We start from the raw sequence: 72,089 nt of genomic DNA on the forward strand, positions 1-72,089 counted from the left end.
TAGATGCTGAAAATGTGACAGTAAATGAGATACTTCAAGGTGTACACTTGCTAGTGGTAAGGAGAGACATAGATATACACCATTACATGATAGGAGATCAGTAATAGGTATATGGTTAAGGATCAGACCAACCTGGGTTTGAGCTCCAGCTCAGCTTTTAGCCAACTGACATTGGACAAGTTACTTATCTTCATTTATTATCAAAGTCCTCTATACATTAAAAATATATAATGTTGAGGTTTACATAGAGCCCTATAGAGAGGATTAGTGGTCAGCATATAAGTACCTAATAAATGGTGGTCACTGCTATTCTTATTAATACTAATGGTAATAATAAATGCATGGGTTCTTCCTTGAGGCATGATTGAATAATAGATTTGTCCCACTTGAGTGATGGCATAAAAGAATAAGTAAGGTTTTCTATAGACAAGTAGGGAAAGGTATTTCCAGCAGACAGTTTGTGCAAAGACAGAGATGTATGGAAAAGTATTGCATGTGTGGGGAAGAGTTAATAACTAAGTTGAAGAACAGCTAGAGAGGAATCAAAAAACCCAAGTCTGGAAATGTTGCCTGCCTAATGTAGGGTCATGTGAAACCAGATGTTTAAAAAATGCTGGTAAGGATTTAGAGAGAAAGAACTCACTGTTATAGGGGATGTAAATTAGTACAGCCACTGTAGAGAAAAGCATAGAGGTTCATTAAAAAACTAAAAAGAGGTCTACCAAATGATCCAGTTATCCCACTCCTGGATCTATATCCAAAAGAAATGAAGTCAGCATTACAAAGAGACACCTGAATTCCCATTTTTATTGCATCCTTATTCACAATAGCCAAAATATGGAATCAGCCTTGGTGCCTGTCAACTGATGAATGGATGAAGAAAACATGGTATATTTGCACAATGGAGTATTATTCAGCCATAATGAGGCATTAAATTCTGTCATTTGTGCCAAAATGGATGGAAGTAGAAGATGTTAAAAGTCAGACATAGAAAGAAAAGTACCATATGTGGAAACTACAACAAATCAACCTGAGTACAGTAGGATTATAAGTGACTAGGAAGGGAGTTGGGGGGTTGAGGGTGGATGAAGGGTGGCTGGCTATGGTCAATGTGTACTATATTCACATACAAAAATATCACATGAATCCCATTAGTATGTATGATTAATATGTGTTCTAAAAAATAGCAAAGATATTAAAAGAATTGTAATTGCATTCCATGTGTTCAAAGATAGATATGTGAGCAATTTAAAAGAATTCTCAGTAATTGACTTGTCTGGAAGTTGGCTAACAATCTCAATTCTAGAATTTTTTCTTCATTTGACTTGACTCAGAGCTCCTACTGTGCTGGGAAAACTGTATATTCACATGCAAAAGAATGAGATCGACCCTTAACTTACACCAGATATCAAAATCAACTCAAAAAGGTTTAAAGAGGAACATAAGAGGTGAAACCACAAATCTCCTAGAAAAAAAGTAAAGGGAAAGCTCCTTGACGTTGGTGTTGGGACATAACACCAAAAGCATAGGCAACAAAAGCAAAAATAAACAAGCAGGATTAAATGAATCTAAAATTTCCTTTGCAGTGCAAACACTTGATTGGCAAAATGAAAAGGCAACATACAGAATGGGAGAAATTACGTGCAAATAATATATATTTTCTACACTAACTCATTATAATATGCAAGGAACTCAAGAGAAAAACAAATAACCTTAAGAAGTGAGCCAGTGATCTAAATAGACATTTGTCTAAAAAAGATATACAAATGGCCAACATGTATATGAAAGATACTGAAGTTCTTTAATAATCAAGGATACAAATCAGAACCACAATGAGATACTACCTCATACCTTTTAAAATGGCTCTTATCAAAATACAAAAGACAATAAGTGATGGATATGATATGAAGATAAGGGAAGATTTGCACATTGTTGGTGGGAGTGTAAATTGATAGTCATTATGGAAAACAGTATTGAGGTTCCACAAAGACAAACTTCCATCTCATCCAGCAAACCTACTTCTGGGTATTTTTCCAAAATAATTGAAATCTAGATCTAGGAAACATGCTACATTACCATGTCCATTGTAGCACCATTCACAATAGCCAAGATATGGAAAAAAAACTGTCCACCAATGGGTAGGAGGAACTTTGGGTGGTGATGGATTCATCTATGACCCCGATATTGATGGTTTCTTGGGTGCATATGTATTTCCAAACTCAACTACCTATATATGTTAAATAAATACAGCCTTTCACATGTCAATCATACAACCATGAAGTGTTAAATGATGCTTTAAGAACTCTTCAGGACAAGAGAAATTATGTGTATGATAAAATACTGAATACAGTGGTAGAAAAAAAAAAACATCCATGCTCTGGCTTATAACAAATATTAAAATGTCTGTGTATATTGATTGGAAGACAATGCACAAAATTAAAATGGATCAGTGAAAGGGCAGGGATAAATCATTTTCATCTGTCTCAAGATTTTATATAAGATTGATGTTATTCTGTTTTATGACAAAGATTAAATGTTTCTTAAAATAGATTAACAAAAGCATTAAAAAAAAACTGGTTGATGGCTTGGGGGAAGTCCAATTAAATCTTTCTGCTTAAATTATTTTAAGAAAGATAATCTGTTGCTAGAGTACCCAAATCCATCTGATATCCACAAGAATAGGAAAAAATGGATTTTATATGTATTGTGTATCTTTAGATTGGGCAAAGAGGCACCAAAACCCAAGCTTTCAAAAGGGGTTATTTCTCTTGAAATAATTTGTCACTTGGGTTGGACAGAGAAGTAAAAAAATCACTAGGTGGTTTTCCTAATCAAGAGAGGAGCAGCTTATGACTAGAGGGAATGATAGCCTTGCTGGAGCACTCTGGATCTGTGGTGGCTAGAAAGATCTGGAACATACACACATACCAAGTCCAAAATTTTCTGGTCAAATTTGGCTGATGGTGATATAATCAAATGAAGTTCTCACTGCTGTGAATGATTTTATGGTAAAATATGAAGAGTATCTTAGAAGGGAATCTGGGATTTTTCTAGTAATGAATGGTAAGGGAGCCCCTAACTTGGTACTCCATTGGTGAGTCCATATATCATAGTGCATTCTAGCACCCAAGGGCTCACCATCTAGAAAAGCTGTAACTCCTTCCCCAAACAATTTCTGCAACTGTTGGATTTATTTTACATCCCTAAGAACTCTATAGCTTCCCCCAAACCATGTGATTATTTATCAAGAGAACAATAGTGTTGTTGTTTCCTTCCCTCTCTCTCAAGAGAAATAAACAATAATGGTTGAGGAAGTGCTTTTATGAGATACACAGTGGCGAGGCAAGTGTATTTAAAATGCATTTTCAGAAACAGAAGAGTGAATACAAATGGACTTGGAAATGAAAGAAATATCCTAGAATCTCAGTTCCCTTTTGTAGCCCAGGCCTCAGCAATCAAATTTTTGAAAAATCATAGACCTATTTGACTTTGGGTCAAGGAAAGACTTTGTACATCATCTTATCAAATGGTTTTCAAACTTTTTAGGTATATAAATATTTATTAGCATAAAATATGCTTTGCAACGTGTCTACCTAAAAGATATTGAAGCTGAGGTAGGAAGCTCAGAACCCTGTCACCTTCATGACCTTTCTCCTGTGACTCATAAAAGAACTCCAGTAAACACAAACTGTTCTCATATAGAGAAACTGAGCTCCAGAGAACCTTATCCAGCATCACTAAGGGAATGAATGACAGAGCTGCAACTAGAATCCAGGTCTTTATGCCCCCAAGGACTTTTTGCCAAGCATATTTCTAAAAAGTCTGCCAGCTTTTCAGAAAGCAATAATACATTTATATTCTCTTGTATCCCCTGTATTCAGGGGATGTGTTCTGGTTTAGTGCTGTCCTTCCTAAATCATGGAATTTCATCTCATTTCCCTTGCTTATCTTTGAGTTTCTTAACTTGCCTGGGTAGAAGCCAGGGATTGGAATAGCCACGTGATTTCAGGGAATCATACATTCTAGTTAAAATGCTTTCCTGAGCAGCAAAAGATTTATCATTGTTAGACTGGTACTTAATTTGATGAAAAAAAAAAATCTACTAGGACAGTGCTTAGCACATAGGAGCTGTAAATGTTAGTGCCCTTTCTTTCTCCTCACTTGACAAATGATAGATTGGAAGCCATTTTCCCAAGTGTCAGGATAAGCAAAGCACTTGCAAAACAATAGAACTATTTTGATTGTGTAGCAGAATCTAACTGGGTTCCTTAGGGACTCAGGAGGTCTTGAACACTTAAAGAAATACAGCACTGGCTGAGGTGGTACACACCTGTAATCCCAGTAATCCCAGTGACTCAGGAGGCTGAGGTAGGAGGATCCCAAGTTTGAGGCCAACCTCAGCAACCTAGTGAGGCCTTGCCTCAAAATTTAAAAAATAGGGCTGGGGATGTAGCTCAGTGGTAAAGTGCCCCTGGGTTCAATGCCCCATACTGAAAAAAGAAGCCAGTAAAGTTTCTCACATTTTTCTCTTCCCATCCAGTATCTAAGCTGTTTTGTCTTACTGCAAACATTCTGGCTGTGATGTGTACTCCAGATCACACAACAAAAGAAATGAGAGTCTTTCTTAAGTGCATCATTGTGCTAATGAAATTAATCAGTCAAAATGCCAGTCTTAGAGCAGCAGGGAAGCTTACAAAAATGGTAGCAGTTAAGAAGAAACTGCTGGAGAGAGAAGCAGAAGGCAATCAAGGATGAAATAAAGCAAAACAAGATTGGGTTCAAATAAATCGCTCAGCAATCAACTGTCAATAGGGCCTTGGAATAAAGGGGATATTATTTGAAGTTTATTGAAAGAGATTGTGGTCCCTTTCCTGTTTCAATGTTTGTTTTCCAGAATGGCTTCAGTTTCAGTAAATCTAACAGGAAGAAAATCTTCTCATAAAATTGTATGAATGTGCACAGGTGAACGTGGCTTATGGTTTAGTTTAGTAAGTCAGCATATAGAGGAAAGGAGTCTGGAATGCAGGGCCCAGGGTTTGGTTCTGCCAGTTGTTCGTTTCCCAATGAAGAAATCCCCTTCCTTTCCTGGGTCTGTTTTCCCATCCAGAAAATGAAAGACTAGACACACTTAGCTTGTTCTATCTCTAACATTCCAAGATCCTGGGGCTCTTGGGACACATTTCATTATAAAACTGAGTGATAGTGAGTCACAGGTACTCTTCCAAGGTAGGCCACTTGAATTCTAAGTACTAAGCTCAATTTTCTTGATGACATTATGGAATATTCATACATTTGAAATCAAAAGTTCCTGTGAAGCAAGTAAGTTAATGGCTATCTAAATGGGTTTGTTTTGAATACTACTTACATCTTGTTTTTCATCCCAGACCTCAGCCACTATCTCTTGGGATAGTACTTCAAATATTTTCCAATTCCACAGCTAATAGATCTCACTGCCAGGAAGCTTTGTGTGATGCTTATCGTAAATTTTCTCTTGCAATTTCACCCATTTTCTCCGTCCCATAGCTTCAATCCTTCCCTGCCGAATACCAGCAAAAGGGTATTTATTTTTTTAAAAACTGGTGTTTTGTGTAGTCCAGGAATGTACTGGGGGAAATATTGGCAATGCAAGAAATGTAACATTTTGCAAGGTTAAACAGATGGGGAAAGGACTTAGCAAGTTAAACCTTTTTCTGAGTCCCCTTAACCTGGAAAAAAAATCACTATTTGGGTTTAACCACCATAAATCTGGGTGAAGGAATTTGATTCCAAGAATAGGAGGGAAGATGAAGTTTTGGGGGTTCTTGTATCTGTGCCTAGGCATGTCTAAGTAGTCATCTATAGAATACCAGGTCCAATTGTAGACTATTAGCTCCCATGGTGCTTGCGGAGGGTATGTGGTGGTTCAGTTTGTAGAACATTGATGGAAGAATTCTGGAATAAAATTTCATTTAGCAAAGTTCAAAACTGGAAAGTTCAGTTGCTAACCAGAAAAAGAAATGGTGTCTGCAGGATGCAGCATCTTATGAGCTAACTTTTTGAAGTATTCTCGGGAGTTTGTGTGGGTTTGTCAGAATGAATGTTTTCACCACTTAGGAGAATGTCTCTTTTTTACCTGATGAGTTCATAATAAGCATGGAGAAACCACATGCTCAGGATGACCAGTTGTTTCATTGGCTCCTTCCTTCACTTGTATATTCATTCTCTCAATAAATAGCTTTAGCATTCATTTAGTTATACACCAAATGACTATGGATCAAACACCTACTATGCCCCCCAGACATTATTCTAGGCACCAGACACTCACTGGTAAACAAAATAGAAGCATCCATAAAGGTTATATTCTAATTAGAAAAACAAATTTTAATTTAAAAGTTAAATCACTAATTACTAAATTGTAATGAGCGCTACAAATTCAGGATGCTAACAACATACAACAGGGCAATCTGATAGTCCATCCAGGGCATGGAAATTATCATGGAAGAAATGACATTGGGAGTTAGATTTGAAAGACAAATAGGAATTAACCAGATAAAGAGGAAGAGACTTACAAAGGCTTTGAAGCACGTTTAGGTTGCCTAATGCTGGAGAGTTGAGGAAGAGTGGAGAGTGACTACTAATGGGTACCTGGACTCTATTTAGGGTGATGAAAATATTCTAAAATTATATTTTGGTACACTCTGTAAATATGGTAATACACTCCATTATGTTGCAATGAAGCTGTTTAAAAACACTAATGAAACTGGAATTTTGAGATGAAACTTGATTGACCACTTCTGCTGGAGGTAGAATATGAACAAGCTGCAGGCCTCTGCCTCTGAGATGTGTTCCAGCTCTTAATGTGGGCCATGCCCTCTACTGTTGCAGCAGACCAACTGCTCACCATCAATTTCTTTTTTCAGGTTATTGTCTGGTGAATTGTAATAAAATCCAGAGACCAGAGTGAGTGTAAGAGTAGAAATTACTGAAGTGTGCATATAAACAAAACTTCCCCAGGGCAAAGGGGACTAGACAGGGATTGCCCTCCGAGTATGCTAGTCTAGATGTTTTTATAGCACTTGAGATGATGCTACTGGTCCAAAATTATGCTAATTTGGTTTTGGAAAAGCACTAATGCTATTCCATCCATGCCTTACTTATACTTTCTCCTGGTTTCTTGGGAGCCAGAGGTTGAAGTCAGTGATTCAGACATGCTGGGTGAGGGATATGGAGCTGCAACACTACATGGAACATGCTTCTTCAACAGGAACCCATAATCTGTGCAGGTTGGGCAGCTCATGGGCTTACAGGTCATTTTGGCCTGGCTCAACTTGGCACTGGCCATGTCCCAGACCCCTGTGCCCCAGGCCCCTGCTGGCATAGCAGGCTCTGCACAGCAGCCCATGCTCACTTCCTATGCTTCAGCCTGCCCAGAGGTGCCCCTGCCTTCTTGGCAGAGACCAATGAGCTAGTTGCATGGCTTGGCAACTATGGAGCCATGTCACTAATGCTATCAAAGCACAGAAATGTAAGGAGAGGAGCAATACAATTCTATGGAGGTTCCTGGAGAAATTGCCCAGGAATGAATAGATGTGTTAGTCAGCTTTCTGGTGCTGTGACCAAAACACCTGACAAGAACAATTTAGAGGAGAAAAGATTTATTTTAGCTCACGGTTTCAGAGGTTTCTGTCCACGGTCAGCCAACTCCATCTTCAGAAACAACCTGGCAGAAGGACATGGTAGAAAAAAGGTGCACAACTCATAGCATCTGAGAAGCAGAGAGCAGAGGTGGCCAGAGAATAGATAAATCCTTCCAGGGCACAAACTCAGTAACCTACTTCCTACAACTAGGTCCCACCTCCCAATAGTCTATTCAGCTATCAATGGATTAATTCATTTGATTCAAATGGATTAATCACCAATAAGGATATAACCCTCATACCCTAATAATTTCCTGATGATCCCATCTCTGAACCTTGCTGCACTGGGGACCATGCTTTCAACACATAACCTATTGGGGAGATATTTCAGATCCAAACCATAACAGCAGGTCATGTTAGGGATTTTAATCTTTATTCTAAGATGATTCTGGATTTTTGCTAAAAGTAGATTTTAGAATTCTCCCTACAAAAAAGAAGGTTACTATATGAGATGGTGTATGTTAATTTGGTTAACTGTATTAACCATTTCAGTTTGTATATTTATACTGAAACATGTCATACATATTAAACATATCCAATCATATAAAATAAAAATCAAAGAATAGTCAAACTAGATAAAGGTTATACATACATTTGTTGTCTTAGTTTTTGCAACTTTTCTGGAATTTAAACAAATTCCCAAAATAAAAAAGTTAAAAAAAAAAAAAAGAAAATAGAAAGTCATCAAAAGTATAAGCTGGAAAATTCATGATTTAATTTACATTTTTAGAAAATTCCTTTGCCTGTGCTTATAGGAACATCATAGGTGTTAAGGATAGACAGTCAAGAAACTATTGCAATGGTGTAGATGAAAGATGCTGATATAAATGAAGAAAAGGGTGTAGATGAGACAGATTTTGCAGGTAGAATCAGTAAAACTTACTGATGAATGCAACATGAGATGTGAGGGAGAGAGAGATGTTGAAGATGACTCCCAGGTTTCAGATGTAAGCTAATGGTGAAATATTTTAAAAGATGAGAAATTCTGGGGCAGGACTAAGATCTCTTGCTTGAGAATGAGAAGGAAAGAAAGATAAACATTAAAACTGAAACAATAAAATTAGAAATTTGATATGAGAATGAATAATATGAGAGTCAATGGTTGCAGAGTAATTGTTGTTTGGTTTTGGTTTTGATTTTCTTTTCAAAGAAATCTGAAAAGTTTAAAACGTGAGTTCCATACATCCAATTGAGTAGCTTTATAAGCATTTAATCAGTTTAAAATTTCTAGGTTATGCTGCATTTTTGAAAATACAATAAGGCAATGTTAACCTAATCCTGTTTCGTCAAGGAAGCATCATGGTGGAAGTGCTCCATTCTGCTGCTAAGAATCTTCTGGCAGAACTTATTGCTTGGAGGTTAAGACCAAATTCCTCAGTCTGTCAGAAGGATCTTTACCATCATACTCCAACACCACTCACTTCCTCTGCCTCTTCTTCCATCCTTACACTGCAATCCCATAGATATTATCCTGCAACTCTTTAAAACAATTGTTTTTCATGAATGAATATCTTTGTCCATACCATGTCCTACCCCAGGAATGGTTTTTACTTACTTTGCCATGTAATAAACTATTTCCTTCCTGATCCCTCCGCAAAAAAAAAAAAAAAAAAAAAAAAAAAAAAAAAAAAAAAAAAAAAAAAAACAGCCCCTCTGGGAAAATGTGACTAAAAGGCAATTCAGGAAGACTTGGTTGTGTGGGCTGCTGAATTTCTACTGCTTTTTGTAACTCTCTCCATTCATTCACTGATCACAAGATTACTTAGTAATTTCCACATTGTGTGTCAGTTGCTCTTCTACACTGTGAATTCATGAAGGAATGAAGCAGTCAACTTTATAGCCATATTACCCAAAAGAGAACCTGACATTTGTAATCAGTTGTGCAATGTCAGTCATCCTCTTTTAAACCATAGTTTCTGCCAGAGAAATCTTCTAGCGTTCTGATCATTGTTGTATTCCTAGTGCCCAGTGATAGGAGATAATATTGAGGACATATAATTAATACTTGGCAGATGATCAGCAGTGAGGAAAGAGCAAGGTGGGGTCAAGGTTGATATCCGATTTGCTGGCATAAACTGTCAGGTGTTTTTATTTGCTGAGATGGTGATCAGTGAAAGAAGAAAAGTGTGGGGATGAATGTGAAGATTTGTGTTTTATTCATTTAATACACTTATTTACTAGGCATCAGGTACTATTTTAAGTGCTTTACAAATAAACTCATTCATTCATTTTAGCAGTCCTCTGTGGTAGGCACTTGTATAATCCTTTAACAGATAAAAATTGATGCATAAATATATTCAGAAGTATTCAAGTCCTTTCAGATATTAAGTGATATATATAAGTTCAAACTCAGTAAGTTCACTTCTATAATCTGTACTATTAACCACTATATGGCTACTGAGTTCAGTTTGACAAGTTAAATCTTGAACATGCCCATTAGAGAAGTTCATTAACTATTAAATATTCATATATTTAATCATAACAGATCTTCATAGGGGATGGCAGGTAACTGGGTCTCTGCATGAATCGGGGTTTTTAAATTATTAATTTAATAACTAAAACTAGTTTATTCACTTTTAAGACTTCAAAGGACATTCCAATATACAATCCATGGCAGTCTATATATATTTTTTCTCTTTCTATCAATTATCCATATACCACAAGTTTCCTGAGATCCTAAAATCTTACAACCTTAAGGAAAGTGAACAGTTCTTCATCCTAGTCTTCTCAGGTTTCTGCCTTATTTTTCTTCTCTACTCCCTAATAATTTATTATGTACATAAATAACCTTCCTTCCAGTAAGAAATAGCTTCTTTTTATGGTACAGGGAGGAGGAGAGAAATTAGATTCTCTTTGTAGGGTTGCTAAATGAGATAAGTCTGAACATTATTACATCTGAATCTGGAACTCAAGAAAGAAATTTGCTTGCACTGTATGTTTTGGAAATTGTTTGCTTATAGTAAGAGTGAAACCACATGAAGGAGGCTAGTCAAGGAATGTATGAATGTCGAAGTAAAGTAAGCCAAAGATGACACACTGACAAACTAAAATAGCCAAAACTAAATCAGCCAATACAGACTCTGAAAAGTCAAAAGCAAAGAGGCAGTCAGAGACTAATCCGGGAGAACCAGGAGAAAACGCTATTTTAGAAGCCAACAAAGTAGAATTTCTAAAAGGAGCAGTGTGATCAGTAGCCCTGAACACTCCAGAAAGAGTAAAATAAGGTCTAAAAAATATCCGTTGGATTTTGTAATATAAATTTCAGCATGCCCAGTGGGGCCATGAGCTCCAAAATTACAGTATGCTGATGAACATCTGGAAACTGTAGAGATAGAGGAAAAGCAACTGGATAAATGTTATGCAAAATATTTCCTACCTCTTCACGAACTCAAAATCATACCCTACCTTCTATATCTACTAACTTTTATCATCTTTATTATTTAGTTCTGAAATGTCTAAATACCTCAGATAAAACAATTGAAACTGTATATAGCCAGATCTAGATATAAAATTAGATTACTTAATATAATAAGACCAGGTATTTGAAAGTGCATAGGGTATATTTGTAGTTCATTTTACCAGAAGTGGAAAATGGTATATATATATACTATAAGTATGAACAATAAATTTCAACCTGAACTTATAGGCATTCGAGGCAAAACATTAAATCCAATTAGTTATATAGCTCTTACTAAAAAATCTACAACTTCATCAAGAATAGATGCGAATAAACTCGACACAGTTGTGAATTTAAACTTATCCAGCTTTATTTATATTCTTAACTATTTTCCACTGCTCTCTGTAAAATATTTTATATTCCTGGACTTAAATCCATGAATTGAGATTATCTTTGAGCATCTCATATTTGCTTTTCCTTCCATTTCTATGCAGAAAAAATGACTACCACATTGATCTACACATTTTTTTTCTGATGATGACTAGTACATGGATAGGGTGAAACTCCATGAGGCCCAACACAGAACAGGATGGTAGTGTGTCACTTAATGAGAATGTTCTGAGAAACATGTTGCTTCATTTCATTTTTATGCAAACATCTCATAGTGTACATACACAAACCTAGATTGTGTAGCCTACTATACACCTAGGCTATATGGTATAGCCTTCTGTTTCCAGGATAGTTGCCTGAACATCATTTTGTACTGAATACTATAAGCAATTGTTAATACAATAAGTATTTGTGTATCTAAACATAGAAAAGTACAGTAAAATAGAATATAAAAGATAGAAGTAATACACTGGTACAGTACAGTTATTAATCGAGTTTCAGGGCTAGAAATTGCTCTGGGTGAGACACCAAATGGGTGGTGAGTGAATGTAAAGGCCTAGGACATTACTGTACAGCAATGTATTCATGATAATTACACTATACTAGAGACTATACTAGATGTATACAAAAATATTTTCTTTTCTCCAATAAATTAAACTTAGCTTAGTGTTATTTTTATGTTATAAATTTTTTAAATCTTTAAACATTCAGTCTTATGTAGCAACACAATTTAATACAAATTTGTACAGATGTACAAAAATGTCTTAAGAAATCAGGGATGAAATAAAAATAATTAGGGTAAATGAAAGCAGTGATACAACATACCAAAATCTTGGACACTATGAAGGCAGTGCTAAGAAGTAAGTTCACTGAACTGAGCTCATCCATTAAAATAGAAAGTCAACAAATAAATGAACCTAACATTACAATGCAAAGCCCTAGAAAAACAAATCAACACCAATATAAGGCAAAATAATTAAAATCGGAGCTGAAATCAATGAAATTGAAACAATCCAAAACAAAAGTTGATTGCAAAAAAAATTGATAAACCCTTAACCAAGCTAAGAAGGAAACACAGAAAATTCAAATTCCTAAAATTCATGAAAAAGGAAGTATCACAATGAACACTATTGAAATATAATCAGAACCTAGTTTGAAAATTTATACTCTGATAAAATAGAAAATCTTGAAGACATTGACAAATTTCTTCAGACATATGACCTACCCAAATTGAACCAGCAAAACATAGAAAATTTAAACAGATATATTTCAAGCAATTAAATTGAAGATGCCATCAAAAGCCTTACCAAAGAAAAGCCCAGGACCATATGAATTCTCAGCTGAGTTGTACCAGACCTTCAAAGAACTAACATCTATCCTCCTCAAATTACTCCATGAAATTGAAGAGGAGGAAATCCTTCCAAAGTCATTCTATGAAGCTAGTATCACCCTTATACCAAAACCAGACAGACACATCAAGGAAAGAAAATTTCAGACCAATATCCCTGATGAACATACATGCAAAATTCTCAATATAACTCTGGCAAATTGCATACAAAAACATTTAAAAGATAGTGCACCATGATCAAGGTTGGTTCAACATATGGAAATCAATAAATGTAATTCATCACACCAATAAAGACAAGAATCACATGATTATCTCAATAGATGCACAAAAGTATTTGACAAAATACAGCATCAATTCATGTTTAAAACACCAAAAAATAGGAACTGAAGGAACATACCTCAACATAATAAAAGCTATATATATATATATATATATATATATATATATATATATATATTAAACCCAATGCCAAGATCATTTACAATGGAGAACAACTGAAAGCGTTCCCTCTAAATACCTAGATTGTAGAACCAACCTAGATGCCCTTCAATTGATGGAAGAAAATGTGTTACATATATACAGTGGAATATTACTCAGTCATTAAAAAGAATGAAATTATGGCATTTGCTGGCAAATGGATGGAACTGGAGACTATCATGGTAAATAAAATAAGCCAATCCCAAAAAACCAAAGGCCAAATGTTCTGATAGGTGGATGCTGACACAATAGGTGGGGAGAGAGAAGAACAAAATTTCAGTGGATTAGACAAAAGGGAATGAAGGGAAGGGAGGGAGGATGGGAATAGGAAAGACAGTAGAATTAATCTAACATAACTTCCATACGTTCATATATGAATGTATGACCAATGTAATTGCACATCATGTACAATCACAATGTGAAGTTATACTCCATGTATGTATGATGTCAAAATACACTGTCATGTATAATGAGAGTTTTTAAAAATCTTTATATTCTTATTCTATAAGCTTTTCTGTTTTAAGCTTATTTTTGTTAAAAATTAAGCCACCAATACACATTAGTCTAGGTCAGTACAGGGTCAGGGACATCAATACCACTATCTTCTACCTTCACATCTCACCCCACAGGAAGGTCTTTAGGGATAAAAATGTGAAGGAAGCTGTCATCTCCTGAGGCTCTTTCTGAGGAAATGTCAATTTTTTTGGGTGGTGCTGGGGAGGAAATGTCACTCTTTTCAGAAATACATCCACAGTGTTTTGTTTTCTTTTTTCCATCATAGATTTGCTTGTAAGCAAAAAATGCACCATGAACATTTCCCTCTATTAATGGAAGCCATTTGGTATTGGGTCCATGTTTCCAAACATTCAAAGAAACTTATTGAGGTTTGTAAAAGTTTTTGCTTAACACTTCACTATGAATGTTGTTCTTTTTCTCCTCCCCAAGTTTCCCATTTTCTTGCCTCTTCTTCAGCTATTCATTCACTAGGCAATAGGAATTTTTCAGCTCTGTTATAATCTTATAGGACTACTGTTGTATATGCAGTTCATTGTTTACCAAAATGTTGTTATTGGCACTTATATTGAACAATTACTTAACACTTCTCAGAACTCACATTTAACTGGACAATATTCAAGTTCTATACAGTTAGAGTGAAGAGACTTCCTTGAGCACTCTAGATCTCAGTAGTGATCTCAGAAATTTCATTCCATAGTGGTAGGCTACTTTAGCCTAAGAGTAAAAGGTGTTCTAGATCCATGCTAACAAAGCCTAAAAACAAACTTAAAGAATTTCACTTCTGGTTATGATGGACTTCAGGAACCATCATTACCTTTCCAGTACAAAAAGCTAAAAACTGGATACAATATTAAATACCTGTTTTTAGGCATTGAGCATAGACTTCTCAGGATTAGAGTACGACACTGGTCAAATATAGAGCACAGTGGACTGAGTTGAGATGATAGTTCAGAGAGGTAATTGGGAGGTTCAGAACAGATTTCTGAGGAGTAGGTAGCTACACAGAGATAAAGAGCTTCAGAAATTCACAAAAGTTCCCTTTATTATTAAATAAAAATTTATTAATCACCTGTATGTCTTCTGTGAAGTGTCTGTCCAGTTCCTTGGCCCATTTATTGATTGGGTTCTTTGTATTTTTGGTGTAAAGTTTTGTAAGTTCTTTATAAATTTTGGAGATAAATGCTCTATCTGAAGTGTGTTTAGAAAAGATTTTCTCCCACTCTGTATGCTCTCTCTTCACATTGATTGTATCCTTTGCTGAGAAAAAAACTTTTTAGCTTGAGTCCATCCCATTTATTGATTCTTGCTTTGATTTCTTGTGCTTTGGGAGTCATGTTAAAGAAGTCTGGTCCTAAGCGAATGTGATGAAGATTTGGGCCTACTTTTTCTTCTATTTGGTGCAGGATCTCTGGTCTGATTCCTAAGTCTTTGATCCATTTTGAGTTGAGTTAGTGCAGGGTGAGAGATAGGGGTTTAGTTTCATTTTGCTGCATACAGATTTCCAGTTTTTCCAGCACCATTTGTTGAACAGGATCTTTTCTCTGCTGGTAGAGTTGCAAGTTGGTGCAAACACTCTAGAAAGCAGTGTGGAGATTCCTTAGAAAACTTGGAATGGATCCACCTTTTGATCCAGTTATCCCACTCCTCAGTTTATACCCAAAGGATTTAAAATTAGTATACTACAGTTAACACAGTCACATCAATGTTAATAGCAGCTCAATTCACAATAGCCAGACTATGGAACCAACGTAGATGCCCTTCAACAGATGAATGGATAAAGAAACTGTGGTATACATACACACAATGGAATATTATTCAATCATAAAGAATAATATGGCATTTGCAGGTAAATGGGTGGAATAGGAGAAGCTCATGCTATGTGAAATAAGCCAATCCCCAAAAAAACCAAAGGCTGAATGTTTTCCTGATGATATATAATGGGGGTTGGGGGTGGGGGGTGAGGGAATAAAGGACCTTTAGATTATGTAGAAGGAAATCAGAGGGAGGGGGTATAAAAAATCATGGAATAAGACAGACATCATTACCCTATGTACATGTATGATTACACGAATGGTATGAATCTACATTGTGCACGATCATAAAAACAAAATGACGTACCCCATTGGTGTACAATAAATCAAAATGCAGTTTGTTAAAAATAAATTAAAATAAATAAGTAATAAAATTTACACGTATACACTGAAACATTAAGGCTAAGCTAAGTACAACTTAGAAGTCATGAGCTGATTTGTCACTAGAGGTCAGATATGCAGCACTGAGTTCCTATAAGCTAGAATGGATATTCCTCATTGATCACTCAAGGCATGCAGTATAAAATCACCCCCAAAGCCATATCTTCATAGTAGAGTGAAACTATTCCTAGATGCCTTTATAAAACTTTTTTAAAAACAGTATCAAAACAATCAATATACTGAAGTAATTAAATAGCTAACTAAAGTAAAACTCCTTAAAGGAAGACAACAGAACCCAAACATAAAAAATCATGAAACCAAATCATATAACCTATAATAAAACATGAGTAAAATGCTCTGGTCATTTTAGCAGGAAAAAATGACCCATAATCTGGAGAAAAACAAGTCAACAAATATAGAACTTGAATAATTGAGATAGATGAATTAGCTGGAAGAAAGCGAAAATGGTTATTATAACTATTATTCATGTATTTGAGAAAAAAAGGTGACATAATAAAGTGAAAAGTGGTCAATATTTTTAAAGAAACAAATAGGAGTTCCACATCCAGAATGGCAACATAAGGAATTCTGCAGATTTATTCTCTAGCGAAACAACCCAAACTGGTAAATATTTTTTTTAAAAAATAATTAAGCGATCCAAGATGGTGGACTAGAGGGTGACTGCATCTCCAGTTGCCCCAGAACCCAGGATCCAAGAAGGGGAGGCACTGAGAGACTCGGAGTAAAACAGAACCACGGGGTGAGTCTCCCCCACCCAGCGAAGCTCAGCTGGGCGGCAGGCCCGGATTTGAGTGGCTTAGTAGAGTGGGACAGGGCAGATAGCGTCTCCCCCAGGCAGTTCGGTGCAGTCTGGCGGTGGGCTCCGCCCACAGGGACAGATCCTCCAGCCTCTAGGAACAGGCCCCCCAGTGAGAGCCCTTCTGCACAGAAGCAGCGTGGCCAGCTCCGGCCCACCCACAGGTTGCTTCAGTGACCAGCACAGGGCGCCAGGGACTTCCCCAAGCAGCCCAGCCCCCTCTGGCAGGAAGCGCCTCTCTAGGCTAGCTTCCCGGGGCAGACCGCCCAGTGAGAGCCTCTTGACGCAGAGCTAGCCACAAGTGCCCAAGCCAGCAGAGACCTCCGACATGCAAGCAGCTTCTGGGACCAGGGTGGACAGCCAGAGACCTCTCCAGGCAGCCTTGTCCCCTCCAGCTGCAGGCTTTTTCCACGGGGTGATCCAAGATGGTGGACTAGAGGGTGACTGCATCTCCCATCGCTCCAGAACCCAGGATTCAAGAAGGGGAGGCATTGAGAGACTCGGACTAAAATAGAGCCACGGGGTGAGTCTCCCCCACCCAGTGAAGCTCAGCTGGGCGGCAGACCTGGATTCAAGCGGTTTATTAGAGTAGGACAGGGCAGATAGAGTCTCCCCCAGGCAGTTCTGTGCACTCTGGCGGTGAGCTACTCCCACAGGGACAGAATCTCCAGCCTCGCGGAGCAGGCCCCACAGTGAGAGCCTTTCTGCACAGAAGCAGTGTGGCCAGCTCCGGCCAGCCCTGCTGCCAGCTCCGGCCCACCTGCAGGTTGCTTCAGTGACCAGCACAGGGCGCCAGGGACTTCCCCAAGCAGCCCAGCCCCCTCTGGTGGGAAGCGCCTCTCTAGGCTAGCTTCTCAGGGCAAATCGCCCAGTGAGACCCTGTCTACACAGAGTCAGCCACAAGTCCCCAAGCCAGTGGAGAACTCCGACCTGCAACCAGCCTCTGTGACCAGGGCTGGGCAGCAAGAGACCTGTACAGGTCTCTCTCCCTGGAACCAGTAGCAGGCTAGGGGCCGCGTTCTTCGGAAGCACTACATTATCAAGTTAATCCAAGATTTCTGGCTACTGAAGGCTGGGAGGTGATACACTGGAAATCTACAAAGACACTATAAGCCAATAGAGGAAATCTACAATATCACAGAGTCCCACTGATATCTGACCAATATGAGAAAACAAGGGAAGAAAATGTCCAAAACAAACCTAGATACTATATCAATAAAACCCAATGACAGCACAGCAGAAGAAATGTCCAAAAGAGAGTTCAGAATGTACATAATTAAAACAATCAGGGAAGCAAACGAGGAGATGAAAGAACAAATGCAGGCATTAAATGAACGCACCAATCAACAGTTAAAAGAGCAAGTAAGGGAAGCAAAAGAACATTTCAATAAAGAGTTAGATACTGAAAAAAAAAAAAAAAACAGAAATCCTTAAAATGAAGCAAACAATAAACCAAGTTAAAAACTCCATAGAAAGCATAACCAATAGGATAGATCGCCTGGAAGACAGAACCTCAGATATTGAAGACAAAATATTTAATCCTGAAAACAAGGTTGACCAAACAGAAAAGATGGTAAGAAATCATGAACAGAATCTACAAGAATTATGGGATATCATGAAGAGGCCATATTTAAGTATTATTGGGATTGAGGAAGGCTTAGAGAAACAAACCAAAGGAATGAACAATCTATTCAATGAAATAATATCAGAAAATTTTCCAAATTTGAAGAATGAAATGGAAAACCAAGTACAAGAGGCTTATAGGACTCCAAATATGCAAAATTACAACAGACCTACACCAAGGCACATTATTATGAAAATACCTAACATTCAAAATAATGACAGAATGTTAAAGGCCGTGAGAGAAAAGAATCAGATTACATTCAGGGGGAAACCAATAAGAATATCAGCAGATTTTTCAATCCAGACCCTGAAAGCTAGAAGAGCCTGGAACAATATTTACCAAGCCCTAAAAGAAAATGGATGCCAACCTAGAATTTTACACCCAGCAAAACTTACTTTCAGATTTGACGATGAGATAAGATCCTTCCATGATAAACAAAAGCTAAAGGAATTTACAAAAAGAAAGCCAGCATTACAGAACATTCTCAGCAAAATATTCCATGAGGAAGAGATGAAAAACAACGTGTAAATCAGCAACGGGAGGAACTAGCCTAAAGGAATAGCCAAATAAAGGAGAAACCAAATTATGTCAAAAAACAAAAATTAGTCCAATGACTAGGAATACAAATCATATCACATTAATAACCGTGAATGTTAATGGCCTGAACTCAATCAAAGCTGGCAGATTGGATTTAAAAGAAAAACCCAACAATATGCTGCCTGCAAGAGACCCATCACATAGAAAGAGATACCCATAGAGTAAAGGTGGAAGGATGGGAAAAAACATACCATGCACACAGACACAGCAAAAAAGCTGGAGTGTCCATTCTCATTTCAGATAATGTGGACTTCAAGCCAAAACTAGTCAGAAGGGATAAAGAAGGACATTACATACTGCTTAAGGGAAGCATAAATCAGCAAGACATAACAATCATAAATATCTATGCCCCGAACATTGGCTCATCCATGTACGTCAAACAAATCCTTCTCAATTCCAGAAATCAAATAGACCACAACACAATAATACTAGGTGATTTTAACACACCTCTCTCACCGCTGGATAGATCGTCCAAACAAAAATTGAATAAAGAAACCATAGATCTCAACAACACAATCAACTATTTAGACTTAACTGACTTATATAGAATATATCATCCAACAAGGAACGAATACACTTTCTTCTCAGCAGCACATGGATCCTTCTCTAAAATAGACCATGTTTTATGCCAGAAAGCTACTGTTAGCAAATACAAGAAGATAGAGATACTACCTTGTACTCTATCAGATCATAATGGACTGAAATTACAAATAAATGACACAATAAAAAAACAGAAACTTCTCCAATACTTGGAGATTAAATAATACACTATTATACAATGAATGGATAATAGAAGACATCAGGAGGGAAATTAAAAAATTCTTAGAAGTAAATGAGAACAAAGACACATCATATCAAAATCTCTGGGACACTATGAAAGCAGTACTTAGAGGAAGATTTATTTCATGCGGCGTATTCAACAAAAGAAGTAGAAATCAACAAATAAACGACTTAACATTACAGCTCAAAGCCCTAGAAAAAGAAGAGTAGACCAACACCAAAAGTAGTAGAAGACAGGAAATAGTTAAAATCAGAGCCAAAATCAATGAAATTGAAACAAAAGAAACAATTGGAAAAAGTAACAAAATAAATAGTTGGTTCTTTGAAAAAATAAACAAAATTGATAAACCCTTAGCCACACTAACAAAGAGAAAGAGGGAGAAAACTCAAATTACTAAAATTCAGAATGAACAAGGAAATATCACAACAGACACGAGTGAAATACAAAACATAATTAGAAGCTATTTTGAAAATCTATACTCCAACAAAACAGAAAACCTCGAAGACATCAACAAGTTTCTAGAGACATATGAATTGCCTAAACTGAACGAGGAGGACACACAACTTAAATAAATCAATTTCAAGCAATGAAATAGAAGAGGTCATCAAAAGCCTACCAACAAAGAAAAGTCCGGGACCAGATGGTTTCTCAGCCGAGTTCTACAAAATCTTTAAAGAAGAGCTCATTCCAATACTTCTCAAAGTATTCCATGAAATAGAAGAGGAGGGAACCCTCCCATACTCATTCTATGAAGCCAATATCACCCTGATACATAAACCAGACAGAGATACATCGAGGAAAGAAAATTTCAGACCAATATCCTTAATGAACATTGACGCAAAAATTCTCAACAAAATTTTAGCAAATCGCATACAAAAATATATTAAAAAGATAGTGCACCACGATCAAGTGGGTTTTATCCCAGGGATGCAAGGTTGGTTCAACATCCGGAAATCAATAAATGTCATTCACCATATCAACAGACTAAAAGTTAAGAATCACATGATTATTTCGATAGATGCAGAAAAAGCATTCGATAAAATACAGCATCCCTTCATGCTCAAAACACTAGAAAAAATAGGGACAGTGGGATCATTCCTTAACATTTTGAAGGCCATCTACGCTAAGCCCATGGCCAATATCATTCTAAATGGTGAAAAACTGAAAGCATTCCCCCTAAAAACTGGAACAAGTCAGGGATGCCCTCTTTCACCACTTCTATTCAACATTGTTCTTGAGACTCCAGCCAGAGCAATTAGACAAACCAAAGAAATTAAAGGGATATGAATTGGAAAAGAAGAACTCAAACTATCCCTGTTCGCTGATGACATGATTATATATTTAGAGGAACCTGGAAATTCCACCAGAAAACTCTTAGAACTCATAAGTGAATTCAGTAAAGTAGCAGGTTACAAGATCAATGCTCATAAATCCAACGCATTTTTATACATAAGTGACGAATCTTCAGAAAGAGAAATTAGGAAATCTACCCCAGTCACAATAGCCTCAAAAAAAATAAAATACTTGAGAATCAATCTCACAAAAGAGGTGAAAGACCTCCACAATGAGAACTACAGAACACTAAAGAAAGAAATTAAAGAAAACCTTAGAAGATGGAAAGATCTCCCATGTTCATGGATAGGAAGAATTAATATTGTCAAAATGGCCATACTACCAAAAGTGCTATACAGATTCAATGCAATTCCAATTAAAATCCCAATGATGTACCTCACAGAAATGGAGCAAGCAATTATGAAATTCATCTGGAAGAATAAGAAATCCAGAATAGCTAAAGCAATCCTCAGTAGAAAGAGCGAAGCAGGGGGTATTGCAATACCAGATCTTCAACTCTACTACAAAGCAATAGTAACAAAAACAGCATGGTATTGGTACCAAAATAGATCAATGGTACAGAATAGAGGACATGGACACAAACCCAAATAAATACAATTTTCTCATACTAGATAAAGGTGCCAAAAATATGCAATGGAGAAAAGATAGCCTCTTCAACAAATGGTGTTGGGAAAACTGGAAAACCATATGCAACAGAATGAAATTAAACCCCTATCTCTCATCCTGCACAAAACTCAACTCACAATGGATCAAGAACCTCGGAATCAGACCAGAGACCCTGCATCTTAATGAAGAAAAAGTAGGTCCAAACCTTCAACTTGTTGGCTTAGGAGCAGACTTCCTCAACAGGACTCCCATAGCACAAGAAATAAAAGCAAGAATCAACAACTGGGATAGTTTCAAACTAAAAAGCTTTCTCTCAGCAAAGGAAACTATCACTAATGTGAAGAGAGAGCCTACAGAGTGGAAGAATATCTTTGCCACTCATACTTCAGATAGAGCGCTAATATCCCAAATCTATAAAGAACTCAATAAACTCTACACCAAGAATACAAATAATCCCATCAACAAATGGGCTAAGGAAATGAACAGACACTTCACAGAAGAAGATCTACAAGCAATCAACAGATAGATGAAAAAATGTTCAACATCTCTAGTAATAAGAGAAATGCAAATCAAAACTACCCTAAGATTTCATCTCACCCCAATTAGAATGGCGATTATCAAGAACATAAGCAACAGTAGGTGTTGGCGAGGATGTGGGAAAAAAGGTACACCCATCCATTGCTGGTGGGGTTGCAAAATAGTGCAGCCACTGTGGAAATCAGTATGGAGATTCCTCTGAAAGCTTGGAATGGAACCACCATTTGACCCAGCTATCCCACTCCTTGGCCTATACGCAAAGGACTTAAAATCAGCATACCTCAGAGATACAGCCACATCAATGTTCATAGCTGCTCAATTCACTATAGCCAGATTGTGGAACCAACCTAGATGCCCTTCAGTTGATGAATGGATAAAGAAACTGTGGCATATATATACAATGGAATATTACTCTGCCATGAGGAATGACAAAATTATGGCATATGCAGGCAAATGGATGAAATTGGAGGATATCATGCTAAGTGAGATAAGCCAATCTCAAAAAACTAAAGGACGAATGATCTCGCTGATAAGCGGATGAGGACGTATAAGGGGGGGGTAGGAGGGGTTAGGGTTAGGTTTAGGGTTAGGTTTAGGGTTAGGGATAAGGAGGGCGGTAGGAATAGAGGAAGAAAGGAGTGTATAGAGGGAAAGGAGGGGTGGGAGGGGAGGGGGGAAGGGAAAAAATAACAGAATGAATCAAACAACATTGCCCTTTGTAAATTTATGATTTTTAATTAAAATTTTTAAAAAATCATTTAATATCTCTAGAGATGGTTATAAGAGCATACAGCAAATAAGGTAACATTATTTAAGTAAATAGATGAAGTATCAGTAAAAACAAAAATTTGTGGCACTTAAGTCATGATCAGTGCCCTTCCTCCTTCCAACTCAAGGTGTTGGAGATTGCATAATAAGTAGGTGTGGCCAAAATGACAAGAATCCCTCTCTCCTTAGCTGCCAGGAAAAGTGAATGATTCTTTACTGGGAGGAACTATCAGTATTTCTCATGTCTAGTTCCAAGTTTTAGAAGCTAAATTCTGGAGAAGTGTAACTGACAGGTCTTGAGCTCCCTTCTACTCTGCACTGATTCACAACAGGGAGGCTCTACCAAGAATGGAAGTCCAAGAACAGTGGGATTATTGTTGCCCTCACTCCATTCTGCTTTCCACATTAGGAAAAGCAAAAAAGAAAAACAAGAGGCTCCCACACTTACCTAATACCCTGCTTATTGAGCATGGATACCAGTTCCGTCCCCACCTCTAGAACAGTGGCTCAGAGATAACAAATAATAGTCTAATAGTGGGATCTAAAAATCTCAATTAGTCTGGAAGAAGGTATAAAAAGAGGGTAAAACAAAGAAAAGTAGTACCAAGATGGTATATTTAAATTCAGTCATATACATTATTACATTAAATGTGAATAGTCTAATCTTTCCACATAAAATGCAGACATTGTGAAACCAGAAAGAAAAGCAAGCCTTACCAATAGGTGAATAAAATGTTATTTTAACATAAGTGCAGATTGTTCAAAAGTTAAAGAATGAAAAATCATATACCATGAAACACTAAGTTTAAGAAAGGTGAAGTGTCTATATGTCACATAAAGTCAATTTCGGAGGATTATTTGATTTAAGATGGATTTTTTGGAGAGTTCTTGACAATTATATTTCATCTTTAATATGGTTATTAATGTATCTATCCTACCCCATATACTCTTTGGAAGCTTGTTCATGTACTTCCTACTGTAATCAACTCAGTAGTTTATTTCTTTTTATTTCTTTTTTATTTTTACAGAGTGCATTTTGATTCATTGTACACACATGGGGTAAAACTTCTCATTTCTATGGTTGTGCACAATGTAGATGCACACCATTCGTGTAATCATACATTTACATAGGGTAATGATGTCTGTCTCATTCCACCACCTTTTATACCCCTGCCCCATCCTCCCTCTCATTTCCCTCTACGTAATCTAAAGTTCCTTTATTCTTCTCTCAACCCCCCACCCCCATTATATATTATCATCTACTTATCAGGGAGAACATTCAGCCTTTGGTTTTTTGGAATTGACTTACTTTACTTAGCATCATATACTCCAATTCCATCCATTTATCTGCAAATGCCATAATATTATTCTTCATGGCTGAATAATATTCCATTGCATAGGGATATTTTATATATAATTAACCAAGAAAATATAATAGTCCCAAATGTCTATGAACATAAAACTTCAAATTACATGAAAAAAGAACTGACAGGGCTGGAAAAAATGGACAAATATGAAATTATTGAGTATAAGATATAGTCTTAGCAACCGTTGGTGAAATAGATAGTATAGACATATATGACCTGAATAACTCAACTGACTTGTTATGAATCATATTTATGAAAAAATATCCGAGAATACAGATTCTTTTCAAATCACTCACTCAGATAAACCATATGCTTGCTCAAAAAATTCCCAGTTTTAAAATGTAGAACTCATACAGAATGTGATCCTTGACTATACAGAAACTAAGTTAGAAATTAAAACAAAAACATCTAGAAAATTCCTACATATTTGAAAATAGAGCAACACACCAAATTAAAAGTAGTACAAGTAACAAAAGATAAATTTAAAAAAAATCAGTATAAAAATGCAGTTAAAATAGTGCTAAGAAGTTATGAAAATAGTGCTTAGAAAATATCATAAATGCTTAAATGAAAAAAATGCAAGACGTCAAATCAGTACTCTAAGCCTCCACCTTGGGACATAAGTAAAACTATAACAAAATTAGACCCCAAGTTAGCAAAGATTATAAATCAATAATATGGAAAATATAAGAAGGAAAGAAAGAAAACAGAGGGAGAAGAGGGGGAAGAGAGGGAAGAAGGCAGGAAGGAGGGAAAGAAATCAAGGATACAAACAAGATTTCTCAAATATAATCAATACAATTGAAAACACTCTAGCCCAACCGATTCAGAAAAAGAGGATATAAATTGTCATTATTGAAATTGGAGAATATCATGCTAAGTGAGATAAGCCAATCTCAAAAAGCCAAAGGACGAATGATATTGCTAATAAGTGGAGGATGACACATAATGGGGGGGAGGGAAGGGTTAGTGTTAGGGTTAGAGTTAGGGTTAGGGAGGGGGGCAAGTATGGAGGAAGGAACTACTGTATAGAGGGTAAAGAGGGATGGGAGGGGTGGGGGGAAGGGAAAAAATAACAGAATGAATCAAACAACATTACTCTATGTAAATTTATGATTACACAAATGGTATGCCTTTACGCCATGTACAAACAGAGAAACAACATGTATCCCATTTGTTTACAATAAAAAAAAAAAATGAAAAAGTGAACATCACTATGGGCACTAAAACATGAAAAGGATATTGAGAATTTTATGTCAATAAATTCAGCACCATATTTTAAATGAACAAATCCCTTGAAACAAACTCACAGGCTTCACTAAGTAATAGATAACCCACACGTATCTAAGCATATCTACCAAAGAAATTGAAAATTCATTTGAAAGCCTTCCCCCAACAGCTCCAAATCCAGATAGTGTCAATGTTGGGTTTCACTGAATATTCAAGGAAGAAATATCAATCCTAAACAAATTGTTTCAGAAAATAGAAGAGCATAACACATTTCCCACCTCATTTCATAAAACTAGCAATGCTCTCACATTACTATCAAAGAAGAGTACAAACCAATATTCTTTATGAAAATAAATGCAAAACTAACAATTCTAGTAAACTAAATATAGCAATATAAAGGATAATACATCATGACCAAATGGGTTTTATCTAAGTAAAACAAAATTAATTTAATGTTTGAAAATTGATATAATTTGACACAATGAAAGGGAAAAAGAAATGGTTTTCTGTGCAGAAGCAGAAAAAGCATTTGATAAATTTCACCACTTATTTATGCCAACTACTCTTAGCAGACAAGGAATAGAAAAGATCTCCCTCCAACTGATAAAAGCCATCTACAAAAATAATCCCTACAGTGAGCATCATACTTAATGGTGAAACACTGGGCCAAACAAACCAAGTAGATTTATACAAAACCTTAGAGAAAACATATAATTGTAAATGATATAAAGTAGATCAGTGTTTGCCTGTAGTCAGGGATAGAGGTTAGGATTGATTGAAAAGGGACACAAGGGAACTTTTTAGAATGATAGAAATGCTCTTTATTTTTTAATATAATATGGTTATATGAGGACATGCATTTATCAAATCTCAAAGTGTTACACTTTAAATGGGTGCATTTTGTGTATGCAAACTGCTATGGAATCAATGTTAGCATTTCCCCAAAATTCACATGTTGAAATCATAATCCCTGTTTTGGAGGTGGGGCCTTCAAAGGTAATTAGATTTAGATGAGGTCATGGGGATGGAGCCCCTTGATGAAATGAATGCCCTTATATGAAAAGAAAAAAAAGAGTCCTCTCCCCCCAAGAAAACATATGAAGACAAAACAAGACAGCTGTTAGCAAACCAGGAAGAGTGCCCTCACCAAACACTGAATCTGCCTACACCTTGATTTTGGGCTTACCAACGTCCAGAATTGTGAGAACTGAAGGCTTATTGTTTAAGCCACCCAGTCATGCTATTTAGTTATAGTAGCTATAATTAAAACACAAATCCTACTTAATAATCTTTAAAGAATAATGTGGATGATTGTACATATACGTCAGTGTTACAAGTTTTCTGACTAAACATTTTTACAGGTGTAAAATTAAAGATTTAACATGTTTATGTAGATGATGAAAATAACTAGAATACTAATTTCTCTCTTTACAAGCAGGAAATAGAGTATTGAAAGCAGCTGATCTGGCACAAGGGTAGAAAGAAGATTGCAAAGGACTTTAAGATGACCTGAGGTCCCATATCACCCACCATAGCACCATCGTAGTTTAAAGACAATGATAATGGATTGCATTTATTGAGCTTTTTATATGCCATGGACCATTCTCACATCTTTTCAGGTATTGCATGTGAACCCCATTATTTTCCTTATTTTCTGTGAGGAAATTGAGATTCAAAGATAGTTGATAATTTAGCAATATCACATGACCATAAACGAAGTCTTCAAACATGCATTGTTCTGGCTTGCCAGATACATTTTAAAGTGGTAACGAGTTTTTATTTTGTTCAGGTTCAGTTTTTTTAAGTATATTTTATGTTGACAAATAAAAGTCATATGTAATTATGGTATATAGCATGTTGGTATGAAATGTGTATACTGTGGGAAATGGCCAATCGAGCTAACTAATGTATACATTATCTCATACATTTTTGTGGTAAGAAAACAATCTACTTTCTTAGTAATTTTCAAAAATAAACAATACATTGTTATCTGTAGCCATCATGTTCTATAATAGATCATTTGAAATTATTCTTCCTAACTGAAATTCTGTATCCTTTGACCAACATCTCCCCCTCTGCCTGCTTACTGCCTTTCTTCTATTTCTGAGTTCAACATTTTTTAGATTCCACATGGAAATGTTCATGGCTCATTTCACTTAACATAAAGTCCTTTAGTTTCATGCATGTTGTGGCAAATGACAGGATTAGGGAAAGGGGAGGGTAATGGGGAGTAGAAATGATCAAAATATGTTATGCATGTACAAACATGCCACAGTGAAGCTCACTATTTTGTATAATTAGTATACAGTAATAAAAATATCTTTACCATATATATGATTAGCAAATAATTTAACATTCTGTAAGATGTGATGTCACTTTATAGTCTCTGATCCACAAACTCTAATTTTATCAAGTTCAATTTATCTATCTTTTCAGTTTCTTCTGTTTTAGGTGTCACATCTAAGAAACAATTGTCCTTATCATGCTAAGTGAAATAAGCCAGACACAAAATGTCAAAGATCAAATGTTTTCTCTAATATGCAGAAACTAATCCAATATAAGGGTGGAAAAATATATAAGGCAAAGGGCAGGGGGATTCCATTGAAATAGAAGATCAGTGGAGGAAGGAGATTGAATGGGAGGAGTACTGAAAAAGAATGGAATGAATTTGACCTTGCTTTCCTAAGTACATGTGAATCTCACTATCATGTACATCCTAAGTACTTTTCTAAGTACACAGTGAATCTCACCATCATGTACATCCACAACACATTAAAAAAGCTATAATAGCAGAAAGAACAGTAGAGCAGGAAATGAAAAGGGGTAGGGAGGAGGAGAAAGGAAGGTACTAGGGGCTGAATTAGAGCAAAATAGATTCCATGCTCTTATAATTATGTCAAATGATTCCTATTGTTATATACAACTGAAAAGAACCAATGAATTTTTTTAAAAAAGAAGCCACTGTTTTATCCTAGATCATGAATATTTACACTTACATTTTATTCCAAGTTTTAGAACACCATGAAAACTTTGATATGCTTTGTGTTGATATTTCTGTGTGGGATGAGGCAGAAGGCTATATTCATTCCTTTGCATCATTTTTTGAAAAGATTGCATTATTTCACCATTGAATTATCTTGGTACCTTTAATAAGATTCAATTAATCATAAATGGATTTATATCTGGACTATCGATTCTATTCCATAGATGTATATTCATGTTAATACCACACTATCTTTATTACCATTCTTGTAGTGAATTTTAAAATTGGAAAGGATAGGTCCTCTAAATTTGAACGTTTTTTTCCCCCAAGATTGCTTTAGCTATTTTGAATTCCCATATAAACTTTTGTATCAGCTTGTCCATTTTAGTAAGCAGTATGGAGAACTTGGCAAAGTCCCCTGAAGACATCTCATTCCCCAGATTTTCCTTTTTAATTTTAATTCTGCCTTTTAATTAGTTCGTTGTTTGTCCCAACTGTTATCCACCACCTCAGGTAGCCATGATGCTAAAAATTGCTGCTGATAGTTTTTGACAAATGCCCTGGGTGAAAAAGCTGTTTGCACTGGGCAAATCAAGTTATGTAAAGACAAGTCCAGACATTTTGGTCTTTAGATGAACCACAAAACATATTAAATAATGACAATTCTCTGAGAATGAAGCTTTACATAAGTTCCAACCTTATATCCCTCCCACAACTTAGCAGTTGCAACAGCCTGCTGGTTTTCACCCTGATTGCTGGTCATTGGCTTTCAAGGTCACTTCAGATCTGGGAAAAGTGGAATGGGAAAGGGCAAGGTAAAATGCCACAGTAGAGCAAGTGAATCACAGAGGGAGGGAAGAAAGGAGGTTTTTGAAAAAGAAGGGATAGGGGAATGAGATTGAACAAATCTCATTCATTACGAATATGGTATAATGAATTGTACTATTAAGTATACTTATAATGTACAAATAAAAAAATTCCATCTCATTCCAGTCAAAATGCAATTATCAAGAACACAAGTAACAATAAATGTTGGCAAGGATGTGGGGGAAAATGTACACTCATACGTTGCTGGTGGGACTGCAAATTGCTGCAGCCACTCTGGAAAGCAGCATAGAGACTCCTCAGGAAACTTCGAATGGAACCACCATATGACCCAGCTATCCCATTCCTCAGTTTATACCCATAGGACTTAAAATCAGCATACTACAGTGATGCAGCCACATCAATGTTCATCGCAGCTCAATTCATAGTAGCTGAGCTGTGGAACCATTGTAGGTGCCCTTCAATAGATGAATGGTTAAAGAAAATGTGGTACATATGCACAATGGAATATTAGTCATAAGAAAGAATGACATGATTTTTGCCAGTAAATGGATGGATCTGGAGAATATCATGCTAAGTGAAATAAGCAAATCCATAAAAACCAAAGGTTGAATGTTCTCTATGATATGCAGATGCTAACACAATAAGTGGGGAGGGAAGAATAGAAGTTCATTGGATTAGACAAAGGGGAATAAAGGGAAGGGAGGAGGGATGGGAATAGGAAAGACAGTGGGATGAATTGTACATAACTCTCCTATGTTCCCTTGGGAACACACCACCATGTGAAACTCCACATCATGTACAACCACAAGAATGGGATCCTAATTAGAATAAGTCATACTCCATGTATATATAACATGTCAAAATACACTCTACTGTCATGTATATTGAAAAAGAATTTAAAAAAAAAACTGCCAAATTTTAAAAAAGATTAATTTTGAAAAATGCCACAGAGCTCACTGTTTTACTGTGTTTCAGCCATCTTTCATGGGTGTATGCTTCTTGGATTTATACTAGCCCAAAGGTTAATTTTTAGAGTTCTGAAAAATGATTCTGATAATATTTTCTGGTATTCTCACTCTTTTTATGGAGGAGAAAATTTTAGCTGGTCCTTACTCTGCCATTTTCACTATGTCACTCAGATGCTAAGATTGTAACCTCTATACACTACTACCACATTTCTTTGATGCAATTAGTGTCCAACCAGGTCGTTTTGCTCAATTATGAAGTTAATCAACTTTTTATCATCCTACAGAAGGTTTTAATAAAAGTCACCCATAGTCTGCGAAACAAGCAAGTTGTAAGTAATGCAGCTCATGCTCTTGCCCACAGAAGTAGCACACGCACAAAAGAAAAAAAAAAAAAACAGGCAGAAAATTGTGTAATCCCACTCTGACTCCACCTCTGGTTCAGCACCCTAGCTACTGCCTGTCTATAAATACAACACCAGACCAAGATGTTGCTTTTCTTGCTCAAGACAGCCTATCCTGTGTCTTTTTCCCTTTCAATTGTGTAATCATTGCTTTGCTAAATACATCCCTGCCTATCTCTCTTTTAAAAAATAAAAGTCAAAGACATGATGGCAATTTTGGTATAATCTTAATTCCTGAATTATGTTGTAAAGATGTGAAACAGTACTGACATTTATGTGTCCTAACTTTTAAGAAAGTTAGGAATCCAAAGATAGATCTCCTAGGCACAGAAATAAGTGGGTGCCTCAACACTGCATGGACTTATCCTCATTGGTAGAAAACGAGAAATAAGATTTTTACACTTCATCAATATTTCTATCTTAACAAAAATCGAATGATTTTGATTTCTTCATAATCTGTTTTCACCAAGATTTTGAATATGTTTATTTTCTAATGGTTCCCTGCTAGACTTTCAGGTGCTGTACTCACTCAAAACTTACCAGATTACAATGTTAACTGCATTAACTAATAACTTAATAATTAGTAAATGATGAGCTTATCATTGCAATTGCTTTCATTAAAATGTGTAACCCAATCATAAAAAGGCTTCTGACCACATCCAAGTAAAATATATGTAATTTTACAGTTGTTTTACATGTAATTAACCTCTTTTTCATTTTGGAACTTTCCTTTACACTACCTTCCCTTAGCTGACTAACTTTCAAACCTCTCTTTCTCCATTTTCTAAAGTTCCTGATCTTCCTTCTTAAACTTTCATTTTTCCCATGGCTTTATGCTCAACCCTATTCTATTGTCATCCTATAAGTTGAAAGTAACTAGCATTCATTATGACATGTTTTAATTACCATCTAAGAGATGATAAATTCCAGATCTATATTTTGAACCATGCTCTTTCTCTGGAGCTATGCACCTCCAGAGTACCCAGATGTTCATTATCTATTGCCTGCTAACTTTTCCATAGGTACCTAAAATGCAATATGTTCACAAATGAACTGATATTTCTCTCATCCCAAGGCCTGGACCCAATCTAATGAAATAGATTCATACCATCGAGATGCAATGGGATAACCCCAAGTGAACAAATACTGATCAGACAATAATGGAAAGGAAAACACTTCCCCAAATCATACGCAATGAATCAACCACATCTCAAGGCTTAAATAGTGGTTAGTACTACTCCTTGTTTGAGAAAGGAAAAGCAAATTGTTTGGAGAGCATCTTTGGTGACTAAATGAAGAAAGCTTTTTTAATTATGAAGACATGAATCCTTAGGCAGAAGACCTGGAAGAATAAGTTCTATGTGGCCAAGTCAGTGGAATGATAGTTTAGAGAAACTTTTGAATAGTTCTCAGGGACTTAGCTTACTTCCAAGTTAGGTTACCTTTTCAAAAAAAACTCATATGGTGTACAATATGGTGACCACTAGCCATGTGTGGTTCCTGAGCCTTTGAAACAGGGCTAGCCTTAACTGAAATATCCTGTGCATGTGAAATTTACACCAGATTTTAAAAGTATGTAAAATATCTAGTTGATGTTTTACAGTGATCACATGTTGGAAGAATTTTGTAAATGTTAAAATTTATTATTAAAATTTCAAAAAGAAAAAGGTTCATAGTTCAAAAAAGGAGCAAAAAACACTCTTGTACCTAGAGTTTAAAGACCTTGCTTCCTCCAGTATAAAAGAATGAGGAAACAATTAGACTAGATGAGTCAACAAATTAGGATGTGAGAAGTTCTGGCTATTCTATAGGGGAAACCATAGAACTTGGATAGGACTAGCAATGTTTCAAGGCCAGCCAAGCTCAACAGTCAAACGTGTGATTATGTACTTGCAATTCATCAGGTTTATAGTGGATGTTATGGGAAGGCCATACATGAGGCACAGAGAACAAGAATCCTTCAATCACACAGCTAGTTAGTAGAAAATAATTTCAAAGATTACTAACTTTTGATGTGGTGCTATATCTACTCCATCATATTCATTTACTCTGTGATAAGATAGCTATTTTACACAATGACCGTGTATGGGCCACACTGCATTGGGTATTGAGGGAGCACTATACCACAGGAAAGGTGACATTAACCTAAATATCCACAGGTTTGGACTCTGAAGAAAAAAGTTGCCCCAATCTTTTGGTAAGCAGAAAAGTACCCAGGTTATTCAGAACCCAGCCAAGCCATGCTGCAATAAGAATGTTTACTCAACTGTTTGGTTGTGAGTATATTTTTATTGCAAGTTATTGCATGAAATGTTAAAACTAATGAGTAGCTAATAGGTTAAAACCCCTAACACACCTTGAAAAGTATATGCCATTACAAGTCAGCTTCTGCCTCATTTGCCTAGTCAGCTGCTGCATTTGTGCAGACACCAGCAACATCAGGCTGAGTGTCCCTGTAGAGAGGAGCTGCTATGCAAATGAAAAGGTACTCAGCCAACTCACTTGTTTCAAGCCAGGGCCATTCCATCATTTTGAGTTCCTTAGGATTGAAAAATGCTTACAAAGCAAAAAGGCTGTCAAAGGATTAGGGGCAAGGTTATGGCTGAATAGTTCACTTAATCTATTTCTGTAATTGCTAATGTGTTACACTTTGGGGTTTCCCTGAAATCAGACACAGCAAGCTATGTGCCCCCAGAATTACTATAGCTGGATTCACCCCACTGTCAGAATTCCATGTGGGAAGGCAGAGTGAATAGCAGGCCTATAGGGCTTAAAGGCTGTTGAAGCTGAATTTCCCACCGAAATCATCTGCGTATTGGGCTGCAGATTCCTCGTGTGCAGTATTCTCCTAGGAGTTGTACCCAAATCTATGTGGGAAAAGAAATCAGGGATGGTTCCCGAGACTCCATGCAGATTCTGAAAGGGAAAAACCTCTTAAATAACATAGCTTTGCCTCCTTTTTCCAACACTGTTTTAGTCAGCTTTTTCCCTGCTGTGACTAAAAGACCTAACAAGAACAATGTTAGAGGAGGAAAAGTTTATTTGGGGGGCTCACGGTTTCAGAGTCCTCAGTCCATAGACAACCAGTTTCATTCTTCGGGGCTCAGGTAAGGCAGAACTTCATGGTGGAAGAGTGTAGCAGAGGAAAGCAGCTCACATGATGATCAGAAAGCAGAGAAAGAGAAACTCTACTTCCCAGATTCAAAATATATACCCCAAAGCCACACCCCCTAATGCCCATCTCCTTGGGTCATACTCCACCTGTCTCCAGTTACCACTCAGTTAATCCTGACAGGGGATTAATTCACTGATTGGGTTAAGGCTCTCATCAACCTGATCATTTCTCCTCTGAACCCTTTTGCATTGTCTCACACATGATCTTTTGAGGGACACCTCACATCCAAACCATAACACCCACCTCAACCCTTTTACCTCCTGCAGAAGGTCAATTCCCACTACCTGCAGAGCAATGGACTAAGTCAGAGAGCTAGATGAGCAAGGAAGCTACAGGTGGGCCTGCCTAAACCAAATATTTTCAGGCATTTCTCATCTAAACCTCAAACAAACTGCAGGAATTAGGGATTATTAATCTTTGAATCACTGAGAGGACACCAAGGCCCCAAGAACCACATGAGTTGCCTAAAGTCATGCAGCTGGAACAAACACAAATTGAACCTAAGTAATCTAATGTCAATGCCTGTCTTCTTTCTACTATATTGAGCTGCCTTTCATATAAGCTAGCTCCAATGTCACCTCCTCCATAAGCCTTCACTATTCACCCCCCAGCACAAAGTTTCCTGTGCTCTCAAAGTACTCTGATGGCATCATTATTGTGCATCATAATATCTTAAAAGGGTGTATTGTGTGTGTGTGTGTGTGTGTGTGTACGTGTGTCCTTTTCCAACACAATCCTTGGAAAATAGGATATATTTCCAATACTGATCATAGGTTCAGAGGTATCCACTACAGATTTGGTAAAGAATAGTTTCTTATTAACATTTATTGGATGAAGTTGAATTTTGTCTTTTTAAAAAATTCTTCTTATTGGAGTAAAATTCACATAACATAAAATTAACCATTATAAAATGTACAATTCAGTGACATCTTAGTACTTTCCCAATATTGTTTAACAATTACCTCTGTCTAATTCCAAAGCATTCTTTTCATCCCCCCAAAAAAACTTTAATGCCCAGTAAGCAGTCAATTGGTCTGACCTCCTGGATGCCATAACAAGCACTATTCTGTTTTCTATCTCTATGTACAATATATTCTGGATATTTCATATAAGTAAAATTCCACTATTTTTATGTTTGGTTTACTTCACTCAGCATAATGTTTTTGAGGTTCCTTTATGTTATAACATATATCAGCCTTTGATCATTTTATAGCTGAATAGTATTCCATTGTATGAATACATCAGATTTTGTTTATTCATTTATCAGTTGATGGTCACTTGCATTATTTCTACCTTTTGGCTATTTTGAATAATGCTGTTATGAAGATTTCTGTACAAGGATAAGTTGGAATGCCTGCTTTCAATTAGTTTGGGAAATTATCTAGGAGGGGAAATGCTGGTTTTTATGTTAGCTCTGTTTAAGGAAGCACACAACTGCTTTCCACAATGGCTGAAGTATTTTATATCTACACCAGGGATATATGAAGTTTCCAATTTGTCCATATGCTCAACACTTATTTTATCATAGGCATTCCATTATACATAAAGTGATATGGTTATGATTTGCATTTCCCTAATGACTAATGATACTGAGCATCTTTCATGTGCTTAATGAACATATTTATACATATTTTGGGGGGAATGTCTGTTCAAGTCTTTATCCTTTTGCAATAATTTTGGCTTTTTGTTGTGATATTTTTGTCTTATAATGCTGGACTTACACAATGAGTTTGGAAGTGCTTCCTCTTCTCTTTTTTTAATAATATGAGAGCAAGTTAATTCTTCTTTAAATGGTTGGTAGAATTAATGAGTAAAGCTATCTGAATCAAGACTTTTCCATGTTGTGGGATTTAAGGTTGATAATTCAAACTCTTTTCTTGTTTTAGGCCTGTGAGATTTTCTATTTCTTCCTAAGTCAATTTTGCTCTTTTTTTCTTTCTTTCTTTTTTTTTTTTTTTTTTTTTTTTTTTTTTGGTACTGGGGATTGAACTCGGGAACACTCAACCACTGAGCCACATCCCCAGACAGTTCCAATGAGTTGCTTAGGAATTTGTCTATTTCATTTAGATTATCTAATATGTTGGCATACAATTATTCATAGTGTTCTCTTATACATTTAAGTTCTGTGAAGTCAACAGGAATGTTCCCATTTTCATTTCTTATTTTAGTTATTTGCATTTTATCTTTTGCTTTGTCAGTCTAGCTAAAGGTTTGCCAATTTGTTCAACTTCTCGAAGAGCCAACTTTTGGTTTCATTTATTCTATTGTTTTTCTCTTATTTCACTTATCTCTAATCTTCATTGTTTCCTTCCTACTGCAATTTTGTGATTATGTTTGTCCTTTTTCTGATTCTTCAAGTGTAAATTTCGATTATTGATTCGAGATCTTTCTCCCTTCTTAATGGTACTTACAGCCTTTAAGTGATTTTGACAACAGCTGCCTGGGAAGATGCCCTAGGAATGCTCCCAATCAGATGAAACAAAGGCAAGCCCTGCCACAGGATCAAAATCCTCAATCACAGTTTTTCCAGAATAAGATCCCTATGGCTCTTTTTTGTACTGGCAATCTGTACCAGGAATATCAAGCGCTGTCTTTATAGTTGCCATAGATCTGAGATGTGGGAGGTGGCTGGTGAGCCATTTAAAATGTCACAGCATTTTCTCACCACAAAGCAGCAACTTGTTTTTTCACCAAGTTTTCCCATGATTGTTGTGAGTTTTTGACTAGATTCTAGAGTTCTAAAAAAGTTTATTTTGACAAGTTTTACAAATTCATTAATTGCTTTTAGGGAGGTACAGTGTCCTGGGGTTCCCTTCTCTGCCATTGTTATTGATAAAATTTGTTTTTCCCTCATCTTCTCATTCACTGAATCCCTTCCTCTTGCTGAACATAGAAGCCCTGATTTTGTCCAGGGAACTATCCATTCACCTGCAGCAACCTTCATGGTCTTCACACACCAGTCAAGCCCCATGCTATAGACCTTTCCCCTTTGTTCACTGAATAAAAGCTTATCTGGCCTTTATTTCATGCCCTCTGTAACTAACTAAATGGCAGTGTCTAGTCTTACAGCTTCATTTGATTTTTACTTCAGGAATTGTACTTTCTAGTTGTAGAACTTCTATTTAGTTATTATAATTTCAACTTTTCTGCCTGTTTTTCCATTTTTAAAATTCATTATGAAGATGTTTAAGTTCTTGAGTATACTTCAAATAACTGCTTTTAAAATTTTTGCCTCCTAATGCCAACATTTATGTAAACTCAAGATTAGTCTACATTACTTGGCTTTTCTCATGAATACTAATAAAATTTTCTTATTTCTTCATATGTCTAATAATACTGGATTCTTTCAGGACATTATTAATGACATTATTGATACTTTGAATTCTATTATGTTTGTCTTAAGAATATCTGTTCTTTTTATCTCAGAGTACTAAACTTGGCTATATTCAAACTGAAGTCTTTTGCTTTCTTGAAATGAAGCGGAGCTAAAAATCTATTTGATGACTTTAACTTTATTAAAGGTACTATCCGGAGCCTGCCCCCCACATGTATAATTCAGGTAATTAATGATTTTGGCAACTTATACTCATAGTTTTCATTCCTGTTCTCTGGCTTATTTGTAAGATTCCTCTCTTTTCAGTTGCTCCAGTGTAAGCTCTGTTCTCTGGTTCAGGGGTTGTCAAACTAAAACCCCTGGGCCAAATACAACCCATGGCCTGTTTTTATAAAGCCAACGAGCTAATAAATTTTTTGACACTTTTAAAGGGTTGTTAAACACACCAAGAGAGAAAAACTGTAAAACACGGACAGTATGTGGCCTAAAAGCCTAAAATATTTACTCTGTGATCCTCTACAGAAAAGTTTTCTGGTCACTACTTTAGTTCTGCAATACAGGAAGACTGAATTTTTTACCCATATGAATTTTAGCTTCCTTGTATAGATGATGGATTCCTGCCCTCAGATGAAGGGTCATGAAAATTTTGGAAAAACCACCTCATATCATTATCTTCTGAAGATATATCCCTTCCTTTCAGTTACTGCCTATTTTTAATCACTCTTCAGTGCTCTTAGGTAGTAGATCTTAGTATTTTGTCCAAAGTTTATTGCTGTCATCTGTGGAAAGGTTGTCCTAATAAAAGCTACTCTGCCACAATCCATCTTAGCCCATTTCAATCTATTAAATTCAACTAAAACAATTCTTCCTGGGATTTATTCTGGGATATGTGTTGTGCTAGTCCTCTGGAGTTTGCATAGGTAAGTAACCTGACTACTCTCTGGCAGCTTTCAGTGCAGTACAATATGAAAAATGTGAAATGAACTCTCAGAAGTAAAGGAAGACCAATGCCACAGAACTAAGAGGGTAAAAACAGCAAAAGTTGTTGAGTAGATAAGGATAAGCTATAGAATGAGATTTCCATAGGTGATTTTGTATATCTTTGAAAGGTTTGAAATCTAGAAGGCTTTTCACATGCCCAGGGCTTTATGTATTCTCATGAGTGACCTTAGAAGGTGCCAAAGTTTCACCCCTAAGAAACCTTGAGGTTCTATATAATCAGGAACCAAAAGTAAGACAGATTTATAAGCTTCCTGCATGAGTGTTAAAAATGCTCCCACCTATACACAGTGCTTTTCAACAGATACAAGAAGACATATTGGTTCCACTGTATTACTTAAAATGTATAATTTTCAATAATAAACTAGGAGACATGAAAAGAAAGAAGAACGCATGCCCCCATAAACAGAAAGCATCAAAGAATAGAAACTGTCCAGTGGGAAGCCCAAATACTGAACTTCTTAGGCACAGATTTGGAATCAGCTGTTTTGAATGTATTCAAAGAATTAAAGGAAACCACACTGTATTGAGGAAAGATGAATATGATAACCACCAAACACAGAATATTATTGAAGACATAGAAATTTTTTTAAAGAAATAAATAGAAATTCTATAGTAGAATACCATAATGCCCGAAATGAAAAATTCATTAAAGGGAATCAACAAATATAAGAATGAGTGACCTTGAACAAATATAAGAATGAGTGACCTTGATGATTGCTCAATTGAGATTATCTAATCTGAGGAACAGAAAAAGAATAATTTAGAAAAAGCAAGTCTCTCAGAGACCTGTGCAAAACCATGAGATATACTGACATGATCATAATGAAATTTCCAAAAAGAGGAAAGGAAGAAGGAGGTAAAAAGAATATGTGAAGATACACTGTTCAAAATTTCCCATGTTCATATTGGATTTAAAAAATAATGTACACATCAACTTCAACAACTCTAAGTGAGGTAACTCAAAAATATCCACAGCTAGACAAATAATAAACTGTTAATCCCCAAAGATAAAGTGAAACCCTTAAAAGCAACAAAAAGAGAAGTGGTTCACCACATACAAGGGATGTTCAATAAAATTAAAAACTGATTGTTCATCATAAACCATGGAGACCAAAAGATATGGGGATAACATACTTAAAGTGATGAAAGAAAAAACCGTCAACAAAGAATTCTGCACATAGCAAAATTGCCCTTGAAAAATGAAGGACAAATTAGAGCATTCCCAGATAAACAATACCATGAGAGTTCCCTGCTAGCAGACCTGCTCTACTAGAAGTATAAAAGAAAGTCTTGAGATTGAAATGAAATAGCATTAAACAGCAACTTGAATCCACAAGAAGAAATAAAGAGCTCCAATTAAGGTAACTATATGAATTAATATAAAATACACAATACACATATAACTTGTTTGTAATTTTTTTCTCCTATATGATTCTTTTAAAAATCACAGAATGGATAGGATGTGCATGCAAAAAGATATCACAATGAATCCTACTTTTAGGTATAATTATAATGCACTAATTTAAAAAAAATAAGTGAGACAGTGGAGGAAAGGAAAGAGGTCTTGGGGAAGAAGGAAGGGAGAGAAAGGGGAAGTGCTACAGAATGAAATTGACCAAATTATGTTTTATGCATGTATGAATATGTCACAATGAACCCCAATATTACATATATTTCCAACATACCAATAAAAACATAAAAAGTGAGAAAGGTTTAAAAATGCATAAGACATCAGTAAAACTTTGTTTCTATGAAACACAGTATTTGAAGTTGTGATCTCTAAAATAACAGCACAAAGGAAGGGGAGAAAATGGAGCTGTATAGAGCAAAGTTTTGTACACTATTAAAATTAAGTGGGTAGTAATACAAACAAGATTGTTATAAATTAGCATGGTAATTGGAATCCCAAGGGCAACCACTAAGCATATAACTTTAAAAAATATGTAGTATAATTGAAAGCAGGATCTGAAACATATATTCATATACCAATGTTTATAGCAGCATTTTTCACATTAGCCAAAAGGTGGGAACAATCTAATTAATTTTTGAATGATTAAACAACATGTGACATATACATAGAATATTATTCAAACCTAAGAAGAAATGAAGTACTTATATATGCTATGTGACATGAATGAACCTTGAAGACATTATACTAAGTGAAATGAACCAGACACAAAAGGACAAATATCGTTTGATTCTATTTATAGGAGGTACATAGTGCAATAAAATTCATAGAAACATAGATTAATGGACACCAGGGGCTGGGAATATGGATACATGAGGATTGATTATTAATGGTTCTGGGCAGTAAATCACAGCATCCACTATACTGCCAAAATTCTGATGCTATTCCGTGTTTGGGGACTTTCTCCACCTTGTAAGTCTTCGTAGGAAGCATAGCCATCTCCCACTATATAAAATTACCAATTTCCCTTGCAGCTGGGCTATGGCAGACCATTTATGCATCACACATTAGAAACTTCTGCCATGGAGTTATGAGGCAAAGAGGAATACTAGTTGTGGATTTGGTGACAGATATAGGAAGCTCAAGTTCCAGGGGCAATGCTGGCAATCTCCAGTGTGCTCAGTAGCAACAATATTTTTACTTGATCACTTCTATAGTAAATTTCAACAATTTCTCCTATCTATGTAACCCAAAACCTGGTTATTAGCACTCTCTGATTTGGGGACTTACCCCAAAGTCCTGAGTGACATAGTGGGGGGATACAGGAATGGGGGTGGAGAGTGGAAGATGTAACTGAAAAAAGGAAGGAAAGAGAAGAAACATTTATCAAGGACCTACTCTTTACTGAGATCTGAACTAAACCCTAACAAACTACTAATCTTATTCAATCCCTAAACCTATATTGTGAAATAGATATTGGTATTACTCTTTTGTACAGGAGAAGACTGAGACTCAGAGACATTACATAGGTTGCTCAAAATTACATACTTCATAGGTCAGGATTTGAGCCCAATGTGTCCCACTCCCCAAATTCACACTATCCTCCACACCACTGCTTTCAAAATGTGATCCAGGGTATTATCTCTGAGGGTAGGGAGTTGGTAGGCAAGATGCAGCAAGAGGATGTGGGCCAGACTTGACTTCAGCTTCAACTGGAGCAGCTCTCACTTGTCTATTTTATATTTAGTAGTTTCCCCTTTATCTGTGGTTTCATTATCCACAGTTTCTGTTATCTGCAGTCAACTTGGTCTGAGAATATTAAAAGGAAATTTTCAGAAATAAACAATTGATAAGTTTTAAATTGTGTAATGTTCTAAGTAGTGTGATAAAATCTCATGCTGTCCTGCTCAAGACATGAATCATCCTTTTGCCCCAAAGTGCAAAAGTAGTGATGCTGGAAATGTTATAATAGTATACTTATATTCTTATATTCTTCTATTTTGTTATTAGTTACTGTCTTTAATCTTTTACTTAATACATAAGTTATCATATGTATGTATTTACAGGGATAATATATATATATATATATACATATATATTTTATATATAGTAGTCCCCTTTATCTGTGGTTTCATTATTCTACAGTTATATAGTATATATTTAGTATATAAAGTATATAGCATATATATATATATATGTAGTATATATAGGTTTACTGTCTGTTCTTTTTGTCATCCACTGGAGGTCTTGAAACATATCCCCGAAGGGTAAGAGGAAACTACTATAGTGCAGCTTAAACTGTGATTTCCATTTTAAAAAATAAAATATGTATTTTTTAATTTGTATTCCTTTACAGTGCAGGACATGGCTTTGCACATACTAGGAAAACACTCTACCACTGAGTTACATTGCCTGTCCTTGAATGTATGGATTTTAACAATCATTCCCCCACACTCATTTACACATGATTGTCTCTAGGCCCCACCCTTGCTTGACTGACTTCTTAGGGTCTTGACTGGATCATCACTTCCTCATAGACACTTGTTATAGTTTGGATGTGAGGTGTCCCCCAAAAGCTCATGTATGAGACAATGTAAGAAGGTTCAGAGGAGAAATGATTGGGTTGTGAGAGTCTTAACACAGTCAATGAATTAATCCCTGATGGGATTAACTGAGTGGTGACTGGAGGCAGGTGGGGTGTGGTTGGAGGAGGCGGGTCATTGGGGGTGTGGCTTTTGGATATATATTTGTATCTGGAGAGTGGAGTCTCTCTCTCTGCTTCCTGATCACCATGTGAGCTGCTTCCCTTGGCCACACTCTTCCACCATGATGTCCTGCCTCACCTCAAGCTCCAAAGAATGAAGTCGGCCTTCTATGGACTAAGACCTCTGAAACCATGAGCCCTTGAATAAACCTTTCCTCCTTTATAATTGTTTTGGTCAGGTCCTTTAGTCATAGCAGGTAAAAAACTGACTAAAACAGACACAGCCTGGGTCAGATTCCTCTGCATGTGTTTACTCTCTTTCCAGTTATTTTCCTGTTCAAGATTGTGCAATTATTTTTCATAATCATTTAGTTAGCATCTGTCTTTCCCACTAGATTGCAAATTCCCAAAGTGCAGCAGCCATGCCTATATGGCTCTCCATTCTGGTCCGAGAACACAGCATAATTCCTGGTATGATATCTTCCATATCTTGGTAGTCTCAAGGTAACTCATAATCATGCCCCAAGCAAATCCAGGTGGATATACAACATACTTTTTTCTAGCATCTCCTTGAAGAATCAAGGACAAGAGGGGGGCTAATCTTAGGGTTTGTGGCCATGGGTGTTGTTATATTAAATGTCTACTACAGGAACTTTCGTGAAGATTCTTCCCTATCCTATTCATTTAATCAATGAAGAAGATACTGAAGATACCACAATAAGGAAAACTGCCACTGGGTCCAGGCTTAGCTTGGAGCTTGGAGAAATCAGAGAGCTTGCCAAGAAAATGACAAAGAACTTCCTACACTTTTCTTCCTTTACTGACTTTGTTCAGGAAAAAATTCCTAAGGGAAGTCAGTAGGGCTGGCTGAAAAGGAAGTACAGTACTGAACAGAGAGCATAGATATGGTGTCAGACAGATCTGGATTCATTTCCAAATCTACAATTTATACAGAAATATTGGGCATATAGAGTTTTAATTTTCACATCCCCAGTCCTATTTTGTATTTTATTTAGAGACAAGGTCTCACTGAGTTGCTTAGGGCCTTGCTAAGTTGCTGAGGCTGGGTTTGAACTCTTGATTCTACTGCCTCAACCTCTGGAGTCACTGGGACTACAGATGTGCACTACTGCACACGGCTCATGTTTTTTTAATGAATTATTATTTTTTGCATATGAATTGAATCCAGGACCTTGCACATGGTAAGCTTCTAATTATTAAATGTTGTTATTATTATTATTATTATTATTGCAGTACTGGGACTGAATCCAAGGTTATTCTACCATTGAGCCACACCCCCAGCCCCTTTTATTTTATTTTGAGACAGGACCTTGCTAAACTGCATAAGCTGGTCTTGAACTTGCAATCCTCCCACCTCAGCCTTCTGAGTCGCTGGAATTACAGGTGTGTACCACTTTGCCAGATCATTGTATTTAACATTTCTTGAGCACTTTGTATGTACCAGATACTTTGTTAGGCACTTGATGTTATTTTATCTAGCACACACAAAAATTCTAGGAAATAGTCATGCCCATGTTGTGGATGAGAAAATTAAAACTCTATACACCCAATGTTTGTGTATAAATTGCAGAATTGGAAATGAATCCAGGTCTGTCTGATTCCATATCTATGTTTTCTGTTAGTCATTGTACTTCCTTTTCAGCCCTCCCACAGGCCCAGATTGTTAGACTTATAAAGTCCTTATCAGAGATGAAATCAGGATCTACAACTTCTTCCTAGGAAAGTAGTTGTTCAAACAGACACTTCAGCTACACCAGAAGTTCATTTTACAATACTTCTGTCACTCTTCCATACTTTTCCACCAATTCCTGAATTTTCTATGCTCTTTATAATTACCTCTTTATAAGTTCCCCAAAAGGTCAAAATCTTGAAAGAAAAGTATTGCAGCATTCCCTAACATCAGTTTCACATTAAATGTTGTAATCACCCCTTGCCTTTGCTTGAATGTCCCCAGTAATGGGTAGTTCACTGCCCACTGAAGCAGTCATCCTCATTCTTGGAAGAGCATCCATTATTACACTGACCTTCTAAAGAAGGAGCACAAATAATAGCAGATGTGATCTACTTGCTGATAACCTTTTGTTACTAATCTTATCTCAGGTGAGCTCACATGAACTGACAATGGAACCAAACACTGAAATTGAAAAAAAAAAATCACAAAATCTAATTAATAAGGAATTGGAGGAACTATCCAAAAGGGAAACAAAGGAAGGATGAAACAATCTCAGAATAAAAAATAGATAGATTGAGGACTACCTGTAGGCTCTGGTAACCTTAATTAAAGAGAAGCATGGGAACGGAAAAGAGGTATGTTCACACACTTGCACATTATTACCCAAGATCAAGTTTGAACAAAAGGCAACAGAAGTTTGAGTCTAACCTCTAGGCTGCCTCATTATAGCCTGCACCACCCCTGGCAGATCTACAAGTTCACCAGTACTGACCATGCCCAAATGCTCTGCCTTCCAACCCAAAGGTCCATTTTATTCTGTCCTACTGCAGCAGCATGTCAGTGCCACTTGGAACACACCAAAATGATTTATGCTGGAAGAGAAAGCTCAGTCATATGTATTCCCAGAGAGTGCTTCAAGACCACATCTGATCTGGACATGATTCAAAGATCTTAAGGTTCAGCTATATCTAACATAACTTCATTCTCTCTGAAGTGGGAGCTGCTCAGAATGATCAGTCTGGAGATAGGGACTATTAGATTTGGTGTTTCCCAGCCTGACCCTCTCTTTTCTCCTGCTGCTTCATGTCTTTGGGAGCCATAATCATCACTCTCACAGAGAGAATTGATTCCATCTTTTCATTGGACAGTCATGTCATTATTGAAGCTAGGTTTCCCATGCATTTGTTTGCTATATTAGAACTATCCTGTATTAAAACTAAAAGAGGTGTTTGTTGCATCAGCCTGAACTTTTCTCTGCAAACACTGGGATCATAAACAGTATATGAACAACATAATGTTCAAAAGTGCTTATAATAGCATTCTCCAGTAGAAAAAAAATCAATGAAATTGCATTAAATATTGATATCAAACTGTTTCCTGCTACTCTGTATGTTACTGAGCTTCTGAAAAGATTATGTATTATCTTATTGTTGCTTAAAGTCAAAGTAACAAGCAAACACTAGACAACATTCATCTAACTCATGAGTACAAGGCAGATGAGAGTTCTCAACTGCTTCACCAAAATGGTGATAATTCAATTATCAGTTTGCTATAGATATTGCTTTCTCAAGTTCAGACCTTAAGCGAAATGCAGTGGGTCTCTTTTCCCAACTGTCATCCTTTATCACAAATTCTGAACCCTTATGATTGGATTTTATAAGCACTGAAACAATAGAACATTGATTTGGTTGTCCCTTTCAAATAAACCCTTTTTCCTTAGAATAATAACAAATAATTTAACTCTGCACATCATTTACAGTTTCTCTTTATGACTAGGTACTTGTGTTTTGCAGGAACTGCTGTCCCAAGTATAAGCAGTTAAGTCTCAGCTTTATTCTTACTAACTGTTCTATATTTAGGAAATCATTCTATCTTTCAGTCAGAACCTCAACTTTTTAATGAAATATGGAGAAAGGACCACATGTACTTTAGAATTATCCCAAAGAGTAAATGGGCTATAACTTGCAAAGCACCTTCTATAAAGCATCTGAAACATACTAGGTACTCCATAATACTACTTATTCTTACTTCTATGCAGTTTACCCATGTGTGTTTTATTAAGTAAGTTGGGTAGGGGATGTAGCACAGGGGTAGAGTATTTTTCTGCAAATGAGTCAAGTCACAGTATAGTATGGCCACTACCTTAAAGCATTGATAGAGTTTGAAACAATTCATTGTGTTTTCTATATCTTGTTTTCTTCTTCTGATAAGTCTATTTTTAGTAGAATAATATCCACAGGGACTCACAAATTCTTTTGATTAAAAGTTGTTTGTTTTCTACTGGTACATGTTTGATGCAATTTATTTTGGAAACTTAAATATTCTATCTTTCTACTGTTTTAGCTTTTAAAACAAAGGATTATTACTTTTGTTTTCAAGGGGTTGGATTTTAACATGTCCTGAGAAAGGCTACAAGTTCACCCATTTTTCGCAAATTTAGAGACTACTATAAAGGTCACAGAATCAAATGAGTGGAAACATTGGAGAAATTTTCCATGATGTTAAAAGCAAGAAAACTTGTTGACCTCCAGATGGCAGGTCATGTCATATGGGCTTATATCTAATCTATACCACATATGCATAGGAGAGCAGGTGACCAGAGCAAGAATGATGTTAGCAGTTGTATTTGGATTATAAGGTGATCAAGGGGAAAGAACTGAATTTCTGCAGTCAGCCAAGGAGAAATGCAGTGTGGGTAAAGTGTGACACCCTTCTGAAGGAGCTGGAAGCCTAGAAAGGAGAAAGATGGACAAAGTAGGTGGTTGTTAAAATAAACCAGTCCCCAGATTCTTCTGAAGTATAACCAACACCCCCCCGCCATGTCACTGGAGGATTCTACAAGAAAGACCGGATGTATGGTAGGAGACAAAGGCCTGATTCTGATTTGCACAAATGCTCTATATACAGATGACTCAAAGAGAATACAGAACAGGGAGCCAGAAGGCCTGGGGTCTGCTCTCAATTCTGCAACTCACTAGCTGTTGGACAGAGGCCAGTCTTTTGTCCTCTGTAGCCTGTGTTGCCCTATCTGTAAAATAAGAAGTTTGAATGAGATGATCTTTGGGGGAGCTCCTAATTTATCACCATTCTGTGATTTTTTTTTCAATTTCAGAAGATAAAAACACAGAGATGTGAAAGTAGGCTTTCTGTTATTTGTTTCTATCACTGCCTCTCAGATTCTTTTTATGTGAGAACCTTTGACAAATACTGTTCATGTAGGGTTCAGTAAACAACGAATTAAAACACTTCCTACCACTACTCTGATTTCTATCTAAATGATGACCTGGGTACACTATCATGAACCTTAGTAGCTTTGGGTTGCTTTGGGTTACCCAAATCAAGTTTAAGTGCTTGCTCTTAGAAATGTTTTAGAAAGACTTGTCCCTGGACACAGAGAGGCGTTTTAACTGCCCTTTGTGTTCAAGGATTTGTCTCAGGCACTATTTTGTATTGTGCAACTGCAACACCTGAGCTTGACCATGATTTCAATTATAGAGGTGCTGAATACCCTCAACACACACACACACACACACACACACACACACACACACACTGATTTCAGCACTTCTCTTAAGAACTGGGCAAATGTTCAAGAGCAAAAGTTCCCATTGAATCCTGATCTTTTTATCTGAGTTGTGTTTTCAAAGCAAGTTCAAGACCACAGAGGTTGCTGGGCTTAGTGTAAACAAGCAAATTCCAAGTAAACAGTTTCTTTCCCTATCCTTCATCTTCCTTTCTCTCTGTGAGTTTTGCTATCCACTTGGGAACCCATTCACTCATTTGACTTGGAGGACCCCCTTCTGAGTCAAAACCTTTTGTTTTAGTCAGGTAGCTCCAGAGTTATCAGAGCCTCCATTAACTTCACTGTTTGTCTTGGTCAAGGTATTGTTTGAAGTTGCGAACTTGCACTTTGGTGAGTATGCTAAATGTAGATGAAGTGAAAAACACCACCATTTCTCCCTAATTCTCTCACTAGGCCAACCCAAAGCTACATGCTTCTTTTGAAGTGACGGAGTTAACAAGAGGCAGCAGCAGAAGCACTCATGTAATGAAGTTCATACCTGGCTTTGGGCCTGGTTGTCTAGTTTCCACCCTACCATCTGAATCCTGAAATGCTATTGTGTAGAGAAGGGAGACCATGTGACCTGGAATGTCTAGGTTAATCCTCATTTCAAGTGTTCTGCCCACTTACACTTGTGCTGAACTCTTCACACAACAGCTCTTGGGCTGCCCACTGTATTACAAAAGAAGTTCTTGTTGTATAGTGGATAAGTTCCAAATCCAGAGTCAGGCAGACTTGAATTGGTATCCTGCTCATCCCTGACCTTTTGTAGACCTTGGACAAGTTATTGACCTTTTCTGGACCTGATTTTCCACATCTTTAAAGTGCAAGGAAACTTCAAAGGATTATTAGCAAGACTAATACCATAATACTTGCAAAAATGCCTGGAATATAGTTTGTACTCATTTATAATAGCAGTTTTTAATAATAACCAAGTGAGAGTGAAAAGGTCCACAGCATTTGACACAAAATGGCTCACTAATGTCTGCTTTTCTTTGATGCCATTATCAGAACACTTTTGTTCCTGAGCTGCAATCTCCTAATCTAGAAAATGAATATCATCATCATCATCATCATCATTCATCATCTTAGTATTATGAGAGTTCATGGAGATATTCAGTACACACTGCCTAACTCACCAGGGTGGTTAATATTATTAAATTGAGGTTAGAGTTTCCATAGAAGAATAGAAAAAAGAAGGACCAAATTCCAAGGGCCTAATCTTCCCCACCATTTCCCTGAGAAGGCAAGTGTAAAGACATCAGTGCAACTACAGAGACAAGGCAAGAGTTCATCTAGATTGTCTTAAACCTGAAATCTCTAAAAATAATCACAAATGCCCCGGTCTCTTTGGCTCATGCAGAGTTGGCCAACATTTCCAGAACTGCTGGCTTGTCTCATGTACCTCCCAGGAAATCCAGGGCTTCTCACAGACAATTACACCTAATGGTAGCCACAACACACAGCCTGTGGTCTCATCAGTTATGTTAATGTTGGGAACATGAATTGCCTCCTGAGGAATTGCATGAAGAATCCACTTCTACTTCTAAGAGGTGTGTTTTGATTTATAAACTCAATAGAGCCCCTAGTATGTGTAAGCTTTGGTGCTTGGCTCAGAGTAGGCAATCGATATTTGTTGATGGATTGATTGATTAGAAGGGTTACCAAGGTTAGCAAAACATTCTCTGCCTTCAAGGTAATGACATTCAGTGTGGAGGACTGATTCATATGAAGTTAGTTTGCACCCTGAGTAAATTGTAATAAAAGCCATGGAAAAAGGGAAAAGAGTGACATACACGGAATCTAAAAAGTTCATCACATAGAGGTTAAAGAATAGAAGGAGAATGGCTCTCAGAGGCTGTGCAGAGTAGAAAAGAGAGGATGGGGAAAGGTTGGTCTATGGGTACTAAGTTACAGATGGATAAAAGAAGTTTTGGTGGGCAATTTGCACAGTAGGGTGACTATAGTTAACAATATCATACTGCATATTTCAAAAAGCTAGAAGAAAGTATGCTAAAAGTTTTTACCATAAATGACAAATGTTTGAGAAGCTAGATATATGTACCTGATTTAAACATTACACAATGTATACATGTATCAAAACATCACCTTGTACCTCATAAATATGTACAAATTCTAGGTGTCGATTTAATTTTTTTTAATTAAAAAGCTGCAATTGGGAATAATTCCAACAGGAGCAATCTAGAAAAGCTATTAGAAGGAAGCACTAGATCTATATTTTTGGTGATAATTTACATTTTGACAGTCAAGGGAAAGGATATTTAAGTCAGAGAGCAGAGTAATCACAAGGAAACAAGAGCAGACTTCCTTACTAACAAATGATAGATACTGATGTGTGTGTGTGTGTGTGTGTGTGTGTGTGTGTGCATTCTCATGCACACACATGTGTTTGCTGAGGTTAGAGCATAGAGAGCCGTGATACCCATGCAAATAATTTGGGTCTGTGTGGGTGACTGGGATCTGGAAAGATTTTGAGGAAGGGAATAATGAACTTAACTAGTTTTTTCAGGTTGTATCAATAAAGACACTTTGAAGTTAGTAAAGCACAATTTTCCCACCATCACTAAGGCTGAGAAGGTCAAGAGGATAAACATAAAGCCATGAAAGTTTGTTCAGATGAATAAAAAACTGACAAGAACAACTGAGGAGAAGGTAATTGACAACTTCTGGGAAATGGGATCCCTGTCTGGTGACCCACAGCTACCTTTGTGACATCACTATCATCCTTGCTTTTTTAAATTTTATTTGACACAAGTTGTCCTCATCAGGATCAATATTCGCTGTAGCAGAGGTCATTGCTGGCAAGCATCCTGGGATTCTGGTTGATTCGGACTGCATTTGAAAGAAAGGACTGCTCTCTAGAGACCATCAGAGGGACTGCATTGCATAAGAGAAAGATAACATGTGTTTGGGGATGAACTTCCCAAAACACAATTCTTGCCAGATTTCACTAGATTTCAACACTTAAAAAAGAGTTCTAAGTCCTTTGGGTATAAACCAAGGAGTGGGATAACTGGGTCAAAAGGTGGGTCCATTCCAAGTTTTCTGAGGAATCTCCACACTGCTTTCCAGAGTGGCTGCACCGATTTGCAACTCCACCACCAATGTAAAAGTGTGCCTTTTCCCCCACATCCATGCCAACTTTAGAATATATAGAGGGAAATGAGGGGGAGTGGGGTATGAAAAATGGTGGAATGAGACAGACATCATTATCCTATGTACATGTATGATTACATGACTGGTATGAATCTACATTGTGCACAAACATAGAAACAAAAAGATGTACCCCATTTGCGTACAATGAATCAAAATGCAGTCTGTAAAATTTTCAAAATAATTTTAAAAAAGAGTTCTAGGTTTAAACAAGATCAAGATGTGATCAGCTGATAAAGGCTGAACTACTACCTTTACTTACGGAATTCTCAGAGCCTTCCCAAGGTTAATATATAGTGTGACCCTCTAAGAAGGGGTTAGAATACAGCGTTTTCCCCACTTATTTGCTTTGTAACCCTTGTTGTTGGTTTTTTTTTTTTTTCTGGTTGGTATATTAAATTGACAAATCATATATATATTTGGGGAGTACAGGGGATTGAACACAGAGGCACTTTACCACTGAGCCACATCCCCAGTCCTTTTTATTTTTTATTTTGAGACAGAATCTCACTAATTGCTGGGGCTGGTCTTGAACTTGCTGTTCTCCTAGTTCAGCCTCCTGAGTCACTGGGACTACAGGTATGTGCCATCATACCTGGAAAAATAATATATATTTATTGTGTACAATGTGATGTTTTACTACACATATACACTGTGAAATGATAAGATCAAACCAATTAACATGCCATCAACTGACATACAGTACTAAACATTTTGTGGTTGAAACATTTAAAATCTACTGTCCGAAAAATTTCCAAATAAATGACATTATTATTACCTATAGCTACCATGCTATACAGAGCATTCCAGAACTCATTCATCTTATCTAACAAACTTTGTACCCTTTGACCAACATCTCCCCATTTCCCCCAAATCCCAGCCCCCAGTAACCACCATTATACTCTCCTTCTTTGAATTCCACATGAGTGAGATTATGAAGTTTTTGTCTTTCTGTGCCTGGCTTATTTCACTTAACATAAACTCTTCCATGTTATTCCATGTTGCTGCAAATGACAGAATTTCCATTTTAAAAGCTGAATAGTATTCCATTGTGTATATATGCAACATTTTCTTTCTCCATTCATCCACTGACAGACACGTAAGTTGATTCTATATCTTGGCTATTGTGAATAATGCTGCAATAAACATGAAGTGCAGATTATCTCTTCCACACACTGATTTCATTCCCTTTGGATATATAACCAAAGCTTGAATTGCTGCATCGTGTGGTAAGAATTCTTTGGTTTTGGATAAATATGAGGGATAAACTCACACTGGGAAAGGTCAGCATATAGAATGGGGTTATCTTTAAAACAGCATTTTGAACTTGAGTCTTACAGATCACTGCTGATGGCATTGATACCTACCCAGCTGCTCTCTGATTCATAATGCCTATCAATCTGAACCACCCTTTTGCACTCCTTTCAGTGAATATGTTTTGCAGACTAACTTCACCCATGATTTTTCCATGCATACAATACATTGTCTTCCTTAATACCTACTTTCAATTCTCTTGTCTGATATATTACAATGTTCTCATAAGAGGTTCTCATGCCTATTTTGTTTCCTCTTTACAAATCATCCTCTGTGATTCCTAAAGCATTGGTCTGATCATATTATTATCCTGCTCAGAGTTACAATGGATTTCTTTAAAATGTACTTTAAATAAAATCCTCTCTATGGGATTCAAAACCCACCCAACTCAGGCCTCAACCTACCTTGCCAACTTTCTTATGGGTGTTTCTTGAACTAAAGAGATTGCCATTCTGGGATCAAACTATTCCACTTGCTAATCTCCATTCTTGGGCCCTTATTGCTTCCATGGTTATGCTAAATCTGTTCTTTGCCCAGGAAGACCAAACTAAAATACTTCCTTCTCCATGAAACCTCCCCTGATCATCACCATCTTGTTTAATCTGAAGCACATTATATTACTAAGAAAATTCTTATGGTAGTACACCCTATTGTTACCTACCTGCTTGGATCCCAGCCTGGCTACTTACTAGCTGTGCAAACTTGAACAAGTCACTTAACCTTTCTTAGCCTCAGTTGTCTCATTTGAAAAGTGGGACAATCACAGAATCTACCAACAGAATTGTTGCGAAGATTAAATAAAATAATACATGTAAAGCAGCTGGCTAGCTTTATACACATCACTTTCCCATAAAATGTTGTAAGTTTCTTGAGGAAAGTAATTGAGCCTGAGTTTCCTATGCATCCCTGGCAAATTGTTCAATGTTTGACATTGGCAGGCACTTATATTTACTGAATAAATTACTTACACTGGCAAGGCTTTTTCCCTCTGCCACTTTATCCTATTGTGAAGCCAGGGTGAAGTTACCTTAGAGGACTAAGCACATAGTTCTTTTCCTACTTTTCCTACTTTTCACCACTGCTCTTCAGTTTTAAGCATGACTGATGGAAAGTTCAAGAATAAAATTGGTTCTAATTTTTAAAATAACTCATAAAAAACAACTCATTTAAACACAAATGAAGTCTCACTACAGTACTATGTGTCAATCCTGAATCATATCAAAATTAATCAGTGTCTTCTTTTATATTCTGCTATCTGCATGTTTCTCCCCTTCACTGTCACTGGTCTATTTTCAAGGAGAAAAATATGTTATTTCCTTTCATAAATTGACCAAGACTGCCACCTATTCGCTATTGGGCTGAAATGCCACTCAAGTAGCAGCCTTCCCACACAAACTGAAATCTAGCAAGTTCCTTCTGAGAGGCAGCCATATACCTCAATGAATCTGGTGAGATTTTCTGGGGATGGGAGTGTGGGGGTCAGAGATTTTCTGTTCTGATACACAGAAAAATGTAATGGTACTCTTGGAGAGATACACACAGAGTTATTTAAAGTAGTAAAATCATAGTCTAGCCACAAAACCAAATATTAAAAATGTCTCTGTCCTGGTTATTCTCTAGTTGGCTTGTCAGATAAAATATAGGATGCTAAGTACAATTTGAATATCAGAAAAAAGAATGAATAATTCTTGGCATAAGTATGTACCAAGTATTGGATGGGATATTATATTAAATGGTTTTTATTATTTATCTGAAATTCAGATTTAACTACATGCTATTTTTTAAATTTTTAAATATGAAAACCCTAGTCTAGGGTTCCCTTCCCCATCTATTTTCCTTTATTAGAATATCCAGCTCTGTGTCCTGGAGACTAAACACAATTGGAAAACTTGGGATCCCTTTCCTTCTGGCTTTCATTTGAGTTTGCTCAATAGGAAGTACTGAAATGAGATATACAGGTAGGAAGAGAAAGAAGCCAGTCACACTTATCCCTTCACCTCATGGTTCTGGCAGTGACTATATTCATCACTGGCCAAAAATCCTGTCTGGTAGCCTCTCTTCCATGGATCCAAGTTTTTCCCAAGTTCTGATAATTCCATTTTCTGCACTTATCCCTTCAAGCTTAGGAATGGGATGGCTTCCACAATGAGGACTCCTGGTGTATCACCATCCTCTGATGTTTCCCTAACCTTGACTATAACTCTATAACTAGTCTCTTCATTCAGTGATTTTCAGTTCAGCTCTTTGAGTGTGCCATTTGTATCCCAGTTGGTACGATCTTCAAATGGCATGGGACACAAATTCACAACATGAATAGACCTATTACTTTGAATCTATTTATCAAGGAAACTAGACTCAGAACAGATAATTTGTGAATGTAAGTAAAATTTCATCCTGTCTTAAAGGAAACCTTCATCCAAGAAGAATGGTGTACTGAGCAAAGTTAACTATGACAATAGTCACATGATCCTCAGTCACTTAACATGTCCCAGGATAAGTGATGGTTACGTATATTAGTGGGAGTTAGTGCCTGGATAGCTACTGGCTTCTGCTTGAGGTACTGTTAGTGAACTGAGATTCTTCTAGGACTTTCTAAGCACAACACATTCTGGGAGGATGCAGTTATTTCAGACATTTAGGGCATCAGCAAGGAAACTGAGGAACTCTCTCTCCTGATCCTCTTAGAGGCAAGACTTTACTACAGAGGAGAAAATTCTTCCCATGGAAGACCAAGTCCACTGAGAGTGTCAGTCAAAGGCTATCCTCACTAGGTTTTACTCAACTGTCTCAGGATTATCTTCAGCTGCACCTAAGATATATCCCCTCCTTTGTTCATTCATGCATTCATGTATTAAGCATGTGTTGGGTACCTGATATGTGCCAAGTACTGTGCTAAGTGCTGTAATAAAGAGATGAATTGTTATCTGTTCCTTGAATGGCTCATATTTTAGGGGAATTATGGATATGTACACAAAGGCAGATATAAGGATATCCTATATGTACCTTTGCAGCTATCCATATAGGGAAGAGCAATACAAAAAAGGCAGCACATTTTAGAGGAAATGGCCCTTAAGGTGAGTTTGGGATGTCAAGTAGAAGTTCATATGACATACTATCCAGGCAAAGGCAGCAAAATGAATACAGTCATAGGGACATAAAACAGTCAGGAAGGATCGGAAATCTGTAAACATTGCAATATGTATAAGGAAAGCATGCATTAGGGGGACAGTATGACCTGAAGAGAGAAGCAAGAGAGCACCATCCTGACGGTCCCTGCATGCCATATTAAAGATTTTGAACTTGAAAATAATAAAAATGATAGAAAACATGTCTATGATTCTTAATGTGTGGCAGGCACTGTTCTAAGTGTATTGTGTACAGTCAACTCAAAATAACTCTGTGAGATCAATGATGTTTTAGCCTCATTTTATACATGAGGTCACTAGAACATAAATGTTAAAGGACTTGTGCAAGCTCTTGTAGCTCTTAAGTGGTGCAGTTGGAATTCAAACCCAGGAAATCTTTCTTTGGACCCTCTCCCCGTTTGAGATACTCTTGACTGTCGACAATCCTCAACTTATTGACAGTCCTTCTGATAGGTTCTTCCTCTGTTCACAATTTGTCATCTGCCACTTCAAACAGAAGATTTTGCCTCTGCTCCCTGGGGTCTCTGATCAACAGATCCTTTTCATGTACTTTATCCAATGGATGTTGCACCACTGGCTTTCCCTGCCCCAGACCTGAACCAGGCCCTTAACTCTTCATCTCTAGCCCTGAACCACTACCTGGTCACTGAAATCATCCCCTGTGAGAAAGAAATTTGGACATTATCCATGAACAATGAATTCCACAGGAATTCTTGTTACTATAGCAACAAGAATAAGCTGGCAGTTGCCTGCTAATCTCTGGCCTGGTGAACATGCAGTGATGGAGGTAAACAGACCTCTGGAGCAGGTGTCACGCTTCTTCCCTCAGTTGGATGAGGAAGAGAAGGGCTGTTCATTCTGTGTTGGTGATGAATGAAGTGTCCTCAGCTATATAAGAGAAACAGAAAGAGACATAGGGCAACATAGTTCAATGGCCTCCATTATTTTATGGACACATAGGAGGCATGATCTGGTGCAGAGGAAAGAACTTGGAAGAAAGTAATTTATACTTTCCTTAACAGGTAAGAAGAGATATTATTATTCATAGTAATAGCTAACAACTGCTCACCATTTATCAGGCACTCTACTAAGAACTTTAAATATATTATCATTTTTATTTAATCACAAAAATATTCTGCAAGGTAGGTGTTGTAATTATCTTCATTTAACCTCTAAACAAAGTGATGATCAGAGAGGTTAAGTAATATGCCCAAGAAAACACAGCTAATAAAGGGCAGAGCAGGGACCCAAATCCCAATTTGTCTGATTCCAAACCTCATGCTTTTAACCTCTCTTCTATATTGTACAACCTCATAATTCCTGCTAGGACTCTTCACAAGAGATTTTGTCAACTTGAGAGTTATTTAATGACACTGAGAAAACACAGCTGATTAGAGAAGATCATATTTTATGCCACATATTTGATATGATGCGTATAGTGTGATACATGTAGACCATTTGGGTCATATGGCCCTAGTACAGCCCATTCTGGGAAATGCCATAGTCAGCCAGCACAAGAACCAGGGTACTTCATTCTCTGATCCAGGCTGGGTCCAGTTCCTGAACTATGCCAGTGCATATGTTGCCTGCCAATCACAGTGAGAACGGCTAAACCTATTAGTGGGTTCTGGGGAATTGCTCAGCTTGGTGGCCCAGTGCATTCCAAGCCTTTACCCCTGTGTGGGAAGGCTAAATGGATATCTGTGTTTGGAGAGGTGGCAATCATCAGCCCACCCCCATACAGTTTTACTTGATAGACCCTCACAGTCATTGGTGTCACCACCCACATTCTTATCATTCTTGACCTTACATGACTGGAAATCCACAATACTCCACTGTACTATATACAGTCCCTGACTTAGCATTGGTTTGATGTAATGATTTCTTGACTGTACAGTGGTGCAAAAATGATATGCATTCAAAAGAAACCATACTTGGAATTTTGAATCTTGATATTTTTCCAGGTTACTAATATACAGTATAATCCTTTCTCATGTTCTGGTTAATAGCAGCTGCTCCCAGTCAACATTGCCATCACAAAGGCAAACAATCAACACCACAGTGTACAGTGTTGCCAGCATTTTTGAGATACAGATATTCAATAAATTCCATGAGGTGTTCAATATGTTGTTATAAGGTAGACTCATCTGTAAGTTACTATGTTTTCTGAGCACATTCAGGGTAGTGTAGGCTGCACTATGATGTTTGATAGCTCAGGTCTATTTAGTGCATTTTCAATTTGTGACATTTTCAACCTACAGTGGGATTATCAGTTGACTTAATAAGTTGAGGAGTATCTATCTGTATGTGGTCAGCAAGAGGACATTTGACTAGTCAGCATTCACATGCTATTCCTGTTTGGGGGATCTCTCATTGTTAACTTTTGCAGGAGGCAGGATTTCAGATCCCATAAGGGAATTTGAAAAGGCAAGATACTAATTCTTCCTGCCAGGGGAGGACTAAGTCATAGCCATGTGACTCTTCCTTGACCAATTAAATGTTTTCAATGTTTCAGTCACATGGTATAAAGAAACAGAGGTCCTGTGACCCTCGCTCTGCTCCGAAGCCTCTCACTAAGTGGCCCTCCTCTACCATGCTCCTGGGTGTATGGGTTCACAGCTCCAGCGTGGGAGTCTCACTGGGCAACTCCACTCCACAAAGTTCCCTGTGTTCTGGGACTACCGCCCCATCCCAGGAGCCTCGCCCAGTGGGAGAGACTCACCTGGCGGCTCTGAGCTGGTCCCAAGTCTCTCAATACCTCCTCTTCTTGAATCCTGAGTCCTGGAGCGACATGAAATGCAGTCACCCTCTAGTTTGCCATCTTGAAACCAAAGGACGAATGATCTCGCTGATAAGCAAATGACGACACATAATGGGGGATGGGAGGGGTTAGTGTTAGGGTTAGGGTTAGGTTTAGGGTTAAGGAGGGGGGCAAAAATGGAGGAAGAAGGGACTGTATAGAGGGAAAAGAGGGGTGGGCGGAGTGGGGGGGGAGGGAAAAAATAACAGAATGAATCAAACACCATTACCCTATGTAAATGTATGGTTACACAAATGCTATGCCTCTACTTCATGTACAAACAGAGAAACAAGATGTATCCCATTTGTTTACAATAAAATAAATAAATAAATAAATAAATAAAAGAAATGAAAGAAATACAAAGGTGGGTAGAATAGCAATGAAAGCAGTGAAATGCAAATGACAATTGCTATGGCGGCAAGGCAACAGCACACTATAAAGAAGGTCAGATTCATTAAGCCCTCCATTAACCAGCCCTGCAGAGTTGCTTCCCCTTCCCCATTGACAATTCCCAGTTCAACACCAGGGATAAAATTTTTCACAACAGATCACACCAGTATCCTCCAAATATTTGAATGAATGTTTATTTTAAGATTTAGAATGTAATAAAGAGAGATATTTAAGCCCCCCTCCAAAAAAGAAACAGAGGTATTTTGTAAACTGCCCCATTAGTGGGAGCAGTAAACTCCAGTGTCCAGAAGCAGTAAGAGCATCACCTTTACCATCTGGCTCCTGAAGTGTGACATTGGGTGGTTGGGATAGATAGACACTTGCAGCTGGGTAGCCCTGTCAATCACAAGTCATTCCCAAACAGCTCAACTGCAACAACTAATACCCATAACACACATTCCCCACCACCCTTGACCTTACCTGACTGGAAACCCATAGTGCTGCACTCTACCATACTTTGGGCCTCAGGGGGAATGATTGCCTAGCATCTACATTCCATTCCTCTCTTGGCTGGGATTCTGATCATAGGACTTTATTTGATTGTCCCAGCCTGATTCACCAGCATTGCATTGATTCCTAACAACTTTCCCATAAATCATTCCCTCCTTAATCCTGTCATAGTTTGTTTTTGTGGTTTGCAATCAAGAATCCTGACTAGGTGGTATGGAAACTTAGATTTGTCTCTTATGATGTCTCTGTATTTCTCTCTTCTCAGCTATGTTTTCTCAGGTAGGGTCATCAAATAATTTCCAAGTTGACCAAAACTCTTGATATCTTAAACAAATACCCTACTCTGAAAATCAGCAGAACCTATTGAACTAAGAGGTATTTTTCCAAGTCAGAGTTGCAATTGACCTGAGGTTTAGAGGCAACTCTATTTTTCCTTCTCTCTCTTTTTCCCTTATTCACTCCCCACATTGCTCTCTATTGCCAGCCCATGATTAAATTTCCTCATTAGATTTCCCTAGCCTCCAGGAAATTTCCTAACTCTGGAATTTTGAATATCTGATCATTCTGGCTCCTGACTTCAAGCTCCCTCTCTAGGATATGAGTGTAGATTTGCTATATTCATTCTCTCTACAGGGGACTACATCTGGTAATAACTGTATAACTGTATAACTCAGGGTTTTTATGGTTAATATGTGTCAGAAACCCATTCAAACCAGTTTCAGGGAAATAAAGTGAAGCTGCTCCAAATAGATCCAGGGTTTTCTCTCTCTAATTGTATTTCTTTGTTCTACTTCAGTCTGTATAGATTCTAGTCTTCAAACAAGTTATCACATGAGAGAGAAGGTGGATGCCTTTGCATCTTCCCAGTTTAGTAACCTCAGAAGAAAAGGAATTATTCCCTGCTAACTTCATTGGACAATTCTTAAAGAGAATTAGGATTGGCTCTGCCTGGTAACAAACATATTCCTGAACCAATCTTTTTGTCTGAGATAGTCTTTCCAGACCTAGGCTGCATTTACAACCAATAGCATGGGGTGGCAGGCAGATGGTTACAACTGTGGTTAATAGCTTCTCTGAAACCACATGGAATGGAGGAAAAGTTCTTCAAAAGAATAGAGTATTATAATTAGAAAAAGGATGAATAATTAAAGATTAATGATAGCCCAGTCCAAGTCATTAATTCCATGAGCAATGAAAACAACATGAAAGAATGAGAAGCAACTATAGAAAAAGAAAATTGGGAGAGGAAGAGAGATTGTTCTAAATTTGTGTCCAAGGCAAGGCCTTGAACCAGGCTGAGAACCAGCTTAGCTCAAAAATGTTGCAGGAAGCAGAGAGCAAAATTGGTATGAGTGAACTATGAAGAATGGAACTGCACTGAAGACATGTGCTTATGGGTGGTGTTCAGGTATAGAATAGAACAGGTATAGAATAGACCTATTGGAATAAATGAAGCACACTATTGAGCAGTAGCCACTGTCACATGGGAGAGGGCAGAATTTAACTGAGAAAAAATACTGGACAAAATTTAGCTGTGATTTTTCAGAAGAGAAGATTTCTTTTTTATTTTCTTATTTTGGAATCGATTGATTGTACTAACATTTAGTTTGCAATCTACTCTTTTAAATTTTTAAAACTCATAAATGGAAAGTATAATCACAAAGGGTCTCAATTTCTCTAGGTAGGAAGAGGAAGGACCTAGTCCTTAGAGAAGCTTTAGGGAATTTCTTATTTTGTATAATAGAGGAAACAATAATTACTTGGATTTCTGGAACACTGTAAGTCTTTGTATTGTAAGGTGTAACTTTTCATGTGCTATTTTGACATCTTTGAGACTCGTAAGACACCACAGTCCTAATTCTAAGCTTCTCTGTTCTCATCAAATGTGTCCCCTACCCAATGGTAAAGGTGCTCCATCCTAATGGTTCCTCTAAGAGTTGGACCAGCTGTATTCTACCCATTTGTCAACCTAATTTGTTTCTCCTCCTTGCCAGAATGTAAAGTTATTCAAATGAGCCATTCGCATCTTCCCACAAGAACTGGTGTCACCCCATGGCCCTGCTTGTTCATCTCCCCCCACCCCTGCCGCAAGTACAACCATCTGTGTCCCTGTGTGACACACCATGTCTTTGTCTTCTTGATTTCAACTGTCCAGTGGGCTGGGGATGTAGTTTGTGGTAACTAACTTGCCTAGAGTGCACAAGCCCTGGATTCTATCCCCAGCAACACACACAAAAAAGACTCATTTGCAAAGTGCAGATTGTCTTGTGTTGGCTGTCTTGATAATATTTAGGAGGAGTTCCCTCTTTCACCAAAGGAGTAGATAGAAGGCAATTCAAAGAGTCTTTGTAAGGCAGTGTTTTCCAAAATGTGATCAGGGGAACACATGTCAGAATTACTCAGGGAACATGTTGAAATGCATATCATATTGTCTTATACCACCTCAGACCTACAGAGAAACTGTAGAATGGGGTCTAGGGTATATGCTTAACAGTCTTATTATTTGTGTTACTTAGCAAGCAGATTCTTTTTTAAAAGAATATTTTTTGTTGTTGATGGACTTTTATTTATTTTTTATGCAGTGCTGACAATCAAACCCAGTCCCTCATACATGCTAGGCAAGTGCTTTACCACTGAGCCACAACCCTAGATGTCTTTTAAAATTTTTTTAATTCGTTCTTTTTGTTTATACATGACAGTAGGGTGTATTTTGACATATTATACACACAAGTAGTATAATTCATTCTAATTAAGATCCCATTCTTGTAGGCACATTATGTGGAGTTACACTGGTTGTGTATTCATATGTAAATAAGAAGTTATGTCCACTTCATTCTACTGTCTTTCCCATTCCTGTCCCCTGTCCCTTCCCCCCACTCCACCCTGGTGGAGTGGTGAACCTCCCCTCCTCACTCCCCGGCTCCTATTGTGAGTCAGCATCCGCATATCAGAAAGAATATTTGGCTTTTGGTTTTGGGGGGGATTGGCTTATTTCACTTACCAGGATAATCTCCAGTTCCTTCCATTTACCAGAAATGCCCTAATTTCATTCTTCTTTATGGCTGAGTAATATCCCATTGTGTATAAATACCACATTTTCTTTATCCATCCATCTATTGAAGGGCACCTAGTTTGGTTCTGTAGCTTAGCTGTTGTGAGTTGAGCTGCTATAAATATTGATGTGGCTGCATCACTGTAGTATGCTGATTTTAAGTCCTCTGGGTATATGCCAAAGATTGGAATAATTGGGACAAATGGTGTTTACATTCCAACTTTTCTGAGGAATCTCCATACTACTTAGAAAGCAGATTCTGAGATGGAGATTAGCATGCAGGAAATTTTATGAGACATGCTTATGGGATCCTATAGCTTGTGAAGGAAAGGAGCAGGATTTAAAAGAAAGAGAAGTTGGGCTATAACACCATCTCAAGAAAACTCAGTTAACCCCATGGTGAGTCCTGCAACAGAGATGGCCCTTTGGAGTTGCCTTGAATTCAGGCAAGGGCATCATGTCTCTATAGCTAATCATCAACTCCTAGACACCTGGAGAATTTCAGCGGACCACCCTAAGTGCCTTAGCAAACTACAGAAGAAGTGTTTAAAAGGCACAGAGATGTGGGCATCCTGGAGTAGATAAATTTATGTAAGAGTAGAGAACTGTTCCACAAGTGAGCCTGAAGGATATGTTTACATAAATATATCTCCCTTGCACATCTCCCTTCAGAACCCTTTTACACCCTTCTTCCATAGCTTCTTAAGGCAGTTCTGCTATTTCTATTTCAACTTAGGGTGGTCCATCACTTTCTCTGGGTTTCTAGGAGTCATCCAAGAAATGTTTATCCCATGTCCAAGGAGCCTTACTAAGTTGTTAAATACTGTTCCTTTAAAGATTGGTTCCAAATCATTAATCTTTTTGTAATGGTTAATCTGGATTGTCAACTTGGTTAGATTAAAAGATACCTAAGTTTAAAAGACTTCTGGGTATGTTGATTAAGGTGTTTCCAGAGATGATCAGCATATAGGACAGCAAACTAAGTGGGGAGACCTGCCCCAAATGTGGGCAGCACAGTACAATATGCTGAGAGCCTAGATGAAACAAGAATAGAAGGAAGAAGCTGAGGCAGATACAAGCTCCATTCTTCTTGAGAGGGGGTATCCATTGTTGATGCCATAGCCTAAGAATGTCAGACTCCCGCTCCTTCACTCTTCCTAAGCATGCTGTGACCAGTGATTCTCCAGGAAGTCTCCAGGCCTTCGGTCTTGGACTGGAGCACCATCATTAGTTCTGCTTCTTCTGAGGCTCAAGCTTCTTCAAAGGAGCATCCACTAACTCCTCTGGCTCTCCAGTCTGCAGATAGCCACTGTGGGACTATCCAGCTTCTGTTCCTGTAAGCCAATCTAATAAATTCCCCTTTTATAATCATACACACACACACCTCAATATATACTGTTGGTTGTATTCCTCTAGAGAACCCTGACAAATACACTCATCCTTATTCAATTCTATTCCCTCTCCTCCACCTCAATGTAGAATTTAGAGCCCTCAAAATCTTGTTCAGTATATACTCTGCTGGTATATGTAGCCAATACACATTAGCTAGGTCCTATAGCTCCTTTGGAACATGCCTCTTTTCTACTTTTAGCAAATCAGGTATGCCTGTACTGAATTATGTTGTGAGTACCCACTCTGTTTTCCTAGTAGCTATAAGATGAAGTGGGAGAAGATCTCGAGGAGAGTAGAGGTCTGGTGGGAAGTGCAGGGACAGATGTTTTCTTGATTAGTAGAAGCCTGTGCATTATCTTTGATTAAGGGCAAAACAACATCTCTTTTTTTATTGTAAACAAATGGGGTACAACTTGTTTCTCTGTACATCAAGTAGAGGCATACCATTTGTGTAATCATACATTTACACAGGGTCATAGTTTTTGACTCATTCTGTTATTTTTTCCCTTCCACCCCACCCCTCCCACCCCTGCAACATCTCTTAACATGGGGGAATACACTCTTCTGAAGGATCATAAGGTTTAGTCAATGTCGGGATTCAGGATTTTGGAGTCCATCAACCCAGATGACCCAATACTAAGAATGTGGTGTGACCTTGGTTGAGTTCTTCAACTGAAGGAAATTCCTTAGGAGCACTATTAGAAGAGCTCTGCCAGCTTCCAGGGAAATTAATTCTTCTGTCCTTAAGGGGCTCTTGATGTCAGCAAAAGATAATTATTTGCTTTTGCCCTTTAATTAAGCTCCTTAAGTGATTCTAAAACACACTAAAGTTTAAAAGCAATTGCCCCAGAGATTAATTATATATTTTCCTCCACCATCCTTAAACATTTCTAAAAGAGTTTGGATTTCAAGAATGGATTGATGATAAGATGGGCTTTTAAAAATACAGGCACCTGACTTTCAATAATATTCAAACAATGAAAATCAAAAGTTTTAAGAATGTCAAAATTACTTCTTATATTGTTACTTGAATTCTACATAGAATAGGGTTCTCTTCATTAAGAAAATATAAAATAAAAATTTCCTCCAAAACCTTATTCTCTAATCTGTTACAAAATCTGAACATTACCTGGAAATTACATTTTAATAGCATATACAGTAGTCTTTAGAGAAAGTCCTCCCACATTTCAATCTTGTTTTCTTTATAGTCACGTTGTTATAAATCTATTTGCCCACTAGTGGACACTGTTGAGCTTCCAAACTTAAAGGCAAAAGAGGCAGCAGGAATGGAGAAATAAAATCAAAATAAAGAGAGTCACAATCTTTCTACAATCCTGTTTATTTATTCAGCATGCAATAGGCTAATAAATGTTTATGTCAATCATATTTATAATAACAAACAAAGTTAGAAACAACTAAACTTATATTGCTCATGAAGAATATTTGTACAGCAGGGAAGTACTGCTTGATGGCTAATGGCATAACTAAACGACAAAACAGTATTCTATTCCTCAGAGAAATGACATGCTTTCTTTTCATGAAAAAATTATTTTCCACTTTTCCAATTCCCTTTTCTTCAAAACTCTTTCTTTAATTTGAGAATGTTGTCAACCTTTTCATCAAGATTCAAACCAAATACTGAAAAGCGGAAGATAACAAGCTATTATTAAAAGGTAAGCTTGTGATGAGAATTGGAAGCAAAAGACAAAGATTGAATTTTAAGTAATGTATAATTTATTTTAATGAATAAAATTATGAACTTGTCATACAGATTATATGAACTTCTGTAAAGAGAATCCAAGATCATTTATTTCTCTGAGCTGCTGTGATGCTCTGCTAGTAATCATTTTATAATGTCGGAGGTAGTACTTTTCAATAGAAGAACTCTAGACTTTGGAAAAATATAAAAATAAACTCTGTTCCTACTGTTTACTTGCTGCCTGGCCTTGGGCAAGTTGCTAGAACTCTCTGATCCTCCATTTCCTCATCTACCAGAGGAATAATAAATCATAATAATTAATACCTTCCTAGTATGTTTATTATGAAGAATGAGGGAGATAGTGCAGGTAAAGGAACTAGAAAAATATCTGGTACAGTCAGTAAACGTTAGTCTTATTTCCAACCCCTGAAAGAAACCACACTCTCAGAGGGTTCTGTCTTTAAGTTGAGACCAAAGATGTACTTTTCAAATCAGTGTGGGCAGCAGCAACCAATGGTTCATTGATGGCTCTTTTTCTATTTAATGTATAAATTTCATGAAATAGATTCTGAGTGGGTTTGCTCACCATCAGATCCTCAACCCCCAACAAAATACATACTAGGGGTTTAAGGGAAAGAATAGCCCCCACAGGTTCTGAATTGAAATAGACCTCTTTAACAAGAGACAGATTAATACAAGAGAAATAAACAGGTTTACTAACATAAGTGCTTCATATATCCATGGGTGACACCCAGGAAAAAAGTAGTTTACAAGGAGGTGACTTTGAATTCCAGCTCATGTAGCATCTTCAAAAAAGAACTGATGACTGCATGACCGATGTGATCCTACAATATGTACAATCAGAAAAATGACAAATTATACTCCATTAATATATGATGTATCAAAATGCATAAATGCATTCTACTCTCATGTATAATTAATTAGAACAAATAAAAAATTTTAAACTCTAAATTTGTAGGGAAGTGGCAAGAAAAAGGAAATGAACCTTGAGTCCATGGGTGGCAATTTTGGGGAAAGCAAATAAATAAAGTAGTTAGTAAAGCTTGTTAATGTAGATTCCTCTGGTATCATTGCCAGGCCTGTAAGAGTCCAGCCACTTTTGGAGTCCAAAGTTTGTTTTAAACCTTCATTTTTCCTAGTAGGATGGAGGGAAAAATACCTTTTATCTTTGTAAATCTATATCCTGTTTTTAGGTAAATGGAGGGCAGAGAGCTTTCTTGTCTCTGCTTCTTCTTAATTGTCTTCGGTTCAACAATCCTTCATAGTTTAGGGCAGTATATTGTGGTCTCCCACAGGACTCAATTCACATTTGTTGAATGATGGATATTCCAAGATCTAGAAAAAAATTAGTTCCTGTTACATGGATATTATACTACATAACAGTTAAAATGTGATAATGATAAAGTAGTCCAGGATGTCACGGTGATTCTGAGAGTCATGCATAGGAACTTTCTCAACAAGGCTCTCAATATGTTCTCCTGATCACCAATGCAAGTAAGTTCCAATATGTAAGTTAAAGACAAAGGTGGCCTATAATCCAACAGGATTTCCTTCCTATCTATAGACTCCGTCATGCATGGACACTACCTGTAAGCATCCTACAGAGTGTAGCCCTGCCACCTTAAGCATAACATACTTTAGAAATATAAGTTTACCCAGCATCCTAGCATCAGGTTCCTGGATGTTATTGTCTCCTTCAAAAATTAGTCAATATGCCAAAGTGTGATCAGTGGTGAGTAAAGTGCACTATACTTTAGTAAGTATAGTGAGGTCACAATGACTGCTGTGCATTTGAAAGAGAGAGAGAGAGGGAGAGAGAGAGAGAGAGAGAGAGAGAGTGCATGTGAGTCTCCCTGACTCATCGTACTCATCAGTTTCATCTCCAGTTTTTTCAAAATAATCAAACTGCTTCCCATGATGGAATCTGTCTGGTATTTCTACATTCTAAATCCTTCTATCTGGTCACTGGAGAACTCTAGATTTACTTTACTTTCCCTTGGCCTATGTTTTACTAGTGCTCACTTCTCTGTGTGTTTGACTTTTTCCTGGAAAAGCCATATCACAGAAATCCAATCAGAAAATTGAACAATATCGAGTGGTTCAAAGATAAATTGAACTACAGGTCAGACAAATCTGGTTCAGATTCTAAGTTCCTCTACTTAATAGACATGTCATTGTGAACTTTAGCTATTTTGCTTATAAAATAAGATTGATGATTAATGCTCTATTTTATACAGTATAAAAAGGACCATGGAAGAAGAGATAGAATGTACCCTTTATGTAGCAAATTCAGGAAAGACCATTTTCTAAGCCTAAAGATGCCTCATGGACTTTTCTGCCATCTCCAGACTGCACCAAGGAGGGCTATCATGTAATCTCTATGGTCTTGTTGAAAACACTTATGTTCAAGTACTCTGTGCCACAAAATCTCTTGGTGGACACAGTGATATCTATAAGAGCCTTCACCAGATCTGTCAGGACTTAAGGATGCCCCATATTTACTGCCATATAAACATGAAACATGAATCCTGTACCAAAGAGCCTCCTGGGAAGACTCTTAAGGTATTCTTCCTCATGGCCAATGCACATAATATACCTAATCAAAATCCAGAAGTATGTTGCTACATCTGTAGAATCAGACACACTGAAGTAATAGTTTGCTATCCATAGTAGGGTTTAATCCTCTTCCTGAGCCTATGGTCTTCTTTTCCAAAATAATTCTAGACCACATGGGTTTTAATACAGACGGTCCTGACTTACCATGGTTTGCTTACTATGTTTTCAACTTAAAATAAGTTTACTGGGACATAACCTCATCATAAGTCAAGGAAAATCTGTATTTCACTCAACATTTATAAAGTTATTGAGTGTCAAGACTTTTCTAGGCACTTTACGTGCATTAACTCATTGAGTCCTTACTTCAACCTTAAAACGTCCTATAATTTTAGGACTATTATTATCACTATAGTATAGATGAAGTAGCCTATGCACAGAGGGGTTGCGTAAGTTACCTAAGATCCCACAGCTATTAGGTTGAAGGGTCAAGATTCCAACCTAAGTCATCTAGCTCTGAGTCTGCACTCTGTTTCCATATTATGCTTTGTTATATCCATTTTTATTCCAGTTGAGCTTCAGATATAGACTAATCACAAATTTGAACTACAACTTGTCTCTGTCATACACAGTTATCCCCTGGTATTTATTTAATATATGATTCTCATGATGACTTCTAATAGCTCCTACTCTTACTCAATGGCCTATGTGAGACCTTAGTTTTTACTTCTACTTTAGTGATATAAGCTTCATTTTGATAGCATTAGACAATAGTCACTCTTTTGCTTTGAAAAGCACACCAAAAGTATAATTTATTGAGCACTTACACAAACAGGCAGTGCTCAGAGCAGGAAAACAAAAACTCAGCAGGAGTAATTGAAGAGAGTTAATCCAAGGATATATGCTTGATGTATTGGTAAAACAGAGAAGGTAAAGTATCCAAAGATGGGGACACTGGAATCAAGGAGAAAGGACTGCTTGATATCACCTGTGGCCTTGGGTAAAGGTACATAATCACTGCCAAACCATACTCCTGCAGGGAGGGAATGAGAAAAACAAATATCCTAAACTCTTTTTCATCTCCTCCCCTGATTTCTTGATAGGACACACATTGACCAAACCCAAATGGAAGCCAGAGGTAATGGAGTATCCACTGATGTAGTCCATACTGATCAAGCATACAGAACACAAAATGGGTGAAAGAAGGGTATAGAGTATACCTAGAGGGAAAATGGAGAATGTCAAACACAAGTTCACATGTAACATACACCTTTCACAAGAACTCAATCTCCGCTAAAACTTAGGTAGAAATTTGTGTCCTCATTTTATAGAGAAGGAAACTGAGGTTCAAAGAGATTAAGGATTGAGTAACATTCCCAAGGTCACAAAACTGATAAATAGTGGAATCCATATTCAATCTTATGTCTTTTAATTTGAGATCATGCTTATTTTAACCACCATGTAAAAATTCCTTCTCCATTGTTAGAAATCATAACAATGATGCTGGAAAATAAGATTGTACAAAAGACACAATAGGTGCCTTTCAACTTCACATTCACTAACAAATTGACCTTTACCAAAAAGGTCTGAAATTTTTAGTGGACTGAAGTTCTGTACCCTTAAATTTTCTCCTTGAGTTTTTTTTTTTTTTTTAATTTTAAGGTATAAGAAAGTAGCAAAAAGAATAGCTCTAAGTGATATAATTGAAAATGACAGTATGGGACTCCAACGGTCCATCTCTCCACAGAAATATCGAAAAATCAAGCAAAACTTGTCAGAATCAACTTTGTAAGCAAAACAGTCAAAAGCACAACAGGAAGAAAACTGTTGCATCAAGAAAAGGGCAACTTCAAAGGAACAGGAGGGCTTTGTGACATATTCACTTGTTCCTTGCCCTACACACCTCCCTAGCTTAGCAGCAGTCTTAAAGACAGCTGCCCACATTCCTAGTGTGGGACCCGGTCCCTTGTTCCAGAAAAGGCAGAGCAGATATTACTCTCAAAGAACTACATTTATCTGTTCTAACCTAACTGGAAGATATCTGAAGTATTGATGCAAGGTAATTGTCTTCATTTCACTTATCTTGGAACTCATTCAGGGCTGAAAATCAGTGGACAGTCCTTGAAAGTATCATGAGGCAAATGCATAGGGTTCCAGAAGCCTGAGAAAAACTACTGAGGAGAGTTTCTTTGGGAAATTAGGATATTCAAAAGTGCCAGTGTATAATAGGGAATTTAGAAACACATAAGCATGCTATGTTGGTCAACTTAGCATCACTGTGACTAAAATACCCAAAAAGGACAACTTAAAAGAGGAAAAGCTTATTTTGCGCTCATGGTTTCAGAGGGTTAGTCAATTCCACTGCTTGGAGCCTGAGGTGAGGCAGAATGTCATGGAAGAAGGGTGTGACAGAGAGAGAGAAAAAAGTAAGGGGCTGCAGGCAAGATGCCCCCTTCCAGGGCACACCCCCAGTGATGCACCTTCCCCAGCTTCACCACATCTGCCTACAGATAGCACCCAGTCGGCCCATTCAAAGTAGGACAGACTGATGAGGTTACAACCCTCACAATCCAATCATTTTACCTCTGAACATTCCTGAACGAACATAGGAGCTTCTGGGAGACAACTCATATCCAAACCATAACACATGCTAAGGGGAAAAAAATGCATCCCCAGAAAAGACCTGAGAATTTCCTAAGCCTTCATCTCTGGGTGAGTTCTAGACCTAATGTAAAGATGTGAAGGCAAATCAGAATTGGGAAGTGTCTGCTAAGTGTTGACAGAATGACTGGCACAGACTGACAGAAGTTGTACTTCTTTGTTTTTTGTCCTTCCTCTCTCCTTCTTGCTCCCCTTCCCTTTCTTCATCTTCTTTCTTCTCCCTTTCTTCTTCTTTTCCTTCTCCTCCTCATTTTCATTTCTAAATCTTCCCTGAACTCTCTGTGGTCATCAAGGAAATTTCTGTACATCAAAGGACAAAATTAAGAGAGTGAAAAGTCAGCTTAGAGAATGGGAGAAAATATTTGAAAATCATATACGTGATAAGGGTCTAATATCCAGAATATATAAAGAACTCTTGCAATTCAACAACAAAAAGACAAAACTCCAGGCAATGAATGGACAAAGGAATTACATAGACATTTCCCCAAAGTACATTTACAAAAGGCCAAAAAGTATATTAAAAGATGCACCACATTATTAGTCATTAGGGAAATACTAATCAAAACCATAATGGGAAATCACACTTAATAGAATGGTTTTAATTTTAAAAAGGAAAATTAAAAATCATTGATTAGGTTGTGGAAAAGTTACAATGTAACATGGTTCAGCACCTATGGAGCAGTGGCAGTTCCTCAAAGAACTACCACCCTTCCTAGGTATATATGCAATAAAACAAAACACGTATTCAAGCGTGTGCCCACATGTCCATAGCATAACGGTTCAGTCACATATGGAAGCAACAAAATGTCCATCAACAGAGGAAGGGATAAATATAAGTTGTGATATATTCATACAATAGAAAATTATTTCCCCATGAACAGGAATGAAGTACTGACACATGAACAAGCATAGATAACGTAGAAAACATTATTCTAAGTGAAAAAACACACACAAAATTCACCATATTTATGTGAAGTATCCAGATAAATCCATCATGGTCACAAAGCACATTGGTGGTTTCCTGGGGCTGCATGGAGGAGGAAATGGGGAGTTAATGAGTACAGGATTTCATTTTGGGGTGACAAAATGTAACTAGATAGAGGTGGTGGTTGCACAACATTTTGAATTTACTAAATGCCACTGATTTGTTCAACTTAAAATGGCTAATTTAACACCATCTGAATGTCACCTCAATTATTGAATATTTATGCTGAAAAAGAAAAATAAGTAAATCCAGACTTCACAGTTGTCTATGGTTACTTGATACAAAGTGATACTTTAGAAGTCCAGTACAGGGACTGGGGTTGTGGCTCAGTGGTAGAGCACTTGCCTAGCATATGTGAAGCACTGGGCTCGATCCTCAGCACCACATACGAATAAAGGAATAAATTAAAGGTATTGTGTCCACCTACAACTAAAAAAAATTTTTAAGTGCAACACATACTACATAGTCTGTGCATGACTTGCTGAAGCACAAAATGATGTTCCCATACAAAAGTCTATATTTACCATATGATGAAATAAATTTTTGTGTTAAGAGTTGGGCTTTTGTTTTATTACAAAAGTTAACAATTAGGATTCCTCCAACACTCCTAGATCATCTGGAAGTTGACTCTATTTACCAAAACTTACTTTTTACTCAG

Source organism: Sciurus vulgaris (assembly GCF_902686455.1).
Source record: "Sciurus vulgaris genome assembly, chromosome: X".
In the NCBI taxonomy this organism is placed as follows: domain Eukaryota; kingdom Metazoa; phylum Chordata; class Mammalia; order Rodentia; family Sciuridae; genus Sciurus; species Sciurus vulgaris.